Source organism: Oncorhynchus keta, chromosome 10 (assembly GCF_023373465.1).
Source record: "Oncorhynchus keta strain PuntledgeMale-10-30-2019 chromosome 10, Oket_V2, whole genome shotgun sequence".
Taxonomy (NCBI): Eukaryota; Metazoa; Chordata; class Actinopteri; order Salmoniformes; family Salmonidae; genus Oncorhynchus; species Oncorhynchus keta.
In genome coordinates this window covers 35263257-35335345 of record NC_068430.1, presented here as the reverse complement: position 1 = coordinate 35335345, position 72089 = coordinate 35263257, and the positions used below count along the sequence as shown (strand labels likewise).

Genomic DNA, 72089 nt, shown 5'->3' with positions numbered 1-72089 from the left:
GATCCTCAGTCAAGAGCATATGCATTGTGTGAAGAAAATATAGCTATGTAAGCCTACTGACAGTATTTGTCTTCATATAGAGAAAATAAGATGTCCTGGCCTATCTATGTATATCTAATGATTCAATATCCCACAGCCCAGCCTTTAAAACCTTTATTTAACCTTCAAGTCAGTTAAGAACAAATTCTTATTTTCAATGACGAAGAAAAGTGGGATAACTACCTGTTCAGGGGCAGAACGACAGATTTGTACCTTGTCAGTCGGGGATTTGAACTTGCAACCTTTCGCCTAGTCCATCTAACCACTAGGTTACCCTACCACCCCATACCATGTATGATATGAGAGGAATCCATAAATGATTTGTTCATAAAATAAACATTTTCAGATTGAGCATGCTCAGAAACGAAGAAATGCATCAGAAATCATCGTTATTTTCAGCATATCAAAAAGCATATCAAGATCCGTATATTGATCTCAGCCAAGATAAGCATATCTGGAATCAATATTGCGTAATATATTGAATGTGCTACAAAAAGCCCCTATGCATATATTTGTGACTTCTTACAGCTACCAATCCCCAACCTCAGATCCTGCTGCAGAAGGTCTTCACACCTATGTATTATGTACCAGGTTGCCAGGGAACAGAGTCTTGACCTGGTCAGCCAATCATGGTCTATCCTGGGGTTGGAGATCCCAGTCTGCCCTGAACTCTTTAGTTTTCAGGAGGCCAGGGCCCACAAACATTGCATTGTAAATGGTCTGTATTCTAGAATATCAAAAACTGTCATGTAAAGATATCCCCTTGTAGCTAGTTTCTTATGCACCACAGGAGAACCTAAGATAATGTATTGTGAAAAGACCGGACAGGAACACATCATTTGTCTCCAATGCACCATCTGATTCAAGTTGTTCTACACAGGAGCATGAAAAAGAGTAAAACATTTTCCTGTCTCACATCCCCAATACATTGCTAGGTGCTTTCAGTGTCAAATGACAGTACCAAACGTACAAGATCAACTCATGTACAAAAACACTGCAACATAAACAAGTTACAACTGTGAAATTGCTTCTATTCCATTCAGACTTATCGTAGAGACCAAACCCACATCTCCCATAATGCAACGTTAGCAATGGTCAATGAGCTCAGCTAACCGGATAACTATGTCAGGGGCAGAAAGGCATGCTAGCTAGCAACAGCAGCACTTTCAGCACTCTGTAAACTATATTAATAACATACAATAAAACTCTGAATAATACATTTTCAATAGTCATACAAAAGTTTCAGCGATCTTCTAAAAGTAATCTGCAACACATACCTTTCTCTCTCAGTGTTTTCTCGGACTGAGGAGAACTGGAGCTCGAGTACCAGGGTGTTAGTAGGTGGCACAAGCTCCCAGATTAAATAAAATATATTTAATGAAACAAAACCCAAAATAAGATGTTAACATCATTCAGCTACTGTAGCTGCCTACCTAACATCAACAGGCAGTACCAGTAGCGCAACAATTAAAAATAGATATCAAAAGTAAAGTTCCTGGCGATCATAGCGATCTGACTCCCCCTTCTGTCTGAAATTGGAATATTCCTGTTCGAGGGCTTTGGCCACTGACCCTCAACCTGGTTGTTCTGTTCTGCGAAATTGCATTCCATTGTGTACTATTCTAATAATTTGAAATTTGATGGAATAACCATTTGAACTCTACTACACCCTGATATGGACCCCTTTATTTAATGCCCAGTGCTGTATCGTTCCATTTATCCAAATGTCAAATTTCAAAGCTGCTGCTCTGTATTATTCCATTTCTCAAAATGTCAAAGTTAGGCTGACTACACCGCTCAAGTGGCACGAGCACTGCAAAATAAATGTAGAAATCTAGGGCTAAAATAGAAGTCAGTTTTGTTTCTGACGCAGATCACGCTTCCTGCCTCTCCCATCTCCTCATTGGTTTATAGAAGCCGTGGGTGACTGAAAGACGAACAAAGTCGGTGGCGGTAATGCAGCTAATTTATGAAATCGTATTATAAAGTCAAGAGAAGTAAAAGCCTGGAAGGAAGAGAGATGACTAGAAACAATTTGGTGGACCGTTTTATGTGTGGATTAATTGGCAGAGTAGAGGACCTTGTGCATTTCAGGTAAAATAACAACTCAATGTTTATATCCCAGGTCAAATTAGCTAGCAACAGCAGCTAGCTAAATAGGACAAATTAGCTAGCAAGTGCAAGCTAACTAGCTAAATTGCCATAAAATGTTCAATGCTTTTCAACCTGTCCCCAAATTAATATTATTGGTTCAGTTTTGTTTTTATATTTTAACCTGCGTGTCGTGATCACGTTTGGTGTGGGGGACAAAATACATCTATGCACGATGGCGCACGCGCACAGCCAGTTTGGGTGTAGGCTTCACAATATTATTTACCCACCAGTGTTGTGATTGGCTGTGATATTCGCTCGATTTCTCCCGCTGGAGCGGCACCTGTTTTCCGACTTTGTGGCTGTGTTATCTACAGGAAATCGCTTTGTCATTTCCTGGCTGCTAAAATTCAACATTGTTTGCTTAATGTCAGTTTATGTGAGAAAACAAGCACTGACATATGGAGAAAACGTATTTTTACCTAACATTCAGCATTCATTCACCTAATTTTAACGTCCAGAAAATACATATTTTCAATGTCTGGAAAGTAGTTTTACATCCGGAAAATACGTATTTTTGACATTCGGAAAATGCATGCGATGTCATCGTCCGGAAATACTTCAAAACAGTTATTTTCAACCTAATTTTGCTGACAGGGTGGTTTGTTTCTGAATGGCCAACCCTCCGGGCCTAGGGATGTTAGAGTCTGTTAAACCCTAATAGATCATTGTTCTGTGCCCACCAGATGGAGGAGGAAGTTAGAGCCTGCCTGGCCCAGTAATGTGTTTTTTTTAAATGGGCTCAAGGCCCTGCCTGTAATGTAGCCTGGCCAGGTCCATTATTATTATTATTATTATTTGTCGCTGGGAAGTAGAACATCAGGACTTAGCGTTTGTGTGATTAGTCACTGCCTGCTCCTCCATGCTAACCCTTACCTCCCATCCCGCCCTGCCCTGTACTGGACTGCCTCATCCCAGCTAGCCTCAGAGCTGATTGGGCCAACAATAAAATCCGTAACCCATTTAGACTATAAATGTTCTTTTACGTAACCCTTTCCTTTTCTCTTCCCAGAATATTGCCCTAATTACATTCGTACATTACACAGGTGTGTGTGTGTAACAGTATAATTTTAAACCGTCCCCTCGCCCATACCCGGGCGCGAACCAGGGACCTTCTGCACACAACGACAACAGTCACCCTCGGCATCGTTACCCATCGCTCCACAAAAGCCGACCTTGCAGAGCAAGGGGAACTACTACTTCAAGGTCTCAGAGCAAGTGACGTAACCGGAAACGCTAACTAAGCTAGCCGTTTCACATCCGTTACGTGTGTGTGTGTGTGTGTGTGTGTGTGTGTGTGTGTGTGTGTGTGTGTGTGTGTGTGTGTGTGTGTGTGTGTGTGTGTGTGTGTGTGTGTGTGTGTGTGTGTGTGTGTGTGTGTGTGTGTGTGTATTTATGGAGGTCTATAAAGCTGCTCTTGACGTGATTGTTTACCTGTGGAAAATATTGTTGTTCTTGTTAGAAGGATATGTGAAGTTGCCTAATGTGATTGTTGTTGCAGATCAGTTGTTCGCTTGCTTGCGCTCTCTCTCTCTCTCTCTCTCTCTCTCTCTCTCTCTCTCTCTCTCTCTCTCTCTCTCTCTCTCTCTCTCACACACACACACACACACACACACACACAGGTGACAATGCTGACAGGAAGAGCACATAGTTTAAATATCACTGTGGTAATGCCTGTGTCGTGTCTCTGACTATGATTAAATTATATGTATGTGTATGATAGATCATACATAGATCATTGATTACTAATCATGTAATGAAAAGCCCCTAGTGGGCTAACCTGATATGACGGCTGGTTACACAAAGGAAGTGGGTTGGGTTTGAATGAAAGAGCGGGAAGACTGAGGGACAAAGGGATTGGGTCTCTATCGGACCTTGAGAAGTTATGCTACCATAAATACAGAATCTTATGCATTCTAATAACAGCCCATTTGGAAAAGGAAAATGCAAGATATATATTTACTCTGAACTACGCTTCGATAGATGGGTCGAAGATGGAAGACTGGTTTATCCAGCAGAGATTGCCATTGTCCTTTGAAGAATCTTTTTGGTCGTAGTGTTGTAGAGCAGATACGTTAATGTACCCTGTCGTTCTTAGGAGATTGTCTGTCCTTTCCTAGGCCACATATGTTTACAATTGCAGCTGATAAAGTGACGTTTAGGATGGATCACTTCTACTTTAGTGAATAATAGTTCAAAGTTCATAATCAGCTCGTAATCAGCTCGTGCTGTATTCTGGCTGGTCTAGTCGAAATTCACCATTCCAGCATGGTGATCGTCACCTCCATGTGATCTGGTCTCATGTAAATTTCATTAGATAGAGTAGTCGTTCAACCATTCACAACCACAGCTCATGCCGGGGTTTGTTTAGTCCACTGTGAATTGGGTCACCGGGGCTTTTGTACTGGGGAAGGGAAGGCCGTGTTTCATCCCTGTTCACTTGGGCTTGGCCATTGAATGAGCGTAAGTTTACTTATGAAAACAATTCTCTCATTTAGAAGCTAAAATCACATTTCATCTTCTCACATATAGTTTCATATTTAAACATTTAAATTGCACAACAATTCCATGCGAATCTGATAACTAGAATGTGTAGATTTTCCAAGATACAATGCATGTCGTCCTATGATCAGATATAATGTCCCAGACAACAACTGATCTGACATCATATTCTTTAAGTACAAATGGATACTTTCAACTGGTTGAGAAAGGGCAATATTGTTCCATTCCCCAACCTTTTGATGTTACCATACTTTATCTGTGGTAACACAGGGCTTTCCAAGAGTCCATTCTGTAGAGTGGAGAGAAAAGGAGGAAAGGTGGAAAGGTATTTATGGGGGGGGGTCATAAACCTCACCCAACAGGGCAACGTCATAATACCTGCTATTTGTGGCTATGGCACCATTTGTTTGTCAGTGTGTTTGTCTGGGGGTTTTGCTCTGTCTACTGTCTGTCTGCAATGATTTTTGGTGAGAGGGGGAACCATTCTCGTTGTTTTATATTCAGACTAGCGCTCTTCAAGCCCAATATGAGGAAGGACAACCATGCAGAGCCCTTCTCTTCACTATCAGTTTCTGTCTCCTTCCTTCTGCCAGTTTCTCTTTCCCTCTACAACTATCTCTTTCTGCTCTTTATCAGCTGATAAGAATAACAGGTTAAATGGGTTGAAAATCTATTTCAATTTCCCTCTCTGTGTTCCTCCCCACATGAAAAACTACAGTTTACTATAGAATACTAAAACTTACTATAGAAGTATGTGGTAAACTGTAGTATACTGTACAATACTATACCACACACTGTACTATCCCTCGATCATGTGTAGTACTTAGTATAGATGTTTTTGTATACTGTAGAATACTATAGTAAATACTACATAAATGTAAGCAAAAACACTGCAGTCTGCAAAAACAATACCATTTTTTAACTAAAATGAATACTACAGTATTTAATTTGCATATACCCTGCCCATTCCACTCCCCATGTCCCAATTTGAACCACCACAAGTGAGAAACCTACATCCCAAGTATAGACAATATATTGTGTTCTCTACAGGTTATAAAAAGGAGCAGAAATACTGAATGCTGTTCATTACCAGTGGTGGAAAAGTACCCAACTGTCACACTTGAGTTAAGTAATGATATCTTAATAGAATATGACTCAAGAAAAAGTCATCCAGTATAATTCTTCTTGAGTAGAAGTTTTAAAGTATTTGATTTTAGATATACTTAAGTATCAAAAATAAGTTAAAATAATTTCAAATTCCTCATATTAAGCAAACCTGACCGCACCATTTAAAAATAAATTGTACTTATGGATTGCCAGGGGCATACTCCAGACATAATTTACAAACAAAGCATTTTGATGGTGCCGGAGCAAAAGGCAGACATTTTACGTGCCCCCAACCGATTGTATTTTTTAATTTTTTTTTATCTGCTTATTTTTTTACTCTTTTGTACATAATGTTACCGCTACCGTCTCTTATGACCGAAAATAACTTCTAGACATCAGGACTGCTATTACTCACCACGGACTAGCAGAATCCTTTTTCCTCGTTCGGGACTCTGACGAGCCCGAGGCGGAGAATATAGAGCTCCCTCGAGAACAGGCCCCGACCCCAGTGATCTACGTGAAGAGGAGGCGGAGAAAGAGAGGCCAGAGAGTGGGCTGCCTTCTGAGAAGTCAGAGGCGATCGAATAAACCCCCACTTCCCTCAATTCTGCTAACAAACATGCAATCTTTGGACAATCAAATGAACGAGTTACTGGGAAGATTAAACTACCAACGGGACATTAAAAACCGTAACATCTTATGCTTCACGGAGTCGTGGCTGAATGACGACAATATCAACATATGGTGCTCTTTCATGCCGTCCCTAGGAGGGGTGCGTCACTTGAGTGGGTTGAGTCACTGATGTGATCTTCCTGTCTGGGTTGGCGCCCCCCCTTGGGTTGTGCCGTGGCGGAGATCTTTGTGGGCTATACTCGGCCTTGTCTCAGGATGGTAAGTTGGTGCTTAAAGATATCCCTCTAGTGGTGTGGGGGTTGTGCTTTGGCAAAGTGGGTGGGGTTATATCCTTCCTGTTTGGTCCTGTCCGGGAGTATCATCGGATGGGGCCACAGTGTCTCCTGACCCCTCCTGTCTCAGCCTCCAGTATTTATGCTGCAGTAGTTTATGTGTCGGGGGGGCTAGGGTCAGTTTTTTTATATCTGGAGTACTTCTCCTGTCTTATCTGGTGTCCTGTGTGAATTTAAGTATGCTCTCTCTAATTCTCTCTTTCTCTCTTTCCTTTTCTCTCTCTCGGAGGACCTGAGCCCTAGGACCATGCCTCAGGACTACCTGGCATGATGACTCCTTGCTGTCCCCAGTCCACCTGGCCGTGCTGCTGCTCCAGTTTCGACTGTTCTGCCTGTGATTATTATTATTTGACCATGCTGGTCATTTATGAACCTTTGAACATCTTGGCCATGATCTGTTATAATCTCCACGCGGCACAGCCAGAAGAGGACTGGCCACCCCTCATAGCCTGGTTCTTCTCTAGGTTTCTTCCTAGGTTTTGGCCTTTCTAGGGAGTTTTTCCTAGCCACCATGCTTCTACACCTGCATTGCTTGCTGTTTGGGGTTTTAGGCTGGGTTTCTGTACAGCACTTTGAGATATCAGCTGATGTACGAAGGGCTATATAAATAAATTTGATTTGATTTGATCAACATACGGTTGGCTGGTTATATGATGAGGGGTGGCGGTCTATGTATTTTTGTAAACAACAGCTGGTGCACGATATTTAAGGAAGTCTCAAGCTATTACTCACCTGAGGTAGAGTTTCTCATGATAAGCTGTAGACCACACTACCTACCGAGAGAGTTTTCATCTGTATTCTTTGTAGCTGTTTACATCGCACCACAGCCAGAGGCTGGCACTAAGGTAGCATTGAATGAGCTGTATTCTGCCATAAGCAAACAAGAAAAAACTCACCCAGAGGAGGCGCTCCTAGTAACCGGGAACTTTAATGCAGCGAAACTTAAATCAGTTTTACCTCATTTCTATCAGCATGCTAAATGTGCAACCAGATGGAAAATAACTCTGGACCACCTTTACTCCAAACACAGAGATGACTATAAAGCTCTCTCTTTCCCTCCATTTGGCAAATCTGACCATAATTCCTGCTTACAAGCAAAAATGAAAGCAGGAAGCAACAGTGACTAGATCAATAAAAAGTGGTCAGATGAAGCAGATGCTAAGCTACAGGACTGTTTTGCTAGAACAGACTAGAATATGTTCCGGGATTCCTCCAATGGCATTGAGAAGTACACCACATCTGTTATTGGCTTCATCAATAAGTGCATTAATGGCGTCGTCCCCACAGTGACTGTACGTACATACCCCCAACCAGAAGCCATGGATTACAGGCAGCATCCACACTGAGCTAAAGGGTAGAGCTGCCACTTTCAAGTAGCGGAAGATAATAAGAAATCCTACTATGCCCTCTGACGAACCATCAAACAGACAAAGCGTCAGCACAGGACTAAGATCGAGTGGTACAACACCGGCTCTGACGATCATCGGCTGTGGTAGGGCCAGCAAACCATTACAGACTACTAAGGGAAGCACAGCCGAGAGCTGTCCAGTGACACGAGCCTACCGGACGAGCTAAACTACTTCTATGCTCGCTTTGAGGCAAATAACACTGAAACATGCATGAGAGCATCAGCTGTACCGGAAGACTGTGAGATCACGCTCTCCACAGCCAATGTGAGTAAGACCTTTAGACAGGTCAACATTCACCAGGCCGCAGGGCCAGACGGATTACCAGGACATGTACTGCGAGCATGCGCTGACCAACTAGCAAGTGTCTTCACTGACATTTTCAACCTCTCCCTGTCCGAGTCTGTAATACCAACATGTTTTAAGCAGACCACCATAGTGCATGTGCCCAAGAACAAGGTAACCTGCCTAAATGACTACCGACCCGTAGCACTCATGGCTGTAGCCTACCGCCCCAACAGATCCACAGATGACTGCACTCCACACTGCCCTTTCCCACCTGGACAAATTAAAACCTACGTGAGAATGCTGTTCATTGACTACAGCTCAGCGTTCAACACCATAGTGCCCTCAAATCTCATCAATAAGCTAAGGATCCTGGGACATAACACCTCCCTCTGCAACTGGATCCTGGACTTCCTGACAGGCCGCCCCCAGGTGGTAAGGGTAGGTAACAGCACATCCGCCACGCTGATCCTCAACACGGGGGCCCCTCAGGGATGCGTGCTCAGCCCCCTACTGTACTCCCTGTTCACTCATGACTGCACGGGCAGGCACGAGTCCAATACTATCATTACATTTGCAGATGACACAACAGTGGTAGGCCTGCTCACCGACAACAACGAGACAGCTTATAGGGAGGAGGTCAGAGACCTGGCCATGTGGTGCCAGGACAACAACCTCTCCCTCAACGTGATCAAGACAAAGGAGAGGATTGTAGACTACAGGAAAAAGAGGACCGAGCACAACCCCATTCTCATTGACGGGGCTGCAGTGGAGCAGGTTGAGAGCTTCAAGTTCCTTGGTGTCCACATCACCAACAAACTAACATGGTCCATGCACACCATGACATTCATGAAGCGGGCACGACAAAACCTATTCCCCCCAGGAGAGATTTGGCATGGGTCCTCAGATCCTCAAAAGGTTCTTCAGCTGCACCATCGAGAGCATCCTGACTGGTTGCATCACTGCCTGTTATGGCAACTGCTCGGCCTCTGACCGCAAGGCACTGCGGCAGGTAGCCTAGTGGCGACAGGTAGCCTAGTGGTTAGAGCATTGGGACCTCTACACCAGGTGGTGTCAGATGAAGGCCCTAAAAATGGTCAAAAACTCCAGCCTCCCTAGTCATAGACTGTTCTCTCTGCTACCACATGCCAAGCGGTACCGGGGTGCCAAGTCTAGGTCCCAGAGGCTTCTAAACAGCTTCTACCCCCAAGCCATAAGACTCCTGAACATCTAGACAAATGGCTACCGAGAGTATTTGCATTGCCCCACACCACTGCCACTCTCTATTGTCATCTATGCATAGTCACTTAATTAAGTCTACCTACATGTACATACTACCTCAACTAACCGGTGCCCCCTCCCACACACATTGACTTTGTACCGGCAGCCCCCTGTATATATATATATATATATATGTGTGTATATATTTTTTTACTGCTGCTCTTTAATTACTTGTTACTTTTATCTCTTATTCTTATTCTTATCTGTATTTTTTGAAACTGCACTGTTGGTTAGGGGCTTGTAAGTAAGCATATCACTGTAAGGTCTACTACACCTGTTGTATTGGGCACATGTGACTAATAAAATTGGATTTGATTTGTGTTTAGTGAGTCCATCAAATCAGAAGCAGTAGAGATGTCAGAGAAGTTCTCTTGGTGAGTGTGTGAATTGGACCATCTTCCTGTCCTGCTAAGCATTGAAAATGTAACTAGAATTTTTGGGTGTCGGGAAAATGTATGGACTAAAAAGCACATTATTTTCTTGAGGAATGTAGTCAAGTAAAAGTTGTAAAATATATCATTAGTAAAGTACAGATACCCCAAAAAACTACTTAAGTAGCACTTCAAAGTATTTTTACTTAAGTACTTTACACCACCATTCAGAACCAAGTCCTTGCTATCTACAGAAAATCTGTTGGTATTTCTCCAGTAGGGTTTCCTCAAGGAGAAACTCCCCCTTCAGTAAATACTACAGTCAACAAAAACACCACAGTAAATACTACATTAAAGTCTGCAAAAAGCACTACAGTGAATACTATAGTATTTTTTTCACGTGGGTCTCTCTCTCCCAGATTCAAATTATCTTCTGCAGTGGCATCGGAATGCTAAGTAGAATATTTCATAAGCAGCAATCAATTCAACAGATATTAACGAACTGGCCTATGCATTTCATGTCTGCATTTCATGTCTGTCTGTCTGTCTGTCTGTCTGTCTGTCTGTCTGTCTGTCTGTCTGTCTGTCTGTCTGTCTGTCTGTCTGTCTGTCTGTCTGTCTGTCTGTCTGTCTGTCTGTCTGTCTGTCTGTCTGTCTGTCTCTCTCTCTCTCTCTCTCTCTCTCTCTCTGCTCTCTCTCTCTCTCTCTCTCTCTCTCTCTCTCTCTCTCTCTCTCTCTCTCTCTCTCTCTTCCTCTTGTCTCTGCAGTGCTCTCCTTCCTTTGTTTGCTTGTTCCTGATCTCAGTGCTTAGTTCCCACCCAACAACAGCTGCTGAGCTCTGATAGGCTGAAGCGGGTATGAGGCGGAGCCGACCTGTTTTTATATTTTTCTTGATCTGAGCTCAGTACAGACCCCAGTTCAGTATCGGCGACAGACAGAGTCAGGAACAATCTACACTCGCTCCCACACGCAACCTACAGCCCCAGCCAGACCTGTCGAAAATAATGATTTACTAGCACTACGTACACAGGGATATTACCTTAACCCGAACCTGGACTATACTACTCTGCTTTCGGACCAGGATAGCACGGGGAACTAAACGTTTTTTCTCTTCTCCTTCCTGCTGCACCCTTTCTTTTTCTTGCTGTGGTCTCTGCTGTCCAAGCAGGTGTCCTCTAACGCCCCCCAGCGAAAAAGAGCGGTACAGCCAGAAGATAGGCAGCCCGAGCAGCCTCATCGTGGGCCCCTCCAGTTTAGCTGTCCGATGCGGAGTGAGGATGAGCCCTGCTCTAGAAGCCCTTATGCAGGCAGACGGGAAGCTCCCCTATCCCGGGAAAGGGGTGATGCTTGAGCCCTTTGTGCACCAGGTGGGGGGCCACTCTTGCGTACTGCGTTTCGGCGACCAGACCATCTGCAAGCCCCTCATCCCCCGAGAACACCAGTTCTACAAGAGCCTGCCCCCCGAAATGAGGAAGTTCACCCCCCAGTACAGAGGTAAGCTTATTCCCTGATCCAACCTAAACCTACAATATAACGCTACCATCATCTGAATAACATCCATTATGCTGTGTGCGCCACTGCTACTGCCCCACATTTCTCTCCCCATCTCCCATCTTCTCTCTCTATCTTTCTACATCCACCTCTTAATCCCTCCCTGGTTTCTCCACTGATATGGTCAGCTGCAGTGTTTTGTAACATTAGCTGCATTTAGGATTACAGAAGGTCACTGGAGATGGCAGTACCACAGCAGCACAAAGGGATTCGTTTCATGGTGGTGCTTAAGTGGGGGGTTGGGGACAGACAGTATGTGACTGCATGATACATCAGGGCTCTGCAGTGTCAGGTTATGTAATGGTGGTGGGGGTGTGTATGACAGGATCTTTATCCCCTGATGGATAGGTGTGAGCCAGGCATTCTGCATTTAGACAGAGACAACCCTCCCACACAAAGGTGTCCTTGGTTGGGTGTCAGTCACACAAACAGGATTTAATGTGTTTTATATTATATTTTGTTCCATTGGATTCGAACACCTTTGAAATATCACAGAGGACCAACAGTATCGCTATCTTGTCTGCTCAGACCATAGTCGGCCCCAGGCCCTCTCCTGGGATAGTAGGGATAAAAGCCCAGTAGCCCTGCACCTGCCTGCATCTCCGAAGAGGGCTAAAGTTCCTGGAGGAAGGATCCAGTTCCCAGCATACTCAATAATAATGGGGCTGATCATCAGAGACGGAATGCTGAGTGGGAGAGATAGCGGTGTCTGACTGGACATCAGCCTGTCATGGATAGTTAAATAAATGTTCAATCAAAAAAATGTGTGGTTAACGAATACACACACAAACACTCTCACACACACACACACACACACACACACACACACACACACACACACACACACACACACACACACACACACACACACACACACACACACACACACACACACACACACACACACACACACACACACACACACACACAAACACTCTCACACACCTTGGGTGGAAAATCTCACTCTGTGTTGTTTTTCATTGACCGTGATGCGACATACGGTGTCTCCTGACACTTGCACTCACAGATCGGCCTACACACGCACATCTCACACACACTTTCTATCAAGTCACTCCTACCCTGGCACTGTGACAGAGTTGAGGCACCAGCATGGTATCTGACTCCGCAGCAATGCGACGTGGAACTATAAAAAACCCCAGTGTGATTTGGATGGGAGATGAAGTTGTAGAAAGAAGAGCACAGACGTCTGGTGACACTGAGAATATTACATAACAAACACATTCACTTCTGCTCAAAACACTTTTACACACACTCTCACACTCTTACAAACGTATGTTGGCCCATATACAGTCACATTCCACACTCGCGTACTCACAAAACACATGAGTCGCAGGCACTCCCATCCTCACATGCCCCGCTGACAGTGCAGCTCTGACAGTTGAAACAGGCCTGGCCAGTAGAGGGTTAACTGCTGCAGGGTAGTGACATCACTGTGCATGACATCACTAAAGGCCTGCAGAGGAGAGATAAGCACTGGGTCCCATTGTCCTCCATGTCACTGGCCAACACACCCGTTATCACTACATACACATAGGCCCTGAAGGTCTGTCTTGATGCTGCAGAGAACCTTCCCTCCAGTGTAAACCAGGGATGTTTTTGTTTGTATTTCAGAAAGGCTGGGATTTGCTTTTGTTGTCAGTCTTATTATCATGTTTATATTCAATGGGATGCTGAATATCCATCCTCCTCCCTATCTCTCTCCATCTCCCAATCCCTCCCTCTCTCTCTCTAATTTATCTGTCAGCCCCTGCAGCTGTGATGTTTGCTCTTCCTGTCTTGACACCCACTGCCCCCTTCCCCCAGCCTGCAGAGAGGGTTGCAATACATAGGCTCTTCTACAGGGTTTTATTAGGTAGAGTGGGGTAGGGGTGTATGCATGTTTGGGAACGCATCATAAATGATCCCAGGAATAAGTAAGTGTGTACAGTTTTCTATGAAAGTGTTCTGGAGACCCACCCCCTCCTCCCCACCACCCTGTCCTTCCCACCACCCTGTCCTTCCCACCACCCTACCCCCACCCCCTGTCTTTCCCACCACCCTGTCCTCCCCACCACCCTGTCCTTCCCACCACCCTCCTCCCCACCACCCTGTCCTTCCCACCACCCTGTCTTTCCCACCACCCTGTCCTCCCCACCACCCTGTCCTTCCCACCACCCTGTCCTTCCCACCACCCTGTCCTTCCCACCACCCTGTCCTCCCCACCACCCTGTCCTTCCCACCACCCTGTCCTTCCCACCACCCTCCTCCCCACCACCCTGTCCTCCCACCACCCTGTCCTTCCCACCACCCTACTCCCCACCACCCTGTCTTTCCCACCACCCTGTCCTCCCCACCACCCTGTCCTGCCCACCACCCTCCTCCCCACCACCCTGTCCTTCCCACCACCCTGTCTTTCCCACCACCCTGTCCTCCCCACCACCCTGTCCTTCCCACCACCCTCCTCCCTACCACCCTGTCCTTCCCACCACCCTGTCCTTCCCACCACCCTGTCCTCCCCACCACCCTGTCCTCCCCACCACCCTGTCCTTCCCACCACCCTGTCCTCCCCACCACCCTCCTCCCCACCACCCTGTCCTTCCCACCACCCTGTCCTTCCCACCCCCCTACTCCCCACCACCCTGTCTTTCCCACCACCCTGTCCTCCCCACCACCCTGTCCTTCCCACCACCCTCCTCCCCACCACCCTGTCCTTCCCACCACCCTGTCTTTCCCACCACCCTACTCCCCACCACCCTGTCCTTCCCACCACCCTGTCCTTCCCACCACCCTGTCCTTCCCACCACCCTGTCCTTCCCACCACCCTACTCCCCACCACCCTGTCTTTCCCACCACCCTGTCCTCCCCACCACCCTGTCCTGCCCACCACCCTCCTCCCCACCACCCTGTCCTTCCCACCACCCTGTCCTCCCCACCACCCTATCCTCCCCACCACCCTGTCCTTCCCACCACCCTACTCCCCACCACCCTGTCCTTCCCACCACCCTGTCCTCCCCACCACCCTGTCCTCCCCACCACCCTGTCCTCCCCACCACTCCATCCATCCCTTCCCTTTTTAATGTGTTAGTGTGTTTGGATTATTGCCTTGAAATGCTGTATAAAAAGGCAAGTCAAACCTGAATGGACTCTTAAAATAGAGAGACGGTGCTCGCAAAATGCCCGACTTGATGGAACTGTTGTATCTTTATGAAATATAATTCAGGTGTGTTGTTGTCGTGGTTGTTTTTGAGTTTATACAGTGTATCTTTGCTGTCGTTTCCTTTGGGTTGCCTTGAAACCTTGTAACACTATGTGTATCAGTTAATGTGTGGTTTTGGGTGGGTTTGGTAGTTTCTCAATAAAGGTTGGACTGCGTGTCATACATTCGAGCCTCCTGTGGTGTTTGTGTATCTCTTTGCTTCTTGGGTTCATTCTCACGTACACATTTGAAGTACTTGGGAACACATACATTGTTGTTGCTGCTGCGTCCTTGCCCCCCTACCTTCTCTCTCTCTCTGCTGCCTCCTTGCCCCCTACCTTCTCTCTCTCTCTCTCTGCTGCCTCCTTGCCCCCTACCTTCTCTCTCTCTCTCTGCTGCCTCCTTGCCCCCTACCTTCTCTCTCTCTCTCTGCTGCCTCCTTGCCCCCCCTACCTTCTCTCTCTCTCTCTGCTGCCTCCTTGCCCCCTACCTTCTCTCTCTCTCTGCTGCCTCCTTGCCCCCTACCCGCTCTCTCTCTGCTGCCTCCTTGCCCCCTACCTTCTCTCTCTCTCTCTGCTGCCTCCTTGCCCCCTACCTTCTCTCTCTCTCTGCTACCTTCTTGCCCCCCCTACCCGCTCTCTCTCTCTGCTGCCTCCTTGCCCCCTACCCACTCTCTCTCTCTGCTACCTTCTTGCCCCCCTACCTTCTCTCTCTCTCTCTGCTACCTTCTTGCCCCCCTACCCGCTTTCTCTCTCTGCTGCCTCCTTGCCCCCCTACCCGCTCTCTCTCTCTCTCTGCTGCCTCCTTGCCCCCCCACCCGCTCTCTCTCTCTCTGCTGCCTCCTTGCCCCCCTACCCGCTCTCTCTCTCTGCTCCCTCAATAGGAAAGCCTGTGTTTGTTTGTGTTTGTCTTTCTCTTTACAGAGTGTATTTGGCTGGAAGCAGGACCCAGTTGGTAAGAACTGCCTATGACTAACCAGTTACTGGGAGGTTTTGGCTTCATCATAGCATTATAAAATAAAAAATCCAATGCCGGGTACTAACCGCCTTCCTATCGTTCTCTTTCCTGCTTCCCTCCATCTCTCCCTCTCTCAGGTGTGGTGTCAGTCAGCTTTGAGGAAGATGAAGAGGGCAACCTGTGTCTCATCGCTTACCCCCTCCACAATGAACCAGAGAACATGGAAAACAAGGACCCCTCAGCTGAATGCGAGCCTAAGAGTAAGATGATCAAGTGGGGCAACAAGAAATCATCGTCCCTATTGCTAGATAATGACAACTACAGCAAAGACCGGGTCAGACAGAGCACTAAAGAGAACAAGAGCAAAAGGTGAGCACATACACTGTTACATCGGTACACATACTGTATATACAAATATATCCAAACACCAACATAGATTCATAGATTCTATACAGCAAATATGTACTGTATGGTGATTGGCAGATATCTAACCTCTCTTTCCTCTCTGTGTGTGTAGTTATAACGGTGCGGAGGTGCAGCAGCAGGCAGAGGTTCTCCGCTACAGCCTAGATCGGAAGCAGATCAAACACAACCCCTGGAGTCTGAAATGCCACCAGCAGCACCTCCAGAGGATGAAGGAGAACTCCAAACATCGCAACCAATACAAATTCATCCTGTTGGAGAACCTGACGTGGCGTCACGCGGTGCCGTGCGTCCTGGACCTGAAGATGGGCACGCGGCAGCATGGTGACGATGCGTCAGAGGAGAAGAAGGCCAACCAGATCCGCAAATGTCAACAGAGCACTTCCGCCTCCATCGGTGTCCGCCTTTGTGGCATGCAGGTGTACCAGTCAGACTCAGGCCAGCTGATGTTCATGAACAAGTACCATGGGCGTAAGCTGAGCCTGCCGGGCTTCAAAGAGGCCCTTTTCCAGTTCTTCCATGATGGGCAGCGTCTGCGGCACGAGCTGCTCTCCCCGGTGCTGCGGAAGCTCCGGGAGATGCAAGAAACCCTGGAGTCCTGCGAGTCTTACCGCTTCTACTCCTCCTCCCTCCTCATCATCTATGATGGGGAGCCCCCCCGCCCTCGCGCCCCCACTCGACGCCACCGCGGAGGAGAGGAGGGTGATGAGGACGAGCTCTCAGATGAGGAAGAGGAAGAGGGGGCGTTTGGGTTCACCCGTGGCTCGGCAGCTGGCAGCAGTGCTGGAGGGAGCAGTAACGGTAGTAGTAGCGGTAACGGTAGCAGTAGCAGTAACGGTAGCGTCGGTCGCTCGTCCCGTGGTGCAGCAGGGGAGGCCAGCAGCCCGGCAGTGGATGTGAGGATGATAGACTTTGCTCATACGACGTGTCGCCATTATGGGGAGGACAGTGTTGTGCATGAGGGTCAGGACAGCGGCTACATCTTCGGCCTGCAAAACCTCATCACCATTATCTCCCAGCTGGAGGAGCACAGCGCCGACTAAAGACTGAGCCTCCACTCTGGGAAACTTGAACCTAACCTGGGAATAACAGCACTGAGCTGTAGCTGTAGCCCTGATTTACCCTCCTCCGACAATGGCCTGGTCCTAATGGCCACCACACGGCTGGGGGTCTGACCCCCCACCTACTGTAGGGGACAACCAGGGAGTTTCTGGCCCGGGGGAGAGGCCACGCTGGAGTCGGTTCTGCACTCCCCACCCTCCCCCTGAACCAACACGGGACAGGACCACTTGTGCACTCGTTTGCATCTTGTCTCTGTGGCTGTTCTCTCTCTCTCTTTCTTCCTTTCTTTCTTTTCTATGTGGTGGGAGAGATTGTGACTGAGACTCTGGTCTATTAACAGGCTCAAGGACTCCTGTATCGTTCTGTCCTACTTTCCTCTCGTTTCCACCTCTCTGCTCCTCTGTTACAGACTGTTTTCTTTACTGTATGGTCTCTCTGAGAGAGAGACGTAAAGCTTAAGTATAGTTCTGGGAGTCAGACTTGGTGCTTATTAAACTGTAAGGTGACATGAGGTGTTTGTGGATGGAGTTTGGACTGATATTCCCCCAACAGCACAGCACACACGAGTGGGGGTTGCTTCTGTACAGACTGAACGGGGCTGGCAGCTTTGTAACGAGTGATCTCCTCGCTCTCCTATGGCTGACATTTCATATTTCCACCATACCCCCCGTACTGTTTTGTCCCTAAATCATAGACATTTAAAGTAGGGGGTAATAAGGGGATAACATCAATACTTTGTAACTTTCTTTGTTTGTCATTCCTGAAATGGTGACTGAATAAGAGAATATATTGATTAGGACAATAAATACTATATAGAGAAAGTGTATATAGAATCTTTATTTATTTGAAATATTTCTTAAAAATAAACGAAACAAAAAAAATGAGAAACAAAATGGAGAAAAGAATTCCTACATTCCATATTACTGTTCTAAATGTTCTGTTCTGATGACATTAGTGAATCTAGTTTTTTTGCAAGATACCTCTCTTGTATACCTGTGTGTCAACAGTATGTTGTATGTTGGAAGTAAAATAAAGAAATTTCTTTGTGGAAAAGCACTTTCCTGTCATTGAGCGCATAATACTTCTAGGAAAGGGGTGGCAGGGGCACGGGGTGTTGTAAAATAAGGTGGGGGGTGTAAAATGAAGTGGGGGGTTGTAAAAAGGTGGGGGGTTGTAAAATAAGGTGGGGGGTGTAAAATAAGGTGGGGGGTTGTAAAATAAGGTGGGGGGTTGTAAAATAAGGTGGGGGGTGTAAAATAAGGTGGGGGGTAAAATAAGGTGGGGGGGTGTAAAATAAGGTGGGGGGTTGTAAAAAGGTAAGGTGGGGGGTGTAAAATAAGTTGGGGGGGTTGTGAGAGGAAAGACAGTAAATAGAAATGACAGGGCTGTTAAATTGACCACTGAAATACTCTTGTGTCACCATGGCACACCACACTTGCAGGGAGGAAGTCTGTTTAAATAAGCCATCCTGTGGGAAAATGAGTCACTTCTTCTACACAGGTGTGGTTCATGGAGAGAATAAAGAGGACTGTATCTGATGTCACTCCTTCACCCTATCCACCCAGTTACACCTCTTTCACAGCCAAGGGCAATGGCAGTTCACAACTCAATTAAAACAATTAACTAAATGGAGTTTATATGATTTAGAGAATGTCCCTTTGCCTGTCGATGGACTGGTCTTGGGGTCTATGAGTGCACAATGGAAAAATTAAGGACACTTTTCATTACATGCGTCACACTATTTGAAAGTTGATCCTGTTATGCAGTTGAGGTGTTTTTCTTTGTTTTCAGTCCGGCTGAGACGTCTGTGACTGCCACACCTGTTGTAGCACGTTTATGACCCTGGCGTTAGGGCTCAGATTATCCTCCGCAATCCAGAAAAACTACAAGAGCGGAAAACATTTGGTATTGTGTAAAGTAGTAGGCTGGTAGAACCAGGTGTTATGTTTGTTCCTTATATAATGACAAAATGGGGTGTAGGTTTACTACTTTTAATGAACATATACTTCAGCTAGAAAACTCCATGTTTAGCCATGCAAGACATTCTTCAACCCTCCGCAAAGCCTGCTAGGTAGCGTAGTCTAAATGTTATTAAAACATACCAACACATCTTCTTTCCTTTAATTAAAAGAAAACTACGTTTTAATGCAACTACACATGTCACATCACATTTGTTTACTCAACCTGCATAACATGCAATTTTCTTCCCCCCAATTTCTTTCCCCCCAATTTTTATTTTTTTCAACTAAATATAGTCTGTCCAACAATACTATATTGTGGCTCTTTTCTTTTCTTTTCACATTAACAAAACATTCAGTCCAGGTGCCCCTTTTTTTCAACAATTCTCAATAAGCCTTTTAGGGGCTCTGACAGTCCTTTTTGGTCGTTCTGCTGAAGTGCTTCCTGAAACAGTTGGACAACGTTCATTGTCAGTCAGGGTCTTCTGACGGAATTGTCCATTTCTAAAGGCATTGGACGCTTCAGCAGTATCTTCCTGATGATCCTCAGTTCCTTGAGTGAATGGCTGAAGCCTTAGATCCACTCTGTTTTGTCTCAGTTGTGATCCATGCTCCGTTTGGATCTCATAGGATCGCGGTGCAACTTGTCTCTGCACACACCCTTGCTGCATCCAGGTTCCTGTAGTGATGTCTCGGAGTCGTACATGATCTCCAGGTTTCAGTTCAGGTAAGTGTCTTGCACTTTTGTCGTGTCGCTGTTTTTTTTTGTCTTTCTGTTTTTCCTTTGTGAGTTTGACTTTGTGAGCACCTCTGGGTGTTAACAAGTCCTCATGGATGGGTAGGTTGGTTCTGATGCGACGTCCCATCAACATTTGTGCAGGTGAAAGTCCGTTCTGCAGCGGTGCGCTGCGGTAGTTCAGATTTTTAGGAAATCCTCCTTTCCATCGTGTGCCTTTTTCATCAGACCTTTGACAATTTTGACGGAACTCTCTGCTCAGCCATTGGACCTTGGGTAGTTGGGGCTGGAGGTGTTGTGTCGGAATCCCCAGTCGTTAGTGAACGATCGAAATTCGGAACTTGAGAACTGTGGGCCATTGTCTGAGTACAGTTCAGATGCAACCCCATGTCTTGCAAAGACTCATTTCAGGTAGGTGATTACAGCTTTGCTGGAGGTAGCTGGCAGTGTTGCTACTTCAGGGTAGTTTGAGTAGTAGTCGGTAACAACAATGTTAATTTTGCCATTGCAGTCAAAAAGGTCAACTCCAACTTTGTAATAGGGTCTGTTGTGTACTGGATGAGGCATTAGCGGCTCATTAGCGTCTATTTTCTGTAGCATTTCTTTGCGTAGTGTCATGGGAATGACAATCTTATTGCCTTTGAACACTATGTCATCCACATTGGTGAGCTCTGCTCTGCACATCCAGTAATCCTGTATTCTCCTCGGACAGTTGTTTTTCTGTGCGGGTCATCATATCAGTGTTATTTCTTTCAACTCTGTCATTGTTTGGTCAGCTGCGGTCTCTCTTTTGATCTGCTCCATTCTCTCAGAAGACACATGAAGTGATGATACGATCAGATCGACGTAGGCTTGAATCTCAGTGTTTTTCTGTGTGTCGAAGCTCCATCTTCTCGACTGCTCGAGAAAGAGTGTCGGCGGCGAACATGAACTTTCCCAGGGTATAGATCATCACATCATACTTTTGCAGTCTGATCAACATTCCCTGAATTCTCATTGGATAATCATTCAGGGGCTTAGACATGATTGACACCAATGGCTTGTGGTCGGTTTCTACTTCGAAGTCTCGTCCGTAGACGTATTGGTGAAACCTTTCGCAAGCGTATGTGCTCGCCAGTAGTTCTTTCCCTATTTGTGCATACCTTATCTCTGCGCCTGTCAAGGCTCTGGACGCATAAGCGACGGGTTGCCATGTGTCGTCATGCTGTTGCAGAAGAACTGCTCCCAGGCCAAACTGTGACGCGTCTGCAGAAATCCTTGTGCTTTTCTCTGGATCATAGAACCTGAGCACTGGCTCTTCTGTGATTGTCTTCTTTAGGTTTTTGAAGCAGTTTTCCTGTTCATGGGACCATTCCCATACAGTTTTCTGTTCCAAAAGACATCTGAGTGGAGCGGACTGTGCTGACAGTTGAGGTATGAACTTTGTACGGTAGGTGATCATGCCCATGAAGCGTCTCAAATAGTCCTTGTTCTTCGGGCGCTCCATGTTGTTGATGGCTGATGTTTTCCTCGGGTCTGGTTTGACTCCGTCCTCTGAAAGTACGTCTCCCACAAAGGTAAGTGTTTTCACACCAAACTCGCATTTGTCCTTGTTTAGTTTTAGGTTGACGTTCCGTGTCAGGTCCAGCACTTGTCTCACTCTCGCATCGTGTTCTTCTTTTGTGGACCCCCAGATGATGATGTCATCCGTCATAGTCTCCAGTCCTGGAATGTGCTCGAAGATCATATGGATTGTCTTTTCACATTAGTGCTGAGTGCTAGTGCTGAGAGAATCCCATATGGTAGACAAAGAAACCTCAGGTGTGTTGAATGTGCATAGCCTTGAGCTTGTATCATCTAGCTTCATTTGCCAGAATCCTGATGAGGCATCAAGCTTACTGACATTATCTCTTCTCTGGTTGGCAACTTGAAATGCTCTCTCTTGATTGCTTTGTTGAGATCTCTCGGGTCTAGACATATCCTGAGATCGCCGTTCTTTTTCACCACAATAACCAGTGAGCTTCCCCCGTCTGTATGTTCATCCATTTTTGTGATGACGTCCATCTTTTCCATGCGTCGTTACAGTTGTTACATGATTTGCCATGTGCAGGGAATTTTTTTGGCTTGTGGATAAATCCACATTTTCCACATGAAGTGTTTTGATTTCTCTCTTTTGCTTGTTTTTGTTTTGTAAGGCGTTGTGTGTGTGTTGCTCCTCTCTTTTTATTGCATACACCGATGTCTCATCCCTGCACAGCTCTTTAGCTTGTGCTCTGGCGGTTTCAGCTGCTCGACACATATTCACTGCTTTATCCACAGTTAAATCTTGCTCACGCAGCAATCTCTCATTGAGTCCATTATCAAGTATGCCACAGACTATCCTGTCTTTCACTAGTGAGTCTTTCAGATTTTCAAATTCACAAGTTTTTCTCAGTGTGTTCAGCTCAGCCAAATACGGTTCCAAACTGACTCCCTGTTTCTGATCATGAGAGAAAAACTTGTATCTCTCAAACATGACGTTCTGGCTTGGTACAAAGTACTCCTCAAATTTAGCCATTAGCACAGTCAATGTTAAGGAAGCTTTCAATTTGTCATCATCTCCCCCTGCACCACTGGCTGCTAGGTAGATATTGAATCTCTGCTTGAAACGTTTCCAATTGTCAGCTAAATTGCCTATTAACTGCATAGGAGTAGGATGACTAAGCCTATCCATGACGGAGAACAGGAACAGTGTCAATTTCTCTTACGTATGTTGCTCATCAACTTGCTCGTCAACAGATTCCAATGCAGCCTCACTCTCGCTGCTGTCACTCTCGCTGCTGTCACTCTCGCTGCTGTCACTCTCGCTGCTGTCACTCTCGCTGCTGTCACTCTCGCTGCTGCGGCTCGTTGCCCTCGCTCTTGCAAGCTGGCATCTTCGACTTCTCACGTCACTTGACTTGTGGTAGAATGTTCCATTTTACTCCTTTCTCATCTCTGTCTCGTCATATCGACTACCAGTCTTACACCATGTTATGTTTGTTCCTTATATAATGACAAACTGGGGCGTAGGTTTAAATAACATATACATATACTCCTTTTAAATAACATATACTTCAACTAGAAAACTCCATGTTTAGCCATGCAAGGCATTCTTCAACCCCCCGCATAGCCTACTGGGTAACGTAGTCTAATTGTTATTAACACATAACAACACACCAGGGAGTGGCAATCTCCCTAAGTAACATTTTGGGTTTACATGTACCCTCTGACCCTCGTATTGGAAGCCGTTGTTTCCGAGTGGCAGCAGAGCCTTTGTTCCACATCCAAATCGGCTTACCAGGATTGGAAAATGCTGAACTGGGTAGGGTGATACCACAGCTTGACAATGTGGAAAGTATGTGAGGAATGCTGCTTTACACTACAGGCATGGCTCACCTGATGCATGTGTAAGATAGTTGACGGGGCGAAGTGACAGGATACATAAAGAGGCTTAGAGGCCTTTATCAGTAGTGGAGCTGTAAAATGAGAAGGGATGTGTTGTTAAAGTGGAGTGTCGGTTTAGAGACACCGGATATGATTTGTACTTGGATTATTATAGACTGATGGGCTCATTATTATAGACTGATGGGCTCATTTTACATGACATTTTTGTCATTTAGCAGACGCTCTTATCCAGATGTCTTTAGAGGGAGAGATTGTGGATGTAGTGAAGTTGAATGATGGAGGCTGAGAGAGACAGTATATTTGATCCATCATCAAGGAGCAGATCGAGGTCCATGTTGAGGATGTAATTAATGTGACACATGGAGGTTGAGAGAGAGAATGCTGAGGTCTAGATAGGCCGATGACGTCTGTGGAGTCTGACGTGTGGGCTTGATGTTTACTGGGCTGATGGAGGCCTAGGCTGTGGAGAGCGGCTTGATTATGCACCATGAAGGGCACACAGCGCCTGGGGGAAAGTCACGCAGACTCCTGCCCACCCCTATGTCCACCATGATCCGATCCCAACCGGTATGAGCTGAGTGGCTCACTCAATCAGGGCCTGCAGTCAGACGACCCACATACACAGACACGATGTGTGTGCCATCCATTCATTCACCCATTCATACACTGATACTAAGGCCTCTGCTGTGTACTGTACCAAGCCTTGCACTCATATCTGCTTACAGTAAGACTCAAAGTCAAATCAAATCAAATGTATTTGTCACATACACATGGTTAGCAGATGTTAATGCGAGTGTAGTGAAATGCTTGTGCTTCTAGTTCTGACAATGCAGTAATAACCAACGAGTAATCTAACCTAACAATTCCAAAACTACTACCTTAAACACTTTTATTTTATTTTTCATTTATTTCACCTTTATTTAACCAGGTAGGTGAGTTGAGAACAAGTTCTCCTTTACAACTACGACCTGGCCAAGATAAAGCATAGCAGTGTGAACAGACAACACAGAGTGTAAAGGGATAAAGAATATGTACATAAAGATATATGAATGAGTGATGGTACAGAACGGCATAGGGGTTAGAGCGGGGCGGCAGCGTAGCCTAGTGGTTAGAGCGTTGGACTAGTAACCGGAAGGTTGCAAGTTCAAACCCCCGAGCTGACAAGGTACAAATCTGTCGTTCTGCCCCTGAACAGGCAGTTAACCCACTGTTCCCAGGCCGTCATTGAAAATAAGAATGTGTTCTTAACTGACTTGCCTGGTTAAATAAAGGTAAAAAAAAAAAATAAAAAAAAAATAGGCAGTAGATGGTATCGAGTACATGCCTCTTACGTCACAACTTAGAGTAGTAAAGTGACAATGCGTTCAAGGACAGTTTCAATAACAATCCATCTTGCTGTAGGCCCAATAACTGACGTCAGCTAGAACTGCCGAGTCAATGCTTCAACAAGGAAATCCTCTAATTACTGGAAATGTCATTAATTCATCTTCATTTACCAAGCAGAAAACTGACAACTCACCCCCTACCAGACACTGGACCAACACCAACATCAGCTATGAACTGATTTAGCATCATAAGAAAGGCAGGGATCAGCTATTTCATATGTGGTCAATTTCACACTCTTGTGCATATACCCTGCCTCTAGTCTTTTCTAGGAAAATTGTGTCATTTGTTATCGTTATCAAGGTCGATACTAAAACTGAACTTGACCATAGTTAATCTGTTATCAGTCGCCCAGGTTTGCAGTTTGAAGCACTTCACTGCTCTGCCTCTGTTCCTCATGCAGTCCTTTTGTAAATCCGTGTTCCAAGCTACTCGTTCTGGTGCTCTGTAATTATAGGCCCCTTTCATAAGCCTCTTCAGATACTCTGTGGCTTTCTTTCTCTTACTGACCCGGGATTTGGTGTGTACTTTTCTACTATGTTTTGGGGGTGGAGGGGTATGTGTGTATAAGTGTGGGTGACTGTGTGGGTGACTGTGTGGGTGCGTGCATTTGATAATATAATATAATAATAATAATAATAATAATATATGCTATTTAGCAGGCGCTTTTATCCAAAGCTCTGCACCTGTGATCTGAGGACACTGTGTTTCATCAAGGGAACATATGGAGAGGGAGGAAATAGAGATGGACAGGGAGGGATTAAATAGTATGATAAATATTCATATACAACAGCATGAGGAATGATAATCTGTTTTGCACAAATCTAAACATGGTCAATAAATCTGTAATCCCTGTTCGTCACATGAGCTCTGGCTTTGATAAATGACTGATGTGATGGAGGGTTTTTTTAATCAAACATTTTTCTATTTTTAAGGCTAAATAGACCCAGAAAAAAACTATAACTAAAGAAACATTATTATTTATTTCAGTTGACTAAGATGAGGAGAGAGAAAATGTGTTCAGCAGTGGGAAGGACGGGTCACACCAGGCAAACACGGCCTACATCAGCTGGTAAGCTGCGGTTGAGCAATCGATTAGTGTGGGCAGAGCAGCAGACAGGCTGAGCCTGTGCATGTGACTCTTGCTTCACCTAACTATCTCACCACCAGCTTTCTAGTTAGCTACCATTTGCCTGGTTAAAAAACACATGCTGCTTTACAAAATTAAAAACAATAGCAGCACTGATTTTAATAATAAAACAACAGTCTAGCTATGTTTATCTCTCCCTTGAGTCGGCTATAGAAAAGCAGGCTGTCTTTGAATATGTAATCTTATACAACCCTCACGCTTTTCCCACTGCATTTCATATACATATTCTGTTGCCAACGTATGCCAAGTCTCCCTAAAGCTTGGTCGCAAATTGCTCTTCCAAATGGACAATGACCCCAAGCATACTTCCAAAGTTGTGGCAAAATGACTTAAGGACACCAAAGTCAAGGTATTGGAGTGGTCATCACAAAGCCCTGACCTCAATCCTATAGGACATTTGTGGGCAGAACTGAAAAAGCGTGTGCGAGCAAGGAGGCCTACAAACCTGACTCAGTTACACAAGCTCTGTCAGGAGGAATGGGCCAAAAGTCACCCAACTTATTGTGGGAAGCTTGTGGAAGGCTCCCCAAAACCTTTGACCCAAGTTAAACAATTTAAAGACAATGCTACCAAATACGAATTAAGTGTATGTAACCTTCTGACCCACTAGGAATGTGATGAAAGAAATAAAAGCTGAAATAATGTTAATGTTAATAATGTTTTCGTCATTTTGACAATGACTAGATTACATCATTATTCAAATGACAAAAATGTGACTAAGACTTAACGATATTTTAGTCAAAATTACTAAGACTAGACAACAAAAAAAATGTAAGTGCCAAAATTAACACCGACGAGATGTGGATTAGAGCAATGTGTGTGTGTGTGTGTGTGTGTGTGTGTTACGTGCTCCACTTTCCACATTTTGGGGGATTTTCAGGTTGCCATAGTAACTGAATCAGTTCTGTAACAGAGACAAGTCTCCATGGCAACAGCACCAGTAGGCATGGAGAGGTTGGCGTGTTCCAGTTAACCAAACAGTTCAGCATTTTTAGGAAAGACCTCAAAAAAGGACAGAACAGAAAAGAGCTGAGATTTCACTTCAGTTGCAGCAGAACTTCAATTCCAGTGCACACAAATCTGTTCAAATCTCATGCCATCCTTCTCGTGGGTATTATTTTCTCAAAGCTTTTCTTTACAGATGATGGTCTTGCTCTTGCCTTGATCACACTACAACAGTAACACTTTGCCTCACAGTTGGGCTGAACTCGATAAACTGCCTCTTGGACTAACTACTATATTATACTGTCCCGATTGGCCAGAAACTTTGACTTGTCACAATCTCACCTGCAGTTCATTAGGTTTTAAGAGCTTTATCAGGCTCTAATGAGGATAGTCATTGTATTAGGCCATTCATCATGTAGGCTACTGATAACACTAATAATGCTGTCTGCTAAGACCTACTGGCGCCAAAGTTCTGTAACACTGTAAAGTCCATGGAGAATAAGAGCATCTCCTCCCAGCTGCCCACTGCACTGAGGCTAGGAAACACTGTCACCACAGTCACCACTATAATTGAGAAGTTCAATAAGCATTTTTCTACGGCTGGCCATGCTTTCCACCTGGCTACCCCTACCTCGGTCAACTGCCCTGCACTCCCCACAGCAACTCACCCAAGCCTCCCCGATTTCTCATTCACCAAAATCCAGATAGCTGATGTTCTGAAAGAGCTGCAAAATCTGGACCCCTACAAATCAGTCGGGCTAGACAATCTGGACCCTCTCTTTCTAAGATTATCTGCCGAAATTGTTGCAACCCCTATCACTAGCCTGTTCAACCTCTCTTTCGTATCGTCTGAGATTCCCAAAGATTGGAAAGCTGCCGTGATCATCCCCTTCTTCAAAGGGGGAGACACTCTAGACCCAAACTGCTACAGACCTATATCTATCCTACCCTGCCTTTCCACGGTCTTCGAAAGCCAAGTTAACAAACAGATTTCCGACCCTTTCGAATCCCACCGTATCTTCTCCACTATGCAATCTGGTTTCAGAGCTGGTCACGGGTGCACCTCAGCCACGCTCAAGGTCCTAAATGATATGATAACCGCCATCGATAAGAGACATTACTGTGCAACCGTATTCATCGACCTGGCCAAGGCATTCGACTCTGTCAATCACCACATTCTTATAGGCAGACTCAACAGCCTTGGTTTCTCAAATGATTGCATCATCTGGTTTACCAACTACTTCTCTGACAGAGTTCAGTGTGTCAAATCGGAAGGCCTGTTGTCCGGACCTCTGGCAGTCTCTATGGGGGTGCCACAGGGTTCAATTCTTGATTCAATGATGTCGCTCTTGCTGCTGGTGATTCTCTGATCCACATCTATGCAGACGACACCATTCTGTATACTTCTGGCCCTTCGTTGGACACTGTGTTAACTAACCTCCAGACGAGCTTCAATGCCATACAACACTCCTTCCGTGGCCTCCAACTGCTCTTAAATGCAAGTAAAACTAAATGCATGCTGCCCGATCACTGCCCGCACCTGCCCGCCCGTCTGACTTAGAATATGTGGATAACTACAAATACCTAGGTGTCTGGTTAGACTGTAAACTCTCCTTCCAAACTCATATTAAACATCTCCAATCCAAAATTAAATCTAAAATCGTCCTCCTATTTCGCAACAAAGCATCCTTCACTCATGCTGCCAAACATACCCACATAAAACTGACCATCCTGGCGCTCCAGCTCCAGCAGGTATATCTCACTGGTCACCCCCAAAGCCAATTCATCATTTTGCCACCTTTCCTTTCAGTTCTCTGTTGCCAATGACTGGAACGAACTGCAAAAATCACCGAAGCTGGAGACTCATATCTCCCTTACTAGCTTTAAGCACCAGCTGTCAGAGCAGCTCACAGATCACTGCACCTGTACATAGCCAATCTGTACACAACCCATCCGAATACCTCACCCCCATACTGTATTTATTTATTTATCTTGCTCCTTTGCACTCCAGTATCTCTACTTGCTCTACATCTTCTGCACATCTACCCTTCCAGTGTTGAATTGCTATTTTGTCATTACTTCGCCACCATGGCCTATTTATTGCCTTAACTCCCTTATCTTACCTCATTTGCACTCACTATATATATCTTTTTTTTATTTTTTTTCCTACTGTATTATTGACTGTATGTTTTGTTTATTCCATGTGTATTTTGGCTAAAGCTGCTGGTGTAAGCGATGTACAGTGTCATTATTTAACGTGGTACATGGTTTAACATCCTGCTGTTTGCTTTAAATGATCAACCACAACTAACCTTGATTGTATTGATTTGTAAGAGGCTAATGAAATACACAATGGGACATGGACTGTCTGTCTGTGTGTTGAGTGCCAGAGAATTGGGTATATCGTAGGTAACAGGATCGAAGGTCCTGTAGATTCTTGTCTGGGCTGATGTCCATTCAACACAGGCCGCCTTTTATCGTCTATCATCATTACCATTCAGACTTGTACCATCAGCATTGTGTTTTGTTTGTGTGATTGTGTTCAAGTCAGGGGAACCAGGCCCTGCCACCCACTGGGCAGCCAGCCCTGCCAGGCCCACTCAATCACAGCAAAACCACACAAAAAAAAACATTACTATTACAAAAATACCAACATGGAATAGACGTTGAATTGAGGTCTGTGCCCAGTGGGTGTGCTGTGCTCGTCGTAAACTATGAATGCGCTTTTGAACGAGCTGTAGAAACAGAACTTTCAGCAAAGTGACCTTTAAGCACTGGCAAGACGTGACACACAGAGTACAAAGGCCATGCACACGTGAAATAGCACATCACAAAGAAAGCACCACGTACTGCGCAGGTCTGCCTGCATCAGAATTGTTGATGTCATCAGTGCGAACCATGGAGGTACCTATAGCTGAGAGACAACCAAAGGTGTTGTGTTGGAAATTGGAAGACAGGAGCACTGTGCTGTATCTGAACAGGTGCTTATATTACCTTAGAATGGGTCCAATGGGCCCTGGATATCAGCTGAGATCTGGCCGGCTATGATCACTGCGTGAATGGGGGTGTTCTTTACAGCTCAAGAACACCTGTCCTCTGCCCCTATTGCCCCTGGTCCACTTCAATATTAGGGCACTTTTGTCTTATGACTTTGCCTCATCACATACACCTGACCATCAAAACCCCCACCATGATACATATAACAACCAAATAGACCGCTGATTGATTCTAAAACAGTGAAGGTTAGTAAGATGACCCTCCAATTATTGATAGACAATACCAGATATCAGGGCTGAATTTATATTTTATTTGGAGTATATTGATGCATTTGTCATTGTGTTTTGATAATGAATTACTTATCAAGGACAATGCTAAAGTAATATTTCACCTGAACGAGGTAACCTGTGGCGGTTGTAAAAATATGCGATGACCCAATTTATTCCTTCAGATTGCAACATTTACTTGTTTATATGTTTGTTCATATTAACAAAGGATTTATAGTGAAATATGAGAGAGAGAGAGAGAGAGAGAGAGAGAGAGAGAGAGAGAGAGAGAGAGAGAGAGAGAGAGAGAGAGAGAGAGAGAGAGAGAGAGAGAGAGAGAGAGAGAGAGAGAGAGAATGAATGCACTTGACTTCTGGCAGTCGCTGTGGTTGATGCTTGCATAAGACTGAAGGTCAGACATAAGCGCTGACTGCAGTTTTCCCTGTTCTGCAGCACTCAGAGTGAAGGGTCAAAGGTTGATCTGATAGGGATGTACACGATGAGCTCTTTTCTACTGGTACGGAACACAGTATCTCATTTAGATAGGTACACAATGATCTCTGTTCTACTGGTACGGAACACAGTATCTCCTTTAGAGAACTGAGGTAGCCCAAAAATAACTTTATAACACCTACAGTATAACACAATATATCTACTGAAAACACACCATCACACTTTATATTACAATATTTTCATTCTTTATCTTTCTCATACACACATACACAATCTAACATTTACATAATTCACTATAAAAAGCCAATACATGTACTGTATTCACTTTGAACCCTTAACAGGGCCCATGCCCAACTCTCTGACGGGCCCTTTGTTCACAAGCTCTTTGATTTCTTCCTACTTCCTGAAGGAAAATGTTCACATTTACCTGGTGCCTTTTGAAAGAAAGTGTTCACACACACACCCTTTCATATGGTGACCAATTGTGGTTACCGCTATGTGGAATCAATTAGCAATCATGTATCATACATGTAGTTTAGATGTTTACACTTTACAAACACATTTCATTTCTGTATTTTTTTGTACCTTTATTTAACTAGGCAACTCAGTTAAGAACAAATTCTTATTTATTATGAAGGCCTACCAAACACCTACAAGAGAGACACCACAACACTTCATAAAACTAAGACAACAAGATAGCATGGCAGCAACACATGACAACAAGGCATGGTAGCAACACCACATGACAACAACATGGTGCAACACAACATGGCAGCAGCACAACGTCACGCCTGCTCCCGCTTCCCCTCTCTGGGGCTCGAGGGCACCAGACTGCCCTTCATTACACACACCTGTCACCATCATTACACTCATCAGCGATCATTGGACTCACCTGGACTCCTTAACTTTGTTGATTGCCCATTTATATCTGTCTGCTCCTCAGTTTGTTCCCTGTGTCAACATTGACGTCGTTACGTTTTGCCCTGTCCAGACGCTGTCCTTATTTGTTTCTTGTCTATTATCCATTAAATGTTCACTCCCTGTACTTGCTTCTCATCTCCCAGTGTCAGTCCTTACAGAATGCTGACACCACTATTTGAAGCATCGGGGAGTTCTTGTTTTTTGTTTTTGTTGGTGACGTCAGGTCCTGGTGCCACCGCCGATGGAACCGGGGTTGTCTCAGCTGGCTCGTCGGACTTCCATGCCGTAGCTGGCTCGAGAGGTTTCCTTGCCTCAGTTGGCTCGGCAGGCTCCCATCCCACGTCATGCCTCAGCTGGCTTGTCGGGCTCCTGCGCCTTAGCCGGCTCATCAAGCTCCCACGCCTCGGCCGGATCGTCGGGCTCCCACGCCTCGGCCGGCTCGTCGGGCTCCCACGCCTCGGCCGGCTCGTCGGGCTCCCACGCCTCAGCCGGCTCGTCGGGCTCCCACGCCTCAGCCGGCTCGTCGGGCTTCTACGCCTCAGCCGGCTAGTCCAACGCCATGCCTCAGCCAGCCCATCAGGCTCGCCCAGGTGGGCTCCCGCTTCCCCTCTCTGCCCTTCATTACGCACACCTGTCACCATCATTACATGCATCAGCGCTCATTGGACTTACCTAGACTCCTTTACTTTGTTAAATAACCCTTTCTTTGAAAAAAAGGACGAAAAAGGTTCTAGGTAAAACCCTTTGCCTTACAAAGAAAAAACAGTTATTGATAGAACCTTATCACTCCGTAAAGAACCCTTTTGGAACCCTTTTTTCTAAGGGTGTAGAACTGTACCATAACTAGACTGCTAGGTTCCAACACACACCATGCATTTGAACTATTCACAACTTTCTCATTAAAGCCCCAATCAGCATAGCTGCCCTTGACTGCCACTTACCCAATGCTTATGGCTTTGATGGATGTGTGTTTAAAGAGGGGGACAACAGAGAGAGGGAGGCAGATGGCAGGGAACTGTTGTGTCTAATGAAGTCCGGGCCATCGTCATTGACCATGTGGAAAACAGAGGCCTTACCATGGCAGAGGCTGCCAGATTAATTCACCCCAATCTGAAAAGATCAACTGTCAATTCCACCATGAGAACATTTCGGCAAGAAAACCGGTAAGTCTGCATTATGCTTTACCATTATATTGACAGTAAATTACATATTGTAATGCATGTACATTCACAAAACATGTTACAGTGTTCTTACAGTATTATCTATTGACTGTGTACTCAGTTCTACCCTTAGAATTGACAGAAGACCCCTTGGTGGTGGCCATGGCCGTGTGCTGACCGACCAGCAGGAGTGGAAATGGTGAGGGCCAGGAATGACATGCGGCTGTCCGAAATAAAGCACGCCATTGAGGAGAACAATGACACCTTTGTCAATGTGGCATCCATCAGCCTACCAACAATCGCCCGCCAGGTATCTCTGAAACACATTTACCTGGTGCCTTTTGAGAGAAACAACAAAGGAGTAAAACAACTGCGGGCCGAGTATGTTCAGATACAGCACTGTATACTGTATTACTGTTACTATTTGATACAAATGCTAATTCACAATATCATATTGGAATTATACTGTAAAATAACTAACCAAAATATATTTTTAGAGGGTGCTGGTGTTTGATGCTGCTGTGAACCATCACAAGTATATCTTTGTAAAGAAGCGCTATTCAACCTGGCCAAAACGCGGCACCGTGGGTGGAACCTTATCGGCCAATGGGTAACCGTCCAAGTGCCTTGACAACTTAGGAAAACATCTCCATGTGCGCAGCTATCTCTGAAGATGGTGTGGTAGAACATAGGCCATTAGTTGGATCCTACAATGTTGCACACCTCATTGTGTTTCTCAATTAAATTGAGCAAGGTGTCAAGGTGAAAAGGTCACCTATGTCATTGTGTGGTACTAAGTTAGGTTCCACCATGTAGAGGTGGTTTCGGGCCCATCCCCGTTTCGTGACCCGATACTCTCCTTTTTTCAGCACTATTGTTTTTCAGCTTAGAGGTGGAAGGTGTACGATTGCCATTCGTGCCACCCTCCTTCTGGCCATGGATGAGGCATGTGACGACATTATTGCAGACCCATGTCAAGCTTGGATTCGCAATGCCAAAAGTTTTTTTCACATGAACAATGAGGACATTCACTGTGATGTAGATGACCATTTTTGGCTAAATCCTCAAGACAGGCTTGATGCAAATTAATGCATGCTAAATGTGGTGTTTTATTTTCATGAATATAATTTGTTTCATTTCTTACATTTGCTTACAGACAGTACACCAATGTCGCAATTATATATATGAATAATATGTTTTGTTGCATGAATGATTGTAGAGGATGTCTTCATTGATCCCACCTTTAATTACACATTGGATAGATATTATGGAAATGCATTTTCTGTACATTTTGTTGGGTTATGTAAGTGTATTGCCTAATGTGAAAACTGTGTAATCTACTGTAATTGACAGTACTGTAGCATATTACTTTCAGCACTTCTAGGGGCGATATGAAACACATATTGCACTTTTTTGCTATTAGATTAACTGGTAATTAAAACAAATCAATTGAAAAGATATCGTTGCGTTGTGTTTTGGTGATTAAACCAATGTTTTCATTATATTTCACAATAAACTTATATGTTGAATCAATGGTTGTGTGGTGATAGATGTTTACAGTACAAATGACAGCACAATGATGGGTTTTGACTGAAAGATTGGCTCCGTTACAAATGTGACCGGTTTAGAGTTTTGCACTAAGAGTTGTGAAAATGTACTACATACACTACATACACTACATGACAACAGCTAACAGCTAACAGCTAGCCAACGTCACCACACGTCTACTGATTCGAATTCAATCACCGGTCAGGTAGTATCACATTTTCATTTCATTTCATTACAGTACAACGGTTTGATTTGTTTGATCGTAGCTAGCTATATAGCTAGCTACATAGCCGTCTTTGTTTCAAAGATAATTGTGTAGTCTAGAGCGATTTCCTAGGTTAGCTAGCCAGCTATTGTCGTTCTTTTAACGCAACGTAACGTAAACAACACTGCTAGCTAGCCAGCTAGCCCCGAATAGTAGCACTGTAGAAACTATTACACTCAACGGAACGACTTGATTAGTTGTCAACAACGCAGCTACTGCCAGCTAGCCTACTTTAGCAGTACTGTATCATTTTAATCATTTTAGTCAATCAGATTCTTGCTACGTAAGCTTAACTTTCTGAACATTCGAGACGTGTAGTCCACTTGTCATTCCAATCTCCTTGCATTAGCGTAGCCTTTTCTGTAGCCTGTCAACTATGTGTCTGTCTATCCCTGTTCTCTCCTCTCTGCACAGACCATACAAACGCTCCACACCGCGTGGCCGCGACCACCCTAATCTGGTGGTCCCAGCGCGTACGACCCACGTGGAGTTCCAGGTCTCCGGTAGCCTCTGGAACTGCCGATCTGCGCCAACAAGGCAGAGTTCATCTCAGCCTATGCCTCCTCCAGTCCCTTGACTTCTTGGCACTGACGGAAACATGGATCACCACAGATAACACTGCTACTCCTACTGCTCTCTCCTCGTCCGCCCACGTGTTCTCGCACACCCCGAGAGCTTCTGGTCAGCGGGGTGGTGGCACCGGATCCTCATCTCTCCCAAGTGGTCTTTCTCTCTCTCCCTTACCCATCTGTCTATCGCCTCCTTTGAATTCCATGCTGTCACAGTTACCAGCCCTTTCAAGCTTAACATCCTTATCATTTATCGCCCTCCAGGTTCCCTCGGAGAGTTCATCAATGAGCTTGATGCCTTGATAAGCTCCTTTCCTGAGGACGGCTCACCTCTCACAGTTCTGGGCGACTTTAACCTCCCCACGTCTACCTTTGACTCATTCCTCTCTGCCTCCTTCTTTCCACTCCTCTCCTCTTTTGACCTCACCCTCTCACCTTCCCCCTACTCACAAGGCAGGCAATACGCTTGACCTCATCTTTACTAGATGCTGTTCTTCCACTAACCTCATTGCAACTCCTCCAAGTCTCCGACCACTACCTTGTATCCTTTTCCCTCTCGCTCTCATCCAACACTTCCCACACTGCCCCTATTTCGGATGGTATCGCGCCGTCCCAACCTTCGCTCTCTCTCCCCCGCTACTCTCTCCTCTTCCATCCTATCATCTCTTCCCTCTGCTCAAACTTTCTCCAACCTATCTCCTGATTCTGCCTCCTCAACCCTCCTCTCCTCCCTTACTGCATCCTTTGACTCTCTATGTCCCCTATCCTCCAGGCCGGCTCGGTCCTCCCCTCCCGCTCCGTGGCTCGACGACTCATTGCGAGCTCACAGAACAGGGCTCCGGGCAGCCGAGCGGAAATGGAGGAAAACTATGCGGACCTGGCATCCTTTCACTCCCTCCTCTCTACATTTTCCTCCTCTGTCTCTGCTGCTAAAGCCACTTTCTACCATTCTAAATTCCAAGCATCTGCCTCTAACCCTAGGAAGCTCTTTGCCACCTTCTCCTCCCTCCTGAATCCTCCCCCTCCTCCCTCTCTGCAGATGACTTCGTCAACCATTTTGAAAAGAAGGTCGACGACATCCGATCCTCGTTTGCTAAGTCAAACGACACCGCTGGTTCTGCTCACACTGCCCTACCCTATGCTCTGACCTCTTTCTCCCTCTCTCCAGATGAAATCTCGCGTCTTGTGACGGCCGGCCGCCCAACAACCTGCCCGCTTGACCCTATCCCCTCCTCTCTTCTCCAGACCATTTCCGGAGACCTTCTCCCTTACCTCACCTCGCTCATCAACTCATCCCTGACCGCTGGCTACGTCCCTCCCGTCTTCAAGAGAGCGAGAGTTGCACCCTTCTGAAAAAACCTACACTCGATCCCTCCGATGTCAACAACTACAGACCAGTATCCCTTCTCTCTTTTCTCTCCAAAACTCTTGAGCGTGCCGTCCTTGGCCAGCTCTACCGCTATCTCTCTCAGAATGACCTTCTTGATCCAAATCAGTCAGGTTTCAAGACTAGTCATTCAACTGAGACTGCTCTTCTCTGTATCACGGAGGCGCTCCGCACTGCTAAAGCTAACTCTCTCCCTCTGCTCTCATCCTTCTAGACCTATCGGCTGCCTTCGATACTGTGAACCATCAGATCCTCCTCTCCACCCTCTCCGAGTTGGGCATCTCCGGCGCGGCCCACGCTTGGATTGCGTCCTACCTGACAGGTCGCTCCTACCAGGTGGCGTGGCGAGAATCTGTCTCCTCACCACGCGCTTGGTGTCCCCCAGGGCTCTGTTCTAGGCCCTCTCTTATTCTCGCTATACACCAAGTCACTTGGCTCTGTCATAACCTCACATGGTCTCTCCTATCATTGCTATGCAGACGACACACAATTAATCTTCTCCTTTCCCCCTTCTGATGACCAGGTGGCAAATCGCATCTCTGCATGTCTGGCAGACATATCAGTGTGGATGACGGATCACCACCTCAAGCTGAACCTCAGCAAGACGGAGCTCCTCTTCCTCCCGGGGAAGGACTGCCCGCTCCATGATCTCGCCATCACGGTTGACAACTCCATTGTGTCCTCCTCCCAGAGCGCTAAGAACCTTGGCGTGATCCTGGACAACACCCTGACGTTCTCAACTAACATCAAGGCGGTGTCCCGTTCCTGTAGGTTCATGCTCTACAACATCCGCAGAGTCACCCTGCCTCACACAGGAAGCGGCGCAGGTCCTAATCCAGGCACTTGTCATCTCCCGTCTTGATTACTGCAACTCGCTGTTGGCTGGGCTCCCTGCCTGTGCCATTAAACCCCTACAACTCATCCAGAACGCCGCAGCCCGTCTGGTGTTCAACCTTCCCAAGTTCTCTCACGTCACCCCGCTCCTCCGCTCTCCACTGGCTTCCAGTTGAAGCTCGCATCCGCTACAAGACCATGGTGCTTGCCTACGGAGCTGTGAGGGGAACGGCACCTCAGTACCTCCAGGCTCTGATCAGGCCCTACACCCAAACAAGGGCACTGCGTTCATCCACCTCTGGCCTGCTCGCCTCCCTACCACTGAGGAAGTACAGTTCCCGCTCAGCCCAGTCAAAACTGTTCGCTGCTCTGGCCCCCAATGGTGGAACAACTCCCTCACGACGCCAGGACAGCGGAGTCAATCACCACCTTCCGGAGACACCTGAAACCCCACCTCTTCAAGGAATACCTAGGATAGGGTAAGTAAGGGTAAGTAATCCTTCTCACCCCCCCAAAAAAAAAAGATTTAGATGCAAGTGGCTGTTCCACTGGATGTCATAAGGTGTATGCACCAATTTGTAAGTCGCTCTGGATAAGAGCGTCTGCTAAATGACTTAAATGTAATGTAAATGTAATGACCAAAAGTATGGGCATTAATATGGAGTTGGTCCCCCCCACCCTCCGTTTGCTGTAATAACAGCCTCCACTCTTCTGGGAAGGCTTTCCACTAGATGTTGGAACATTGCTGCGGTAACTTGCTTCCATTCAGCCAAAAGAGCATTAGTGATGTCAGGCACTGAACCATGAAAAACATCCCCAGACCATTATTCCTCCTCCATCAAATTTTATTGTTGGCGTGATGCATTCAGGCAGGTAGTGTTCTCCTGGAATCCGCCAAACCCAGATTAGTCCGTCACACTGCCAGATGGTGAAGTGTGATTGATCACTCCAGAGAACGTGTTTCCACTGCTAAAAAGATGAATAGGACAGGGCTCAAAAGAAGGATAGGACATGGATCAAAAGAAGGATAGGACAGCGCTAAAAAGAAGGATAGGACAGGGCTCAAAAGAAGGATAGAACAGGGCTCAAAAGAAGGATAGGACAGGGCTCAAAAGAAGGATAGGACAGGGCTCAAAAGAAGGATAGGACAGGGCTCAAAAGAAGGATAGGACATGGATCAAAAGAAGGATAGGACATGGATCAAAAGAAGGATAGGACAGGGCTCAAAAGAAGGATAGGACATGGATCAAAAGAAGGATAGGACAGCGCTAAAAAGAAGGATAGGACAGGGCTCAAAAGAAGGATAGAACAGGGCTCAAAAGAAGGATAGGACAGTGCTCAAAAGAAGGATAGGACAGTGCTCAAAAGAAGGATAGGACATGGATCAAAAGAAGGATAGGACATGGATCAAAAGAAGGATAGGACAGGGCTCAAAAGAAGGATAGGACAGGGCTCAAAAGAAGGATAGGACAGCGCTAAAAAGAAGGATAGGACAGGGCTCAAAAGAAGGATAGAACAGGGCTCAAAAGAAGGATAGGACAGGGCTCAAAAGAAGGATAGGACAGTGCTCAAAAGAAGGATAGGACAGTGCTAAAAAGATGAATAGGACAGGGCTCAAAAGAAGGATAGGACAGGGCTCAAAAGAAGGATAGGACAGGGCTCAAAAGAAGGATAGGACAGGGCTCAAAAGAAGGATAGGACAGGGCTCAAAAGAAGGATAGGACAGTGCTCAAAAGAAGGATAGGACAGTGCTCAAAAGAAGGATAGGACAGGGCTCAAAAGAAGGATAGGACAGGGCTCAAAAGAAGGATAGGACAGGGCTCAAAAGAAGGATAGGACAGTGCTCAAAAGAAGGATAGGACAGTGCTCAAAAGAAGGATAGGACAGCGCTAAAAAGAAGGATAGGACAGGGCTCAAAAGAAGGATAGGACAGGGCTCAAAATAAGGATAGGACAGGGCTCAGAATAAGGATAGGACAGGGCTCAAAATAAGGATAGGACAGGGCTCAGAATAAGGATAGGACAGGGCTCAAAATCCTCAAATGAATATAATACAACAAATGTTTTGTTTGAATCAGTGATGTTACACATGCACTACTCTTTATTGCAGCAGCCAACTGTTTGACTATCTGTGCCTTTATATAAATAACACAGACAGAACTGGAGGGGTTGGGGGAGCTGTCTTTCTCCAGTTTTGTGTGCGTAATCTGGAATAATCTGGATTAAGACTGTGGGCTGGACAGCAGTACTGAAGCACTGTGTTTAATGCAGCTGGGTTATGTTGTTGCTGCATCTACAGTATAACACCACAGACAGTAAATGGTATAGAGATACTGCTGACGTTCCCAGGTTAAGTGGGTGTGATACTCATAAATTTAACCTGAGCCACAATAGTACAGGTCAGAACACAGGCCCTGAGCCTTTCTGAGGAATGAAGAAGACATGTCTCTACAGTAATTGTGTTACGATGTGGTGTTATGGGCTACTGTTCTGGACAATTGAGCTAAAAGGTCATTCAAAATGTTTATAGAGTTTTGCATAGCTATAGATGCTGTGTATAGATTTGGTACAATGTGTTCAGAGATTAATGAACTGTTTCATGTTTGTGAGTGAGTGGATGAGTGGAGGCAAAGAGAGGATATTGGAGGTAGTGGAGTGAGCTCTCCATTGCTGTACTGAATACAGTAACCGCATGGTGGAGAGAGGGACTTTCTGCTCTGTGAGTGAGTCACATTGTGGTTCTCTCCTCTGCTCGACTGGACAATATGTCTTTAAATGGCACACCCACAGTATCTCCAGTCAGTGCTTAAGTGAACCTCTTAGCAACTCAGCTACGTGTGTGTAAGTAAGAGAGGTGGATGTTGTAGGTATTTAAGTGTAGTTTCCTGCAAATTACACAACGCCTGAGGTTGTGAGTGGCAACGAACACTATGGTGATGTTATTATTGGTTTGTGAGAGTAATTGTCAATGAGACACACAATGATTAAAAAAATCCCACTGAGTGATGTCATTTACACCCAGTAAAATGTGCAGCTATTTTCTGTTATGTTTTATGAAATTGTATTCTGTTTTTCTGTTTTCTGTCAGGTGCGCTGTGTTGTAAGACATCTTTTAAATGTTTTGTTGTGTTAGACCACGTCTTTTGTTGTGATAACTACTATTATCAGATAGCCGTGTTTACTACACTGTTAGCCATGTTTGTAATTTTATCAGTAACTTACTGTATTTATCAACAGTATGATACTGTTTACAGTAGATACAGACAGCAGGGTCCAGATGCTACAGGCAGGCCACTGGCAGGGCCAACCAATCATAGAGCAGCAAACCTTGTGAAGATGTCAGTACACACAATTCACTACAGCGGCCTACCATTCCTCCAGTACTGTACAGTACACAGTCAATCAGAGAAGTCTCTGTCTGTCAGTCTGCAAGCAAACGTAATAACCCAAGTCAAGTAAAGAACAGACACCATTTTTGTAAAAATAAATATTTAACTAGGCAAGTTAGTTCAGAACAAAAATTCCTATTTACAATGACGGCCTACCAGAAGGTCAAAGGCCTCCTGCGGTGACGGGGGCTGGGATTTATATTATTTTATATATATACAGTTGAAGTTGTAAATTTACATACACTTAGGTTGGAGTCATTAAAACTCATTTTTCAACCACTCCACAAATGTCTTGTTATCAACTATAGTTTTGGCAAGTCGGTTAGGACATCTACTGTGTGCATGACACAAGTAATTTTTCCAACAATTGTTCACAAACAGATTATTTCACTTATAATTCACTGAATCACAATTCCAGTGGGTCAGACGTTTACATACACTAAATTGACTGTGCCTTTAAAGAGCTTGGAAAATTATGTATTTGGCTAAGGTGTATGTAAACTTCCGACTTCAACTGTATATAGGACAAACACATCACGACAAGAGAGACACCACAACACTACTTAAAGAGAGAACTTAGACAACATTATAGCATGGCCGCAACACATGAAAACACAGCATGGTAGCAAAACAACATGGCAGCAGCAGAACATCGTAGCAGCACAAGACATGTTACAAACATTATTGGGCACAGACAACAGCACAGGGCAAGAAGGTAGCGACAACAATACATCACACAAAGCAACCATAACTGTCAGTAAGAGTGTCGATGATTTCATCGGATATGAGTAGACAGATATTGGAATACATGAGAGAAAGATGTTTGACCCAGCATCAAGAGGATATTACATTCCAGGGAGAGAAAGAGAGAGAAAAAAATTGAAAAGAGAGAAAGATGGAGAATAGAGTCAGAGACACCATCAGAGAGAGAGAGGGGGGGAGGGAAAGAGAGAAAATGAAAATATAGAAAGACGGGTAGAAGAAAGAGAGAGTTATCTGAGTAGTCATGTCCTGGGCTGTTTGATTGTTCTTGGTGTGTTCCAGCGAGCCAGCAGACAGACAGGAAACAAGAGGAAGAGGATAAGACAGCAGAGTAGAGAAGAGAGGAGTGACTCACTCTGCTCAGTCCTGTGGTTGTGGTGGTCTTGTGATTACTGCTCCCATTGCTTTCTTGCTCTCTCTCTCTCTCTCTCTCTCTCTCTCTCTCTCTCTCTCTCTCTCTCTCTCTCTCTCTCTCTCTCTCTCTCTCTCTCTCTCTGTCTCTCTGTCTCTCTCTCTCTCTCTCTCTCTCTCTCCCCTCTCGCTCTCTCTCTCACTCACACACATTGTTACTGTCTGTATCTACAGATTCTTTCTTCTGGTGAAGACACAGCATGGTGTGGTGTGCATGTGCGCGTGCATGCCTGCGTGCGTGCGTACCTACGTGTGAGCGAGCATGCGTGTGTCACACTCTGGTCTGTTTCAACTGTCTTTGTGCTTGTCTCCACCCCCCTCCAGGTGTTGCCCATTTCCCCCATTATCCCCAATGTATTTATACCTGTGCTCTCTGTTTGTCTGTAGCCAGTTTGTTTTGTTTATCAAACCTACCAGCGGGTTTCCCCTTGCTCCTGTCTTTTTCTAGTTCCTGTTTTCTAGCTTCCCCGGTTTTGACCATTCTACCTGCCCTGAGCCTGCCTGCCGTTCTGTACCTTGTCACACCACCCTGGATTATTGACCTCTGCATGCCCTGACCCCGAGACTGCCTGCCATTCTGTACCTTACGGACTCTGATCTGGATAACTGACCTCTACCTGCCCTTGACCTGTCTTTTTTCCTGCCCCCTGTTCTAGTAATAAACTTTTGTTACTTCGACACAGTCTGCATCTGGGACTTCTCCTGAAACGTGATAGCATGTGTGTTTTCATACGAGCATGTCTGCGTGACTGTGTTTGTATCTGTGTATGAAGTACCCCATGCTCACACTATCTAACCTTCACTGCACCTGTCCCTACCACAACCCCTCAACGCCTTGCCTTCACTTCCTCTCTCAGTTTCTCTGACAACTGTCTCATATTAACTCCCACTTTCACTTCCTGGTTTAAGCAGTGGCTGTCTTACAACAAACAAGAACAGGCCAAAGAAACCAGAACTGCCAGGAAAACATGAAGGGAGATAAGAAAACCTTTATATAACTAGGCAAGTCAGTTATTAAGAACACATTCTTATTTACAATGACGGTCTACATCGGCCAAACCCGGACGATGCTGGGCCAATTGTGCGCCACCCTATGGGACTCCCAATCACGGCTGGTTGTGATACAGCCTGGATTCAAACCAGCAGGTCCGTAGTGACGCCTCTAACACTGAGATGGAGTGCTTTAGACCGCTTCGCCACTCGGGAGAACAATGCCATTTGTTCAGATAACAGATGATTTATTGATCTATTAAATCATTCCTTCAAGCATCAGTCTCACTTCAGAATCCAAACCGGATGTAATATATTTCTTGCCACTGGTTGGCTTTGTGACTCTAGTCTGATTTCCAATAGGGAACACTGTAAACAGAAAGAGTTGCATACTTCTTCACCCAGCACGGTCACTGAGCTGGCAAGCTAAAGTTAGCTAGTGAGTCACAGAAATGTACGTTCAGTCTGTTAATTATTTCAGTCCGATTGGACTTATCCTACTCAAATCAACATGGCTCAACATAGTTTTTTCGTTTTTGACCTCGACATTCTTGCTGGATAGATACTTTGATAGCTAACATGTGGGCTAATCTCCTGTGGATGCCTCCATCTAGTTCCCTAGAGCAGCAGACCGGTTAGTCAACTTTGCTTTCGAACTTTGTAATCATCTGTAAAGTTGTTTTACATTAAATCACACTAGCTAGCTAGCTATATTTTGTTTAAAAGCCTGTTGATGTAATTGGTTGTTTATTTGGAGCTAGCTTACTAAGCTATCACTAGCTAGCTAGGTGGTTAATGTGGTGTAGGCAACAGTACCTTTACAGTGTTACTGAATGACAACAATATAGCCTTGTAGCTGGCAAGTTGGTTGATATGGGGTGCAGTAGGCTATAGTACAAAAGTACTAGTAGTTGGTTGATGGGGTGGGGTAAAGTAGGCTACAATACAGCAACAATAGCCTTCCTACTGTTCTGTTATTCGTTGGGTCTGGAAATGGTTAAATTAGATAATATTATAGAAATATCACACATTCCTGCTACGGATATGCCTTTTACTTGAGAGCTCTGTCTTTGCCAGGTCTCCCTTGACAAAATAATGTTTTTTTTTGACCTGGTAAAATAAGCTTGTGTCCACTCTCACTAGATATAATTGTGTGGTTTGGTGGCAGATTTTCAAAAGAAAATAGACATACATATACAGTATATCATCAGCAATTTTCAACCAGATAAGATACACAGCTAACCCATATTTAATTGAATCCATAAATGTGGACACTAATTATTATTAATATTCCAATCCTCTAGGCCCTCCATTCCCAAACCTGAAGCCCCCTGTCCCCAGCAGGAATACCAAGAAAAACTTCCTATTGAGGAAATGTAAGATAACTAACTCAATGTCATACTTAGATTTAGAGTTACTGACATGAACAGAAGCATATACAAGCAATCTATCAAATGTATTTTATAAAGCCCCTTTTACATCAGCAGTTGTCACCAAGTCCTTATACAGAAACCCAGCCTAAAACCCCAAAGTGCAAGCAATGCTGATGCATAAGCACAGTGGCTAGGAAAAACTCCCTTAGAAAGGCAGGAACCTAGGAAGAAACCTAGAGAGGAACCGGGTTCTGGGGGGTGGCCAGTCCTCTTCTGGCTGTGCTAGTGGAGGTTATAAAACAGTACAGCGTTTTAGGCCAGATCGTTCTTCAAGATCGTTCAAGGTCCTGCAGCCTTTATTTAATTGTTGTAAGCCCTAGAGGTTTTGTAACGTCACAGGATTTAGCGTACTTGTCAATCCAGATCTGAATATTTGATATCCTTTTTACTGTACACAGTTTTTTCTTCTCCTAAGCTAATCACTGAATGTCCTACTACAAGGATGTGGTCAGGTTGACACACTTATGAGCCACAATAACACAGATCACACACACCAGAGATTGCGAGGGCAAGTACAATGATCAGTTGGGAAATTGAAGTTGGTTGCCCAACATACACACACACTTAATTTAGGTTAGTGTGTAGTCAAGGCTTGATCGTTAAAATAATATAGTGTCTATCTTTCAGATCTGTCAACCAGGCTCGGTGGGTGACAGGTAAGCGTGTTTCCACAAAGATGTTCCAGACCTGGAGTGGCACGCTGGAACTTCCAGAGGCTTGTAGACCTGAAGCAGTGTGAGGTAGGTAATTATCACACACACGTATACACACTCACTCTGTTTTGGTGTAGAATTATTTTCACTTATGAAAATTGTTCCTCTCTTTTAGATCTGACACCCCTACTAGCTCAACCACAGTTCTCACAGCTGCAGTCGTCTGCTCCTGCACCTGCTACACCGGCCACGACAGGTGATTCAGGTAATTATCACATGCTTGTATACACACACGCATACTCTTCCTCACTTTGGGCTCTATTCAATCACATCCACTTTAGCCGACATCCGCATAGCAGTTGTTTTGGCGGTGTCTGAGATTAAACTGTGTTAGAGCTGTCAAATTCACCAGCGGCTCCTGGCATTATACCTAAAGCGGACATTGCCATTGTCTGCACAGAGTCGTAATAACAGAAATCTCATGCAGCCCTGTTTACAAGTCAGACCACTGGAATTTGAGATGTAATCGCCACCTCATTTAGGCTGATAGAAATCCTCATTATTTAGTTGAATGATTTAGAATTTGAGCATCATTATTTCTCTATAACCTGCACTTTCTCATTCTGAACTTGTAACGCGAGTAGGACGTATGTAGTTTCGTGCCAGTGATCAACAGCAGCTTCTTCCTGATTTGACAGATCCTACTCAGTTACACCTCAGACACCGCCAAAACATCAGCTATGCGTGTGTCGGCTATCGCCGGTTAATGCTTAATCTGATTGAATCTAGGCCTTACACTCATTCAGTCTGTTTAGTTGTATGATTATTGTCAGTTAAGAAAAGTATGCCTCTCTGCTGTGGTATTTAATTTACCGGCTACACCGGTTCCTACTACATTGGCCGTGAAGGGAGAATCTTTTGAGGATTCCCAGATGGATACAGGTCATTTAGAATATTACATACACATACACTCACTCACACCAACAGATGTGCACACAAACATGTTGAACTGTATACTTACTGTCACGTTGTGCATCTCTCTTTCAGATCTGCCATGCACTCCACCACGGCCCCAGACAGCCTCACCCAGAAGTGCATGCACCGGGCCTATCACAAAGCAGAGATGGGTGGCTGACAAGGAAAAATAAAACACAACACGCACACACACTCTCTGTTACACACACATTATCCCCAATGTAAATAAATTGTAATTATTTTATTTTAGGATTGGAGATATCTTACGCCTACATATCCATTATCAATAGCTACATAATTACTCTATCCAATCAAAGTGTGATTGATAATATTGTAAGAGTATTGCTTAATTTGTAGTTTGAGGAAATTCTGTGTGCTTTTTTTCTGAGTTGAAAAACATGCCTCCCTCTCTCTCTCACTCACACACACCCAATGTAAAGACATTGTTTATTTTATGTATGTTCTATTTTATTTGAGGATTGTGTGCAATAAAGTACATTCACAGTTAAAGCAACAGTTTGGTTTATTGGATATTTCTCTGATTAATATAAATAAATGACCAAAAGGAAGTTGGCAGACCTGCAACGAACCCTCTGGGAGTGTGTGCAGGTTTTGTCATCTGGAGCTGACACGGCCCCAACAGCCCTCACATATGTATAGGGTTCCCATGAGTGGTAGGCACATATATTTGTTTTGCAAAATAAGTATTTATGTACCAAGGCCATTCCCTGGCTACCCACCCAAATCGCTCAGGCTAAACTGACTTTTGTTCTCTGCAATGAATGTATGTAAAATTCAGGATGAGATATCAGGCAACCAAGGCCAAGGAATGGCGAAAGAGATGACGTGGAGGGAGTTCCAGACCTCAGCTTTTTATGAAGCAGAAAACCACAGATGGTTGGCTAACAACAAAAAATGACATACACACACGTAAACACATTGTAATTACTTATTTATTTCATATGTATGCTCCATTTTATTTTAGGTTTGGAGATATTTAGGCCTACAGATTGTGTTATCCATTTCCCACAACAGACATATGCAGTTGTGCTTACTCAGTTGGTGGAGAGGTCATGGTTAGGAGAAATGGTGGCTGACAAGGAAAAATAACAGAGTGACCAATAGTTACTCTATTGTGATAGTTTAGTGTTTTAATTACTCAACAAGTAGCGCCCCAAGATGGGATCCAACTGTGTCTCAAAAGCAGTATAAAAGGTCAAATAAGGTCACCAGAATTTCTGTTACAAGTCTGGCTCCTGCGAATCAGGGGCAGGTGCTTACGCCAATCCGCCTTCCCTATCCACAATGCCCTAGCAAAACCAAAACATACTAGAATGTAACAGCGCTCTCTGTTGCCCCTAGTGGCCATTTTCCACGTCATCTCCCGACATCCTCAAACATGGATGCATGTCTAACCTGGCTGATTATGTCACCACTCTGAACAAACAATGCTTTTTTTAAAAGTAGACAGTGCAGGTGTCCCATGTATTTGTCCATATTTTTGCATTTACGTTCAAATGTCTGCAGAAGTGAAAGTGTTGCCCCTTTCTTATCTTGTGAGGCATGTCCCAACATATACATGGTAATACCATGGTCAATAAATATGCCTGTCAATACAATGTTCAGTTCAATTAGCTGTAGCATGATATCAATATATTGATATACAATACTACATACTCACCCAGATACATCTTGATATTGGGAAACTACAAGCCGTTAAAATAAATGGGTCATTCTCTGACTAAAATATCCTGTCACATTTGAACATAACAAGTCATTCCAAGAAATCATCACACAACTGTTTGTGTCATTTGGTGCTTGTACCTACTCCACATTTCATAACTACATACGCATTTCCACATTTCACATATTCCTATTTCACAACTGTTTGAGCCACAATATTACATTACAGACCCAGTCTGCCTCCTGCTGGATATATTTAGTACTATTTGACAGCATAATCCCTTTGCATTGTAGAGTGATGGGGACGCCTGCTGGTGGCAGAAAACATGTGGACTGCTGATGTCCTTGATTGATTTGATTCATATAAAGGCGTCCTTTTGCTTCCCACCTGAAAAAGTTATTGTATATACTATTTTCTACATTGCAGAATAATAGTGAAGACATCAAAACTATGAGATAACACATATGGAATCATGTAGTAACCAAAAAAGTGTTAAACAAATCAAAATATATTTGAGATTTTTTAAAGTAGCCACCCTTTGCCTTGATGACAGCTTTGCACACTCTTGGCATTCTCTCACCCAGCTTCATGAGGTAGTCACCTGGAATGCATTTCAATTAACAGGTGTGCCTTCTTCAAAGTTAATTTGTGGAATTTCATTCCTTTTAAATCAAATCAAATCAAATCACATTTATTTATATAGCCCTTCGTACATCAGCTGATATCTCAAAGTGCTGTACAGAAACCCAGCCTAAAACCCCAAACAGCAAGCAATGCAGTTGTAGAAGCACGGTGGCTAGGAAAAACTCCCTAGAAAGGCCAAAACCCAGGAAGAAACCTAGAGAGGAAGCGGGTGGAGATTATAACAGAACATGGCCAAGATGTTCAAATGTTCATAAATGACCAGTATGGTCAAATAATAATAATCACAGTAGTTGTCGAGGGTGCAGCAAGTCAGCACCTCAGGAGTAAATGTCAGCTGGCTTTTCATAGCCGATCATTAAGAGTATCTCTACCACTCCTGGTGTCTCTAGAGACTTGAAAACAGCAGGTCTGGGACAGGTAGCGCGTCCGGTGAACAGGTCAGGATTCCATAGCCGCAGGCAGAAGCCCTATTTGGCAAAAGACCAAGTCCATATTATGGCAAGAACAGCTCAAATAAGCAAAGAGAAACAACAGTCCATCATTCCTTTAAGACATGAAGGTCAGTCAATATGGAACATTTCAAGAACTTTGAAAGTTGCTTCAAATGCAGTCGCAAAAACCATCAAGCGCTATGAGGACCGCCACTGGAATGGAAGACCCAGAGTTACAACTGCTGCAGGGGATAAGTTCATTAGAGTTTCCAGCCTTAGATTGCAGCCCAGATAAATGCTTCACAGATTTCAAGTAACAGACACATCTCAACATCAACTGTTCAGAGGAGACTGTGTGAATCAGGCCGTCATGCTTGAATTGCTGCAAAGAAACCACTACTAAAGAGCACCAATAAGAAGAGACTTGCTTGGGCCAAGAAACACGGACAATGAACCAAAACAGCTCAAATAAGCAAAGAGAACCCCTTCAATGAGTAGGTGTTCTAAAACGTTTGACCGGTAGTGTATTATGACGACATTTTGTGACGTTGTTGCTCGTTTTGGTCTTCGGCAAATGTGTCTTTGGATGTGCTCCCTCAGAACAACAGATCTATACATGCTTTATTTCAAATGGATATTGTATCCATTCCTTATGTCACAACTTACTGGAATACATTTGTCAATAATATCTGCTGGAAAAAAGTCTGGTTATTACAACACAAATACCTGCTCGTTAACAAGGTCAAAGATGTCTCTTTCAGAATGATCCATAAGTATTACCCTGCAAATCATTACCGGAAGAAACTCAAAAAATACATTAACATTAACTGTACTTTTTGGGTTGAGCATCCAGAAACAGTTTTGCATTCATTCATTTGTCATTGTCTACATGTAAAGAAATGACAATGTCACATTTTGACCTTTATTTCCTTTGTTTTGTCATTATTTAGTATGGTCAGGGCGTGAGTTGGGGTGGGCAGTCTATGTTTGTTTTTCTATGATTTGGGGATTTCTATGTTTCGGCCTAGTATGGTTCTCAATCAGAGGCAGGTGTCATTAGTTGTCTCTGATTGAGAATCATACTTAGGGAGCCTGGGTTTCACTGTGTGTTTGTGGGTGTTTGTTTCCGTGTCTGTGTTTTTTCACCACACGGTACTGTTTTGGGTTTCGTTCATTCCACATTTATTGTTTTTGTATTCGGTTGTTCATGTGTACTATTTCTTATTAAAAGAACCATGGACACTTACCACGCCGCATATTGGTCCTCCGATCCTTTTCGCCTCTCCTCTTCGGAAGAAGAGGAGGAAATCACTTACAGACGGAAAGATATTCATAGTTTTATAATTGCTAATATTTTTTTGTTTTTTAATGGGTGAATGTGCTGCTCAGTTTGCTTAACTATAATAAGGATAAAGAAAAACAATTTTACCTCATCAATCTAATTGTGCTAATGGCAAAATGTAATATTCATAAATGTAAATTCAGGAATGAACACTCTTCCGTGTTTTCTATAAGGAATTTGAACAGTACATTAAGACCATTCTACATTCTTCTATTAAGAAAGCTGTTAGAACAATCAATATGTGTATATTTTAATGTCTTTGTATAATCTGTAGTTTGTTGTACCTCCTAGCATATGTTATCATTGTCTGTTTGCATACTACTTGTATGTATACTGGTTTTTCTGTATATTTTATTTAAAAAATAATACGATTTATTCGGATGTTCACACACACGTTTTTTCCTGAGGCAAGCCGAAGTTCAGTAGCTGAAGTCTACACCCCTTCGTTGGTGATTGGTCAACAGTTAGGATTCTTCGATTAAGTGTTTGTTGCACTGAGCTCACTAGCTTGTGGTCAGAGATAGAACAAGAACATTGAGCTAACAATGGATTAGTCATAGAACAATGAGACAGATATTTCACCGGATGTATAAATGTGAAGCATCCTCTTAGCGTTTACACTCACTACCAAATATGGTAGAGAGAGGAAGCCCACTGGCTTGCAGTGGGAGAAGATGGAACAAGGTGGGTTTTGGCCGACATTCTGCTCATTTTCTCAATAGTTTTTTTGTTCCAAACAAGAATCTGTTATGTACAGAGTGGACTAAGTTTTGTAAACATTACCCTTTGCAAAAATTAACATTGTTTAAAAGGAGTGTCAAGGCAAAATTAGTTATTGCACACATGCATTTTAAAGAGGAGGCGTTCTCTAACAGAAATATGCAGATGTATGCTAGAACGCGCCAGAGGGATCTCGCGAGCTCATTGCTTGGCCCTGCCCACCTTCTTGCTGGCGCTGCCCACTATGACTCATTTGTTCCCATTGGTCTTGTTATTCTTTACATGACGGATCGCAACCAACTGAAAAGTGCACATAGCGCCACCTACTGTACTGGAAAGTGAGGCTCGTTGTTCATCTATAAATCTTATCTAGCCCTGTGTTCCACCAACTGTTCTGAAGTGTGAAAGCATTACACTTTGAGACACAAAAAAGGGAGGGGAAAAGGGAATAAAAAACTTGCCCAATGGCTATCTTACACCAGCTGAATGTGCAAAGTTGACGAGAGGGAAGATGAATTATGCAAAGTTGACTTCCCGGTGTCTGTGATGCAATCAATCAATCAAATTGTATTTATATAGCCCTTCGTACATCAGCTGATATCTCAAAGTGCTGTACAGAAACCCAGCCTAAAAACCCCAAACAGCAAGCAATGCAGGTGTAGATGCACGGTGGCTAGGAAAAACTCCCTAGAAAGGCCAAAACCTAGGAAGAAACCTAGAGAGGAACCAGGCTATGTGGGGTGGCCAGTCCTCTTCTGGCTGTGCCGGGTGGAGATTATAACAGAACATGGCCAAGATGTTCAAATGTTCATAAATGATCAGCATGGTCGAATAATAACAAGGCAGAACAGTTGAAACTGGAGCAGCAGCACAGTCAGGTGGACTGGGGACAGCATTTTGCCTGCCATTTGGTGCGACGCAGACTAGGTGGAGATTGTGATGAAACAGAGAAGACACTGTCTGTCCTGCTGAGTTTTGATGCAATCTTTACCCAACAAAGTCAAGTTAGGATCTGTCAGTTATCCCGTGAGAGCTATTGTCCAGAACCCAATATGGTGTTTTAGGTGCTAAGCTTATGGTCATGTTGCAGCAGTGTGTAGGAGGGCACATTCCTGGATGTGAGAAGTGTGCAGGAGGGCATGAGCAAAAAGGAATGTGTAGTATCTGTGGGAAAGGTTGTGTGTGTTAACTGTACGGGGGAACTATGGTGTTGGAGAGCAGAAGTGTCCGTTGAGAGAAAGGCAGGTCGAGGTTTCCAGGATCAGAGGTGTCTTATGCTGAGGCAGTGAAGAGAGTAGGAGAGGAAGATGGGTCCAAGGCGAGGGATCTTAAGAGGTTGTGCACGAGGACCATTCACAGATGAGCTCACTCAGTGTAGCTCAATGCTGATTGGCTATGATTTTATTATTATTTATCAAGGGAAGCCAAATGCTTGTCGTCTTCCCTTGCATTCAATGCTATGGGCGGCAGCAATGTCATACTCTTTCTGACCAAAAAGCATCAGATAATGTAGATACGCTACACATACTGAGACAGAGGGGCGCTGTTTCGTTCATTCGGATGCTTTCTCCGATGAAATACATTCAGCCTCTTGCGAATTGAAGGAAATGTATGAAACACAGAGACTAGGGAAAAATAATTTTGCATGTGTTTTCTTGGTAATTTGGGGGGGGAAGCAGGCCACTGTCACTGACCCTGAAACTGCCTGGTCTATCCACTGAAAGATGGCTTGGTTAGAATCTGTTAGATTATTCTTTGGACACTGTGCTAACACTGTGCCAAACGAGCTTCAATGCCATACAACACTCCTTCCGAGGCCTCCAACTGCTTTTCAACCGATTGCTGCCCGCACCCTCCCACCCGACTAGCATCACTACTCTGAACGGTTCTGACTTAGAATATGTGGACAACTACAAATACCTAGGTGTCTGGCTAGACTGTAAACTCTCCTTCCAGACTCACATTAAGCATCTCCAATCTAAAATGAAATCTAGAATCTGATTCCTATTTCGCAACAAAGTCTCCTTTCTTCACAAACATACCCTCGTAGAACTGACTATCCTACCGATCCTTGACTTCGGCGATGTCATGTAGCATGCGCTCCAGCAGGTATATTTCACTGGTCACCCCCAAAGCCAACACTTCCTTTGGCCGCCTTTCGTTCCAGTTCTCTGCTGCCAATGACTGGAACGAATTGCAAAAATCACTGAAGCTGAAGTCTTATGTCTCCCTCACTAACTTTAAGCATCAGCTGTCAGATCACTGTACCTGTACAGAATCTGTAAATAGCACACCCAACTACCTCATCCCCATATTGTTACTTGCTCTTTTGTACCGCAGTATCTCTACTTGCACATCATCATCTGCACATCTATCACTCCAGTGTTAATGCTAAATTGTCATTATTTCGCCTCCATGGCCTATTTATTGCCTTACCTCCCTACTCTTCTACATTTTCACAGATTTTATATTGTGTTATTGACTTTAAGTTTGTTTATCCCACGTGTAACTCTGTGTTGTTGTTTTTGTAGCACTGCTTTGCTTTATATTGGCCAGGTCACAGTTGTAAATGAGAACTTGTTCTCAACTGGCCGACCTGGTTGAATAAAGGTGAAAAAATACATTTAAAAAAAAGATGTACTGCTGTAATAATGAGGATGGAAGTGTGGTGCTGTTGCCTGTTGGTGACTTTGATGACTACTCTGAGGCTCTCAGAAAAGCAACCCCCCAGCTGATTGTTGCCAGACAAACCAAATTTGCTGAAGTACACTAGAATGAACAGAACCTTTGAATTCCCCATAACTGAGTGCTTCATTGAAATACAGTGGGCTTATTCGGCATTGCAGCCGATAGTGCTGACTGATCTTGCAGCATAAATAACTATTCCTTATTATTTGTAGATCAGTCAGTCAGTCACAATCTACCCATGACACATTATGTTTTTGATCCTCTCGAATATGGCTAGTGATTGGGCTTCTTCGACATTGCAGAGGACAGTGCAGGAGACTGCAGATTGACTGACTGATCTACAAAGAACTTTGCATCATAAATAACTACTCATTAGGATTTGTAGATCAGTCAGTCAGTCACAATTTACCCATGATACATTAAGGTTTTGATACTCTTGCACACAGGCCATTGGGCTCGTTTGACTGGTAAGGCGAAAGCAACCGACTGTAGATGAAAGTTGAGGAGTGAAGCTGGGGGAGATGCAGCTGCGACAGCCAAAAGTCAGACACTGATGTGGTTTTCCAACAGTCGATGCAACATCAAATCAACTTTGACTTGTCACATGCGCTGAATACAACAGGTGTAGAGCTTACTGTGAAATGTTTACTTACAAGCCCTTAACCAACAATGCAGTTTCAAGAAAAATAAGAGTTAAGAAAATATTTACGCAATAAACTAAAGTAAAAAAATTAACACAATAAAATAACAATAACGAGGCTATATACAGGGGTACTGGTACCGAGTCAATGTGCGGGGGTACAAGATAGTAGTGGTAATTGAGGTTATATGTACATGTAGGTACGGGTAAAGTGACTATGCATAGATAATAAACAGCGAGTAGTCTGGGTAGCCATTTGATGAACTGTTCAGCAGTCTTATGGCTTGGGGTTAAAAGCTGTTAAGGGAGCCTTATGGATCTAGACTTGGCGCACCGGTACCACTTGCAATGCGGTATTAAAGAGAACAGTCGATGACTAGGGTGGCTGAAGTCTGACCATTTTTAGGGCCTTCCTCTGACACCGCCTGGTATAGAGGTCCTGGATGGCAGGAAGCTTGGCCCCAGTGATGTACTGGGCTGTACGCACTACCCTCTGTAGCGCCTTGAGGTCGGTTGCCGAGCAGTTGCCATACCAGCCGGTGATGCAACCAGTCAGGATACTGTCGATGGTGCAGCTGTAGAACATTTGGGGGATCTGAGGCATTGTTCCCATTGTTTATAAAAGGTTTTCTTTATTATGTCAAAATAAACATGTCGCCAACACCCATATCACACAATCATAAACTGAAAATATACATGTGTACATTGTACAATCAATTGGTGAGAAAGACTGTATACATACGTGAAACGCAAAGTTGGTTCCACGGTTCACACTAATGATCTGTTGACAATAGAACCTCCCACAATGCAGGTAATGGCTGCAGGATGAAGTTGGTGAAGAGCAACTGCAGAAACTGGCAGTCGACTGCAGTCAAAACTTGATGACCTTTGATCACATTCTTTTTGTAAAGCTCCTGCAGTGGACATGTAGTTGCAAGTCGAAAAAAAGGTATCCCCATAATGCAGCACGGTTTGAATGGGTTATGTGCCCATTCGCTTACATTTGTTTGCAGGAAGTAATCTGTTTATCGTTTCATGCCAACGGCGTGTCAATGTTTTTTTTAAATGTATCTTCGTCATAATAAGAATCTATCAAAGTCATCACATTTTTCATGAAGACAGTGGGGTTATGAAAAAGCTGGCCGACACACATCTAGCCATATGCTTTGAGGGCCAGTACTGTGCTACAACGACCTGGGCAGACAGAAGGAAAATATTGACCCTACCGCATAGTTTTCAGTTTACTTTTAACTCTAGAAACTAAAGACACACCCACTTTCGGTTGAACTGACGTGTTGAAGCGCCTGTGTAGTGGTGACGTGTCTCTAAAGTGCTTTCTTTCCAAGCGCAGAGCTTTTTGCCCGTAGTCAGAACGAAAACTGGAGAGACCCACTGTCTGACACAGGGACCATACACTAAGAACGTAACGCTTGGGACATCATCATGGGCAGTGAGTATCCCCTAGAATGAAGTAGCTAGCTAAAGGACGATTTCACATAAACAGGAAACATTTGAATCAGATGCAAGCAATGAGAATTTTCGATGATTGGAACCATTTATGGAGGCCATTTTCGTTGTAACGTTAGCTAGCTAGCAAGCATTTAGCTAGCTAACATTTAGTTTGACGATGAATACTCCGTGTTTAAACATATTTTGAAGTCATGTCTTCAACAACTGACTGCAATGAAATGGTTAGCTTTGTTATTTGTGAAGAAACTAACGGTTAGACTAACGTTAGCTAGCTAATTAAGGTGAACTAATTTAGCTCGCTAACGTTAGCTGTCAGTGTCAGTTGATAGCTAGTTAACTAGCTACTTGCTAACATTACATTAGCTAGCTAGCTAACAGCTGTACATGTTAGTTAGTTCGTATTATTAAATGCCCAGTCAGCTACATTGATAACTTTTTAATATCTACCATTGTTACATGATCATTGATATCTCAGAGCTCGGTAACTTTGCAGGTTTATCTTGCAGGGGTTATGCTAACATAGCTAGCTAAACTTGAAGCAGACAACCAGACTAGTGATGACGACGCACAGCTAACAGTCAGTGTTTGCCCCATAAGTAGCTCCATATCATAAGCAGCAAATGCTAACTGAAACCCTTTAGCTGGTATGCAAAATGTTTAATTTAACTATTTTGATAGCGCGATCTGTTTTCATAGTGAATTCACTTATATCCAAAGATGCAAACCTCGTGTTATGCATGTATCGCTATGCCACGTCCCCCTATAAATAGGTTCACTGCCCTTGATTGATGTTTATTATGGGGAACCAATAACATCCCTCCCTTTGTCTGTTTTTTAGTCAAATTCCTGGAGGTAATAAAGCCCTTCTGCGCTGTATTACCTGAAATCCAGAAACCCGAAAGAAAGGTACAGTATTTACTTCATGACAAGAATCGTTTTACTTTAAACTTTATAACCTCTGTATGTGGTATGTTGTTAATGCTGTCATTTTGCTTCCATGTCTCGCTGTAATTGTTGTTCAACAGATCCAGTTCAGAGAGAAGGTACTATGGACAGCCATCACTCTCTTCATTTTCCTTGTGTGCTGCCAGGTAAATATCTGCCTTTTTGTTCACACAATATTTTCTAGCATGTTAAACGAGTAGAATTTAAAAAATAAAAACCTCACACCTGAATGTCTGTCACGTCTATCATCCAGATTCCCCTGTTTGGCATCATGTCATCAGACTCTGCAGATCCCTTCTACTGGATGAGAGTGATTCTGGCCTCCAACAGAGGTGGGTTGTCACTATTGCAGTGTAGAGACATCAAATTAGAGTAACAGGTGAATAAATTAATTGATAAGTCAATCAAGGGACATATCAACTAATTTGTAACAGTGTGTGAATTGATAGTGTTTAATGAATGTTGATTTGATCAATTGGAGAGAGAACTTTATCTCCAACTTGAATGGGTGAATGGTGTTATTTATGAATGAATGGCTGAACATCTCTATGGCTCTGCTCTCTTGTTAACTTCCCCTGGGTCTCTCCCTCAAGGTACCCTGATGGAGCTGGGTATCTCTCCGATTGTCACCTCAGGCCTCATCATGCAGCTCCTGGCTGGAGCTAAGATCATCGAGGTGGGAGACACACCCAAAGACAGGGCCCTCTTCAATGGAGCACAGAAATGTAAGACCACAAGCCCCACTTCCTGTTCCAAGTTTGAGTATCTTTGACTTGATTCTATCAAGCACAAGCATTACTGTGAATGAAGCCATAGATTCTTTAACCCCTTGCCATCTCCTACAGTGTTTGGTATGATCATCACCATTGGTCAGGCCATCGTGTATGTGATGACTGGCATGTATGGAGACCCCTCCGATATGGGCGCTGGGATCTGTCTTCTCATCATCATCCAGGTGGGCCCTCCTCCCCACCCCTCTGAGTCATATTCTTAGCCCTACTCTTTATCTCCCCTATCAGATCCAGGCTTGGTCCTAATATAGAGCAAGGTTCACATCATATTCTTGAATCAATCCAACCCTCTCAGATTACTTCATGGAATGTAGGAAGAATAGGTATATTTAAAGGAAGTCAAATATGGCTCCAGTGCGAGTGGTTTGTCTCTGTCTTTCTAACCCATCTGTCTCCCCCTCTAGCTGTTTGTGGCCGGTCTGATCGTGCTGCTGCTGGATGAGCTGCTGCAGAAGGGTTATGGTCTGGGTTCTGGTATCTCTTTGTTCATCGCCACCAACATCTGTGAGACCATCGTCTGGAAGGCCTTTAGCCCCACCACCGTCAACACTGGCAGAGGTATGGGGCATTGAAACTGATGTTCCATGTCTGGGTGTACATTTAGGACAGATTTACTAATTTCCAAGTCGTCATTTCATATAAGACCAACTAGTGCTCCTATAGATCCAGACTTGGTCTTGAAACCCCCCAGGAGTATGGCCAGTTGGTCTCTAGATGTGAGGCTGATGTTTGAGTATCTTATCTTGTGTTCAGGCACAGAGTTTGAGGGGGCTATCATTGCTCTCTTCCACCTGCTGGCCACGCGAACAGACAAGGTGCGCGCCCTGAGAGAGGCCTTCTACCGCCAGAACCTGCCCAACCTCATGAACCTCCTCGCCACGGTCTTCGTCTTTGGTGTAGTCATATACTTCCAGGTCAGTAACGCTCTTTCTTCATTGTCTGTCCTAAAACCAGTTAAAGGAGTTGAACACATTTGTTAGTGTCAGATAATTAGTTACTCAAAAAACAACACAATGTGGTAGTTTTTTTCTTCACCTTTTTAGTAATGTCCATTTAGACTTTATAAATGTATCTTACCATGTCCGTCTCTTCCTCCCATCTCTCCACAGGGCTTCAGGGTGGATCTGCCCATCAAGTCTGCCCGTTACCGTGGCCAATACAACACTTATCCCATCAAGCTCTTCTACACCTCCAACATTCCCATCATCCTCCAGTCTGCCCTCGTGTCCAACCTGTATGTGATCTCTCAGATGCTCTCCACACGATTCAGTGGTAACTTCCTGGTTAACCTGCTGGGCACCTGGTCAGTAAGTACACACCCTGTGTTTTTTATCCCTGCTCTACCATATCTGAACTACCATGTCTAAACTCAATTTAACTACATTTGACATGTTTGTCACATGAACATATCCAGCGGCACAGACTATATGAGATGACCAGACGTGTGTGTTTGTAGGATACGTCGTCAGGTGGTCCAGCCCGTGCCTACCCAGTGGGTGGGCTATGTTACTACTTCTCTCCCCCGGAGTCATTTGGCTCGGTCCTAGATGACCCCATCCATGCTGCCATCTACATCTGCTTCATGCTGGGCTCCTGTGCCTTCTTCTCCAAGACCTGGATCGAGGTGTCCGGCTCATCTGCCAAAGATGTAAGTCCTGCTACCACATGTGCTGTACATTTGTTAGACTATGTATTTATCAACTAATTCGATTTAATTCAAATTATTCAAGTTGTTTTGATGTAGAAATCTTATTAACTAAACATTTCCAGGGCTTTTGTGGGCAGCGTGTGTCAGTGGACCTGTAGATGTTATGTAAACGGTGTGTTTTGTCTCCCAGGTGGCTAAGCAGCTAAAGGAGCAACAGATGGTTATGAGGGGACACAGAGAGACCTCCATGGTCCATGAACTCAACAGGTGAACAATCTCAGCCATCTCTCTAACCTTTAGCCATAACAATCCACATCATCATAGCTTTACCAGGGTTTAATATTACACTATTCCAAACTTTCTTCAGGTAATGATTGGTGCTTTACTACTCTGTGTTCAAGGTACATCCCCACAGCAGCTGCCTTTGGTGGTCTCTGTATCGGTGGCCTTTCTGTCATGGCAGACTTCCTGGGTGCTATTGGCTCGGGAACCGGTATCCTGCTGGCCGTCACCATCATCTACCAGTACTTTGAGATCTTTGTCAAGGAGCAGAGTGAAATGGGCAGCATGGGAGCCCTGCTCTTCTAGACAGACACCTGGCTGCCAACACCTGTGACGAAACAACCCTCTTAATGCACATGGACAGATCAGACCAAGTCCCACCAAATCTCCATCTATAATTATTATTCCCGTAATTTATGTCCATTTAGATTTTTTAAATCTGCATAATTAATCTGTCATTTCCCGGGTGCTTTCTGGCATCTGCCCCTGACATGGCCTATAGAAGGTTCAGCTCGAACAGAATGGTTTGTGTAGCAAAGTGGTGGGACTGACTACATCCTGACATTCACAACCCTTGGCCTGCTCACAACCCTTGGCCTGCTCCCCCTTTGAGTCATAACACATAGATCAATCTCTCAACTCAGTTTGCCTGATGCCTGGGACTGGTTAGCCTTCTCAGAGTCATCTGGAGTGTTTCATATCTGTATAATATGGTCTGATCCACAGGGGGGGGTGTTCCTTTTCAGACAGAGAAGAGCTCTGTGGCTCATGTATGCAATCATGTTTGCTACACTGGGATGAGGGGTCCCTCTCTTATTGGACTTCTTTCATACAACCCAACACAGTATACAGTATACACAGTATATACATTAATTTCCATCATCTCTATTACCCGGAGGATATAGACGAGTACGAGTGTACAGTATACCTTCACAGCTGGGCTCTTTGGTACAATCTTTATCTGGGGTGTTGACCTGATGGCCACACATTTCACTGAGTAGCAAAGGAAGTTTTGGACCAGGCTCAGAACTATTTAGAACCTAACCATGTTTGTCTGCCAGACGTGACTGTTTTAAAGCCGTGATCCAATATAGGATCAGGTAGAGTGTAGGGCTCTGTGGTCCAGCTTTGTCAAAAAGTGTGCAGCAGTGGAAGAGTTTATCAAGTGAACCACTCAGCAGAAGGGCCTTAATGTTGAAACTGGGCGTGCGTTTAGGGAGAGGTAATCGTATATATGCCACGTTCATACCTGTTGCCCACGTTGTTGGGTAAGATTGGGTGAGGAAAGATTTATTTTGTGTGTTTTTGTCTGCTTTGAGCATGACTGTATTAAAAACACTTTCACATGTGGATTTTGGTTTTCTGTATATATGCCATGCATTGAATCCATCAACAGTGTAAAATACTTTTTTTTTTATATGTAAAAAAAAATGATAATAGTATGCTGTTCCGAACAAATGTTTTCTGGGAAAAAAAGATCTTTCTCAATAAAAACTCATTTTAGTGAAATGTTGTTTTTTCTTTGTGAAGATTACACTAACAACTTGAATTATTGTCTGGATAAATCCATCACAACACACTTAGAGCAAAGTAGCTTTGTGTCACATGATGAAAATAACTTTCCAATATCTAGAAGTGTAAACTCATGGCCTATGGTGTAAACCAACATACTTTTTGTATCTAGCTAATACAGTCAAGTTTATTGTCCCTCACGATGAAATCGGGGAGGGGGCTGTGGATCTCTGTCCCTTAAAGCCGATTTATGCTTGGTGTTGAGGCTCCGAGGTGTAACCGATGTGAAATTGGCTAGCTTGTTAGCGGGGTGCGCGCTAATAAAGTTTCAATCGGTTGACGTCACTCGCTCTGAGACCTTCCTTGCTCTGCAAGAGCCGCAGCTTGTGTGGACAGATGGGTAACTGTTGTCTGTGTGCAGAGGGTTCCTGTTTCGAGCCCAGGTAGGGGCGAGGAAAGGGATGGACGCAAAACTGTTACAGAGGGTGTGACGCAATTGCTGAGCTTGCGGAGGCCAAATCGAGCTCCGTACACCTCCCAAATATTTTAACGAGGGCTCTGAATAGCTCCGCATTGACACGATTGGTTGACGTTAGGTGGAGGCGGAAGGTTCTGTATAAGCACAAACCCACTTCCTTAACAGCTCTGCTCCACGAATCGCATTAAGTATGCCCTGACTTCCGCAGAGGCCGTATGACAGCATTTTAAGTCATACCTGTACATTAAAGCCGATCCTATGCTTGATATGGCCATGTGGCCCGAAGATTCTGTATGGAGGGTTGTGACCGCATCGCCGTGCGTCTCCCAAACGTTTTAACAATGCGAAGGGCTCCGTATAGCTCTGCATTGACATGATCGGTTGACAATTTATGGCTATTAAAAGCCAATGTATGGTCGTTCAAGCATCGAATTTGCCATACAGTATTTACTGCAGTGTGGCCTCTACATAAGTCGGGGCATTCATACTTCTTGCACTTCGAGAAGCAGAGCTGTTGTGAAGGACGGTTTCAAGGAAGTGTGTTTGTGTTTATACAGGACGCACTGCCCCCACCTACCGTCAACCAATCATGTCAGTGCGGAGTCCTACACATTGTTACAACATTTGTGAGGCGCACAGTGATGTGGTAGAGCTTGATTTGGCCTGTTAGCTGGGCCATATTGCATCAAGTTTAAATCATCGGCCTTAGTTACACGCGTATGTTAACTCCGTATTAACGTTAGCGGACTTTTCTTAGCGGATTTACAATCATCGCGAATCGAATTAGGGGCGTTTCAGGCCCGACGTGAACATAATTGTACACTCGCAAACTCCATTAGAAACGAGGGCTACTAAGGGGCTTAAGTTGCAAACTTGCCTTGCTTGGCTAATAATTTGGACTGACGACAAATATGGTTGCGGCGATTCCTCCAAGGGCATATGACGAGGGTGTGTCTTAAGTGTTTTGGACTGCAACCTATTCCCTAAGAATTTATGTCAGGAACTAAGAGGGGCAGCTAAAATGGGTCCTTCGTTCTTACGTCCTCAGATGCACTGACACAAAAAACGTGTGTTATGTGAACGATGAAGTAGTTGTGAAACAGCTAGCTCGCTATACAATACCAAATTATTCCCCTTTTGTAATTGATAAAGTAGTATAACATCAGTCGGGACCGCAGGGACACCTTGAAGGGCACTACACGTCAGTAGACACCACACCGAAGAAATGTCCTCAGTCAAGGAGGAAGGTAACTTTACGTGCTGTGTGAATGAATGACCGCTTCTCTTCAAACTGGTTAGATGCAGTAGTTAGCTAGCTAACGTTGCTCGATCATTGTACTTTATAATTATGATTCTACTTAGAACGAGGCAATGTTTTATCTCCAATGCTTGTAGAACCAGGTTCAGCCAGAGATAGATTTAGAAAATCTATGTCGCTGTTTTCAGACATGTTGTGTGTGTTTCAGTACAAGTAGACGGACTGCTCTCGGTGTGATAACTTATGAATGGGTGATTCTACAACTACGGGCACTTCTATGTCCTCAGGTCAATTTTGGGGATTTTATAAAAAATACAACAAACATACAAATATTAAGTTCACACTAATCACCCCATACTTTTTAAACACCTCTCTATCAAGTATTTTAGCTACTTTTCAGATGCATTTTATACACCAATTTGTCAGACCCTTGTCCCTGACCCAGACTTTTAAACTATGTTTTTCTATGAGAACATTAATAATTACACATTTATATAATGTCATGTAATAGTCAATTAAATAAAATCTATATCAATATTTGTGAGAATGCCCTTTATATTGTTTTTTTTTATACCTTTTGTAGTGGTGTCATTTCCACCACTAAGGACAAAATACCTAATTTAATAACGTTTTTTTCAATAGAATGTTATGTTGGTTGCCAAGGAAACAGTGACACTGAAGCACATGGCTGCAGTGGACAGTTGTTCCATATGTGATGTCCAGAAGTTGAAGAAAAATCGAAAAAAATGTATATTTTATGTATTTAGTATAAACTATATGCTAGCTGTAATACTAACCAAAGCATGCTAAGCAGTCTGTCAATTTTCTTCAGAAACTGTAGAAGTGTCATTTCCATCAGTCATTTCCATCAAACTTAAGTGTGGTAAAAATGACACACATCCATTATCTTGTTTTTACTTTACTTGTTTTTTTTCTTTAGGCTTATTTAATAATGTTTTAAATGAATTTAATCTAGAAAATGCTCCAAGGTGTGCACAAGTTGAAAACTAAGTAGTGTTTGTCTTTATTCTTAGAAGATACCACACAAAACAGCACAGAGGTCACAGACCATATAGAAACAAAATAGAAAATTATTATATACGATACCAGGAACATCTGTAAAAAGTCAGGGAGAGATACTGGAAGAAAAGGGAGAAGTGAAGTCTCACTCTGAGCTCACAAAGCAAGAACAAATAAACAAGAGAAGGCAATGAAGATGCAACCAACGGAATAGAAGACAGACTTTAAAGAGAACCGTTGCAATGGAGACCTACCTATCAGAACATGAGGCTAACATACCTGCCCCTAACTTGCCTGCCGCTGATGCAGACCCTGATACCCCTTCCTCATCGTCTGCAACAGGAATGAGAAGTCAAATACTTGCTGGAAGGAAAAAGGTTGTAAGAGGTCGCTCAAAAGCATACAGAGATCTTAGTATGACAAACGTCAAACTTGACAATGCTTTACGGAAAGCTGAGAAATACAAAAAAAAAAGGTATGATCGACTGATGAACAAAATGGAGAGACAAGATTCCCCAAAGACAAAACAGCAAATGAAGAGACCTCTGAAGAACTTGAAGGATTTTATTGTTTCAAAATGCCATCATTGCAGAGTTAAAACAAAAGTATAAAAGAAATGTCCAGTGCCAAGGACAAACAAGTTGCTTCAAAAACACTGAGGCTAAGTATGGCTTGGCCAAAGCCACAAACAGAGAATTTGGATTTTTAGCAAAAGCAATGAGGACAATTTGAAAACAGGCCCGTTGTCAAGCAAAAGAGCTTGACACATCTGCCTTTGATGCTGGTGAGCAGACATGGTGGTTTGAGTGGGAAAACCAAGCTGAAGGGAAATACAGGGCGGCACGTGGAGAAGTTCACTGGACATTTGACAGTAAAAGAAAAGGTATGTGTCACACTGTATATTCTATTGGAGGACTTCTCCAAAATGGATGTTTAATGACATGATGGAAATCACATTTTGTCTGGGAGAAAATGACAAAAATATATACATTCCTGAATAGTATAATCGCAACCATTATCAGATATAGTTTCTAGACGAATCAAAGACAAGTACAATACTGGTAAAATGGTGTTTGAATAAGTTTTCATTTCTGAGTTTACACAGCTAAAGTCCCCTAAATTGCAGAATCACCTGAAATATAAATTGGCTGGCCATTCATTTACATCACATTTGACTGTGTATAAGTGTATTTGATTGGACATATTAGGGTTGACTAACTCCAGTCCACAATCCACTTCATGCCACTTGAGTCAGCGGAGACTATTCTCACTGATATCTGCCTATCCTCTCCACACCAGGTAAGGACCGTGTCATCTTTGTGACTAAGGAGGAACATGAAGCACCGAGCAACGCTGAGCTGGTGGAGGAGGATCCTGATGACCCCTATGAAGAACGAGGTGAGTAGAGAGAAGTAGTGCTTCTCAATTAGATTACATTAGGCCCAGATTAGCTCAATTCCTAACTAGATTGACATGAGGACATGCCCCATGCCGTACATGTTTTCATGGGTTTGTTGTGACATTGGCCAAACTTGCTGCCCTCTGTGATAACCAGTAACCTAATAGAGTTGCACTCCTTTCTGGTATAATTAGTATCTGTTTCCCTTTTTCTCTGTCTCCTCCCAAGGTCTGATCCTGCCCAATGGGGAGATCAACTGGAACTGCCCCTGTCTGGGAGGGATGGCCAGCGGCCCCTGTGGAGCATCGTTTAAGGAGGCCTTCTCCTGTTTCCACTACAGCAAGGAGGAGGTGAAGGGCTCAGAGTGCCTGGAGCAATTCAGGGGCATGCAGGATTGTATGCAGAGATACCCAGAACTCTACCCCCAGGAGGATGACAAGGAGACCCAGGGAGGGCCATCTGAAACGGATCCTTCCAAACAAAACTCTGCCCCTGAACCAACCCCTACACCTGCAGCCCTTGTCCAAGACTCTAGCCCTTCCACTGCCCCTGCTGACACCCCACCACCCTCAAACAGCTCAGCCTCAGGCTGAGCATGACTCACGACAAGCCCTTTCTATGGATGTGTTAAGGTGATCCTTTTTGTATCAATTATTTAAACTGATAAATGAAAGTGTTGACTATTTTCCCCCACTCTAACCAAGATAGGGTTTTCCCTCATATAATATAAGAGACTTGTAGAGGGAGGAGGGTAAGGAAAAATATGGGGTAACTTCACTCTAGGTGTGTGTATATTTCTTTGTGCTCCTTCGGGAAAAAAACAAGACCATGTGCTGTGCTATCCTTTGCCATTACTAGTGTTCTGTTTTTGTTTTGATTGTTCTCTTCACTATAAAGTCCAATTAGTAATTGCTTTTTGTATTTTAAAAATTTCATTTCTACTTTATTTTTCCATTTGTCTTTTATATTTAATTCACACCTGGTTTTTTATTTTCTCAGATTCTGTGGGTGCCTTGCAAAAGTATTCAGACCCCTTGGACTTCTTCACATTTTGTTGTGTTGCAAAGAGATGAAAATAGATTTAATTATTTTTTTGTCAACAAATCTACAAAAAAGACTCTGTGAAAGAAAAAAGTTGAATAGAAATTAAAAAACAAAAATATAGTCGTTGCATAAGTATTCAGCTCCATGAGTCAATACATGTTAGAAACATCTTTGGCAGTGATAACAGCTGTGAGTCTTCTTGGGTAAGTCTATAAGAGCTTTACACACCTGGATTGTGGAATATTTGCCCATTTATTATTTTAAAAATTCTTCAAGCTCTGTCAAGATGTTGGGGACCATGGCTAGACTCTCAAGCAGAAAAAAAAGTATTGCCATAGATTTTCAAGCAGATTTAAGCCAAAACTAACTTGGCCACTCAGGAACATTCACTGTCCTCTTGGTAGATTTGGCCTTGTGTTGTAGGTTATTTTCCTGCTGAAATGTGAAGTCCTCTGCTAGTCTCTGGTGTAAAGCAGACTGAAGCAGGTTTTCCTCTAGTTTGTTGCCTGTGCTTAGCTCCACCCCTTCATTCTTATCCAGAAAAACTCTATTTGCCGATGTCAAGCATACCCATTCCATGATGTAGCCCCCACAATGCTTGAAAATAATGAGGCAGTTACTCATTATTGTGTTATGTTGGGGTCAAATCCAACACAAAGGCTTTGCATTTTGGCCATGAAGTTTATTCCTTTGCTGTTTTTTTGTTGCAATATGAATTTTGTGCCTTGTTGCATACAGGATGCAAGTTTTGTATATTTGTATTCTTTTCACTGACATTTAAGTCATTATTGTGGAGTGACTACAATGTTGATCCAACCTCAGTCTTCAACCATCAGACATTGCACTCTAGCTGTTTTAAAATCACCAATGGCCTCGTCAAATCAAGTGTATTTATATAGCCCTTCTTGCATCAGCTGAAATATCAAAGTGCTGTACAGAAACCCAGCCTAAAACCCCAAACAGCAAGCAATGCAGGTGTAGAAGCACGGTGGCTAGGAAAAACTCCCTAGAAAAGCCAAAACCTAGGAAGAAGCCTAGCGAGAAGCCAGGCTAAGAGGGGTGGGCAGTCCTCTTCTGGCTGGGCTGGGTGGAGATTATAACAGAGCATGGCCAAGATGTTCAAATGTTCATAAATGACCAGCATGGTCAAATAATAATAATCACACTAGTTGTCGAGGGTGCAACAAGTCAACACCTCAGGAGTAAATGTCAGTTGGCTTTTTCATAGCCGATCATTCAGAGTATCTTTACCGCTCCTGCTGTCTCTAGAGAGTTGAAAACAGCAGGTCATGGACAGGTAGCACGTCCGGTGAACAGGTCAGGGTTCCATAGCCGCAGCCAGAACAGCTGAAACTGGAGCAGCAGCACGACCAGGTGGACTGGGGACAGCAAGGAGTCATCATGCCAGGTAGTCCTGAGGCATGGTCCTAGGGCTCAGGTCCTCCGAAAGAGCTAATTATAGAGAGCATACTTAAACTCACACAGGACACAGGATAAGACAGGAGAAATACTCCACATATAACAGACTGACCCTAGCCCCCCGACACAAACTACTGCTGCATAAATACAGGAGGGGTCAGGAGAAACTGGCCCCATCCGATGATACCCCGGACAGGGCCAAACGGGCAGGATATAACCCCACCCACTTTGCCAAAGCACAGCCCCCACACCACTAGAGGTATATGTTCAACCACCAACTTACCATCCTGAGACAAGGCCAAGTATAGCCCACAAAGATTTCCACCACGGCACAACCCAAGGGGGGACGCCAACCCAGACAGGAAGACCACGTCAGCAACTCAACCCACTCAAGTGACGCACCCCTCCTAGGGACGGCATGGAAGAGCACCAGTAAGCCAGTGACTCAGCCCCTGTAATAGGGTTAGAGGCAGAGAATCCCAGTGGGGAGACAGCAAGGGCGGTTCGTTGCTCCAGAGCCTTTCCCTTCACCTTCACACTCCTGGGCCAGACTACATTCAATCATATGACCTACTGAAGAGATTAGTCTTCAGTAAAGACTTAAAGGTTGAGACCGAGTTTGCGTCTCTCACATGGGTAGGCAGACCATTCCATAAAAAATTTAGTTCTATAGGAGAAAGCCCTGCTTCCAGCTGTTTGCTTAGAAATTCTAGTGACAATTAGGAGGCCTGCGTCTTGTGACCGTAGCGTATGTGTAGGTATGTACAGCACGACCAAATCGGAAAGATAGGTAGGAGCAAGCCCATGTAATGCTTTGTAGGTTAGCAGTAAAACTTTGAAATCAGCTCTTGCTTTGACAGGAAGCCAGTGTAGGGAGGCAACCTTGAATTAACAAAAGCATGGATTAATTTTTCTACATTTTTGGACAGAAAGTTTCTGATTTTTGCAATATTGCATAGATGGAAAAAAAGCTGTCCTTGAAACAGTCTTGATATGTGCGTCAAAAGAGAGATCCGGGTCCAGAGTAACGCCGAGGTCCTTCACAGTTTTATTTCAGACGACTGTACAACCATCAAGATTAATTGTCAGATTCAACAGAAGATCTCTTTGTTTCTTGGGACATAGAACAAGCATCTCTGTTTTGTCTGAGTTTAAAAGTAGAAAGTTTGCAGCCATCCACTTCCTTATGTCTGAAACACATGCTTCTAGCGAGATACATTTTTGGGCTTCAACATGTTTCATTGAAATGTACAGCTGTGTGTCATCGGTATAGCAGTGAAAGTTAACATTTATGTTTTCGAATTACGTCCCCAAGAGATAAAATATATAGTGAAAACAATAGTGGTCCTAAAACAGAACCTTAAGGAACACAGAAATGTACAGTTGATTTGTCAGAGGACAAACCATTCACAGAGACAAATTGATATCTTTCTGACAGATAAGATCTAAACCAGGCCAGAACTTGTCCGTGTAGACCAATTTGGGTTTCCAATCTCTCCAAAAGAATGTGGTGATCGTTTGTATCAAAAGCAGCACTAAGGTCTAGGAGCACGAGGACAGATGCAGAGCCTCGGTCTGACGCCATTAAAAGATCATTTACCACCTTCACAAGTGCAGTCTCAGTGCTATGATGGGGTCTAAAACCAGACTGAAGCATTTTGTATGCATTGTTTGTCTTCAGGAAGGCAGTGAGTTGCTGCGCAATGGTTTGGCTTTTTCAAGAGAGGCTTTATTACTGCCATTTTATTGAGTTTGGTACACATCTGGTGGATAGAGAGCCATTTATTATGTTCATCATAGGAGGGCCAAGCACAGGAAGCAGCTCTTTCAGTAGTTTAGTTGGAATAGGGTCCAGTATGCAGCTTGAAGATTTAGAGGCCATGATTATTTTCATCATTTTGTCAAGAGATATATATATATATATAGTACACTTGAGTGTCTCCCTTGATCCTAGGTCCTGGCAGAGTTGTGCAGACTCAGGACAACTGAGCTTTGGAGAAATACGCAGATTTAAAGGGGAGTCCATAATTTGCTTTCTAATGATCATGATCTTTTCCTCAAAGAAGTTCATGAATTTATTACTGCTCAAGTGAAAGCCATCGTCTCTTGGGGAATTCTGCTTTTTAGTTAGCTTTGCGACAGTATCAAAAATACATTTCGGATTGTTCTTATTTTCCTCAATTAAGTTGGAAAAATAGGATGATCAAGCAGCAGTGAGGGCTCTTCGATACTGCATGGTACTGTCTTTCCAAGCTAGTCAGAAGACTTCCAGTTTGGTGTGGCGCCATTTCCGTTCCAATTTTCTGTAAGCTTGCTTCAGAGCTCGGGTATTTTCTGTATACCAGGGAGTTTCTTATGAAAAATGTTTTTAGGGGTGCGACTGCATCTAGGGTATTGCGCACGGTTAAATTGAGTTCCTCGGTTAGGTGGTTAACTGATTTTTGTCCTCTGACATCCTTGGGTAGGCAGAGGGAGTCTGGAAGGGCATCAAGGAATCTTTGGGTTGTCTGAGAATTCATAGCACAAATTGTGATGCTCCTTGGTTGGGGTCTGAGCAGATTATTTGTTGCGATTGCAAACGTAATAAAATGGTAACATCCCTGAGCTGTTTCAACCTGTCCTGCAGCTCAGTTCAGGAGGACAACTGTATTTTTTTTATGTGTCTGGGTGGTGTAATATACACAGAGTACAAAACATTAAACTCAAGAGCCTTAAGACAATTGGGACATGGATTATGTATGTATGCCATTCAGAGGGTGAATAGGCAAGACAAAATATTTAAGTGCTTTTGAACTGGGTATGGTTCCTTGTGGGATGCTTTCGACACCTTGTAGGGTCCATTCCCCGACAAATAGAGGCTATTGTTAGGGCAAATGGGGAATGAGGGGGGGTGTTAGTCATTCGGAGATCATGTAATTTATTATGTGATTTGTTAAACCAAATGTTACTCCTGAACTAATTTAGGCTTGAATGTATTAATCCACTTTGATATTTCAGATTATTTCGTTTTAATTGTTGACAAAAAATTACAAATCCATTTTAATCCCTCTTTGTAACACAAAATGTGAAGAAATCCAAGGAGTCAGAATACTTTTGTAAGGCACTCTATGTATTGTTTCTGGATAGCTGAAAGCTTAAAAATATATATGAAATGGGAACACAATAGAATCTACAGTGCCTTCAGAAAGTATTCCCTTAACTTTTTCCACATTTTGCTGTGTTACAGCCTGAATTTCAAATGGATACAATTTCAATTTTGTGTCACTGGCTTCCACACAATACTCCATAATGGTAAAGTGGAATTATGTTTTTCAATATTTTTACAAGTTAATGGATAATGAAAAGCTGGAATGTCTTGAGTCAATAATACGTGACCCCTTTGTTATGGCATGCCTAAATAAGTTCAGGAGTACACATTTGTTTAACAAGTCACAAGTTGCATGGACTCACTATGTGCAATAATAATGTTTAACATGATTTTTGAATGACTACCTCTGTATCCCACACATAACAATGAATTATCTGTTAATTGTATGTGTGGGGGTCGAGCAGTGAATTTCAAACACATTCAACCACAAAGACCAGGGAGGTTTTCCAATGCCTGGCAAAGAAAGGCACCTCTTGCTAGATAGATAAGCAAAACGGACATTGAATTTCCCTTTGAGCATGGTGAAGTTATTAATTACACTTTGGATGGTGTATCAATACACCCAGTCACAACAAATATACAGGCTTCCTTCCTAACTTAGTTGCCGGAGAGGATGGAAACCACTCTAAGAAAACTGAGGACATATCAACAACATTGTAGTTACTCCACAATACTAACTTAATTGACAGTGAAAAGAAGGAAGTCTGTACAGAACAAACATTTTCAAAAACATGCAACAAGACACGAAAATAATACTGCAAAAAAACTGGCAAAGCAATTAACTTTTTGTCCTGAATACAAAGTGTTATGTTTGGGAAAAATCCAATATAACAAATTACTGAGTACCACTCTCAAATGTTCAAGCATAATGTTATAGGCATGCTTGTAATCGTTTAGGACTGGGGAGTTTTTCAGGATAAAAAAGAAACAGAATGGAGCTAAGCACAGGCAAAATCCTAGAGGAAAATCTGGTTCAGTTTGCTTTCCACCAGACACTGGGATATGGCCACATCTTCGCTGGAGTTGCTTACCAAGCAGATAGTGAAGGTTCCGGAGTGGGCGAGTTACTTTTTTGACTTAAATCTACACTGAACAAATATATAAACACAACATGTAAAGTGTTGGTTTCATGAGCTGAAATAAAAGATCCCAGAAATTGTCCATATGCAGAAAAAAGCTTATTTTTCTCAAATTGTGTGAACAAATCAGTTTAGAATGTACCTTTTGCCAAAATAATCTATCCACCTGACAGGTATGGCATATCGAGAAGCTGATTAAACAGCATGATCATTACACAGGCGCACCTTGTGCTGGGGACATTAAAAGACCACTCTAAAATGTCAGTTTTGTCACAGCCCAATGCCTCAGATGTCCCACGTTTTGAGTGAGCATGCAATTGGCATGCTGACTGCAGGAATGTCCACCAGAGCTGTTACCAGAGAATTGAATGTTCATTTCTCTACCATAAGCCTCCTTATGGCAGTACGCCCAACCGGCCTCACAACCACAGACCATGTGTATGGTGTCGTGTGGGCGAGCAGTTTGCTGATGTCAACGTTGTGTACAGAGTGCCGCAAGGTGACGGTGGGGTTATGGTATGGGTAGGCAGAAGCTGCAGGCAACAAAAACATTTGCATTTT

At 43.9% G+C, this 72089-nt stretch overlaps 3 protein-coding genes and 1 long non-coding RNA gene across 6 annotated transcripts; all 4 read left to right on the top strand.

The window, feature by feature from the left end:
* Positions 1-11008: 11008 nt before the first annotated feature.
* On the top strand, positions 11009-18349 carry LOC118388601 (inositol hexakisphosphate kinase 2-like). The gene is made up of 3 exons (XM_035777823.2): positions 11009-11601; positions 15949-16180; positions 16329-18349. Exons 1-3 carry the CDS (start codon positions 11385-11387, stop codon positions 17275-17277), a joined length of 1398 nt encoding a protein of 465 aa, XP_035633716.1. The 5' UTR covers positions 11009-11384; the 3' UTR covers positions 17278-18349.
* Positions 18350-43013: 24664 nt separating this feature from the next.
* LOC118388600 (uncharacterized) lies at positions 43014-46395 on the top strand. 2 transcript variants are annotated; one of them, XR_004826585.2, is made up of 5 exons: positions 43014-43458; positions 44129-44200; positions 44673-44997; positions 45086-45175; positions 45958-46395. It is a non-coding gene; the product is annotated as an uncharacterized LOC118388600 (long non-coding RNA). The 2 variants fall into 2 exon arrangements; XR_004826584.2 differs by having other exon boundaries at positions 43047-43458; positions 44885-44997.
* An 8918-nt stretch (positions 46396-55313) lies between these two features.
* Positions 55314-60680, top strand: LOC118388598 (protein transport protein Sec61 subunit alpha). The gene is made up of 12 exons (XM_035777822.2): positions 55314-55485; positions 56344-56411; positions 56531-56596; positions 56704-56782; positions 57044-57175; positions 57296-57405; positions 57646-57799; positions 57995-58155; positions 58351-58548; positions 58698-58889; positions 59080-59156; positions 59291-60680. The coding sequence occupies exons 1-12, from the start codon at positions 55479-55481 to the stop codon at positions 59475-59477; spliced, it is 1431 nt and encodes a 476-aa protein (XP_035633715.1). The 5' UTR covers positions 55314-55478; the 3' UTR covers positions 59478-60680.
* Positions 60681-61765: 1085 nt separating this feature from the next.
* LOC118388597 (mitochondrial intermembrane space import and assembly protein 40-A-like) lies at positions 61766-71610 on the top strand. 2 transcript variants are annotated; one of them, XM_035777821.2, is made up of 4 exons: positions 61766-62408; positions 64739-64837; positions 65067-65470; positions 65838-71610. In XM_035777821.2, the coding sequence occupies exons 1-3, from the start codon at positions 62387-62389 to the stop codon at positions 65429-65431; spliced, it is 486 nt and encodes a 161-aa protein (XP_035633714.1). In that variant the 5' UTR covers positions 61766-62386; the 3' UTR covers positions 65432-65470; positions 65838-71610. The 2 variants fall into 2 exon arrangements, with proteins under 2 accessions (XP_035633714.1, XP_035633713.1); XM_035777820.2 differs by lacking the exon at positions 65838-71610 and having other exon boundaries at positions 65067-65751.
* Positions 71611-72089: the final 479 nt, after the last annotated feature.

Coding starts and splice junctions, on each gene's coding strand:
- LOC118388601 (XM_035777823.2), top strand. CDS start 11,385: ATGAGCCCTGCTCTAGAAGCCCTTATGCAGGCAGACGGGAAGCTCCCC. Junction 11,602..15,948: donor GTTCACCCCCCAGTACAGAG/GTAAGCTTATTC, acceptor TCCCTCTCTCAG/GTGTGGTGTCAGTCAGCTTT. Junction 16,181..16,328: donor AAAGAGAACAAGAGCAAAAG/GTGAGCACATAC, acceptor CTGTGTGTGTAG/TTATAACGGTGCGGAGGTGC.
- LOC118388598 (XM_035777822.2), top strand. Junction 56,412..56,530: donor TCCAGAAACCCGAAAGAAAG/GTACAGTATTTA, acceptor GTTGTTCAACAG/ATCCAGTTCAGAGAGAAGGT. Junction 58,549..58,697: donor ACCTGCTGGGCACCTGGTCA/GTAAGTACACAC, acceptor GTGTGTTTGTAG/GATACGTCGTCAGGTGGTCC.
- LOC118388597 (XM_035777821.2), top strand. CDS start 62,387: ATGTCCTCAGTCAAGGAGGAAG. Junction 62,409..64,738: donor GTCCTCAGTCAAGGAGGAAG/GTAACTTTACGT, acceptor TCTCCACACCAG/GTAAGGACCGTGTCATCTTT. Junction 64,838..65,066: donor TGACCCCTATGAAGAACGAG/GTGAGTAGAGAG, acceptor TCTCCTCCCAAG/GTCTGATCCTGCCCAATGGG.